Source organism: Piliocolobus tephrosceles, chromosome 21 (assembly GCF_002776525.5).
Source record: "Piliocolobus tephrosceles isolate RC106 chromosome 21, ASM277652v3, whole genome shotgun sequence".
Taxonomy (NCBI): Eukaryota; Metazoa; Chordata; class Mammalia; order Primates; family Cercopithecidae; genus Piliocolobus; species Piliocolobus tephrosceles.
Window position 1 is genome coordinate 3,942,263 of NC_045454.1, and position 69,921 is coordinate 4,012,183.

A 69,921-nucleotide genomic window follows, 5' to 3' on the forward strand; every position below is an offset into this window, starting at 1 on the left:
AATTTTTGTATTTTTAGTAGAGAAAGGGTTTCACCATGTTGGCCATGCTGGTCTCGAACTCCTGATCTCAGGTGATCTGCCTGCCTTGGCCTCCCAAAGTGCTGAGATTACAGGTGTCAGCTGCTGTACCTAGCCTGCAGAAATACTAACGTGTTTGTTTATGACCTATTGACCCAGGACCAGTGATGGTATTTAACACTATATTAGAGACACGGAGCTGTGGCTGGATGAAGATTCCATCAGTAATTCAATCAACAGAGAAGTGTTATCCAATCACGTCTTTAAATCACTGATTCTAGACCCTATAAAAGGGAGCAGGCTTAGGAGGCACATCAGATAAACCCAGTGTGGAAAGTCGGTCACACATCAGCTCAGTGTTCAGCCCGGGATTACCCAGCCAACCAAGAAGGAGGTAAGCTTCCATAATGGAAGGAAAATTCCCAGTTTTGTGTCTCTGAGTGTGTATGCATGTGTATGTAGGCATAGCTATTTCAGGAAAATTCCTAAGTACAGAGATATGGCGGTCTCCCAGGTGTAGGGAATGATCTTTTGTTACAACAGCTCTGACCCAAAAGGGCTTAATGTCGTGTACTTTGTATAAAGGACTGGTGTGACTGAAGATTTATCTTCGAAAAGTCTATCGTATGGCTTTATGTTCTAGTAATTCTTTTTTTTTTTTTTTTTTCGAGACAAGGTCTCTGTCACCCAGGCTAAAGTTTAATAGCCCCAATCACAGCTCACTGCAGCCCCAGCCTCCCCAGGCTCCAGTGAGCCTTCCACTTTAGCTTCCTGAGTAGCTGGGACTACAGGCGCACACCACCACACCAGGCCAATGTTTCTATTTTTTAAGGAGACAAGATTTTGCCATGTTGCCCAGGGTGGTCTCAAGCTCCTGGCCTTCAGTGATTTGCCCACTTTCAGCCTCCAAAAGTGCTGGGATTACAGACATGAGCCACTGCGCCCAGCTTAGTAATTCCTTTGTATTGCATTATATGAGATATTTAGCTGGGGGTCACTAGAGATCATAAACCCCAGGACACAGGCCCAGACCTGATGGGAAGCATGCCTGCATCACACAGTTGGTAAATGCCAGACTCCAGATTAGAACTCCGGTAGCCTTGTTTTGAATTCCCAGGTTCTGGGAAATAAACCATAATACTTTGCAGCCTTGTCTACGTGGGACGGAGTGCATGTCTCCAAGTGTGAACATGTGGTCTGTGTGTCATACGGGAGAAAGGGTGGGTAATCCAAAACGAGAACTTGGAGGGAAGTGAAATGAAGGGGAAGCCATGGGTTCCACAGGAAAAAAAAAAAAAGGGAGAGAGACCAAATGTCCCTGGATGTAGAGAACCAGCCACAACACCTAAGGTGGAGCTTGAGAAGTGTAGAGCTGGCCCAGGACAAGGACTCAGTGCTTTTCCCTGAGGGCAAAGGGGAGCCATCCAGAGAGTAGAGTGGGGTATGATGTGAGCAGATTAGCATTTTATAAACGTTGACTGGAAGCATTATGACAAATGGATTAGGGAAAGGCAAGAATGTGTTCCATTTTCTCCCAAGAGGTTTTACCAGGATCACCTCTGCCTCATTAACTGATGCCATCAGGGTGGCAGATCTGGTGTAATCAGACCAGATGAGATTAACACAAGCAGGAAATAAAATTAACTAACAGAAATCAGTTAGGTTTTTGTGTGCCCATGTATTACTCCCACCATTTTCTGATTTTATGGCATGAAGTTTGCTTTTTTCAAAATTGCACAAATCTTTGAAATGTTAACCATATATAAAATTGGAGGAAAAAACACAAAAATAGCTATGATACATTAACAGAAGAGGGATTAAATTCTTTATCCATTCAAGATTCCAAAGGGTGTGTCTATAGTTGTACAGGTAATCTGATTTGGGATTAGAAATCAATTTCAAGGCCAGGCGTGGTGGCTCGGCCTGTAATCCCAGCACTTTGGGAGGCCGAGACGGGCGGATCACAAGGTCAGGAGATCGAGACCATCTGAGGCAGGAGAATGGCGTGAACCCGGGAGGCGGAGCTTGCAGTGAGCCAAGATCGCGCTACTGCACCCCAGCCTGGGGGACAGAGGAAGACTCCGTCTCAAAAAAAAAAAGAAGAAGAAGAAGAATAAATCAATTTCAAGCAATGCAAACTCAGTTTTACTTCCGAATCCTAAGCATCAGGGGGAAAAGACAGGGAGTAAAAACAGATAAACATAAAATTGTAGCTTTGGTTAAAGCAGTGAAGTTCTAAGGAATGGTAACTGTTAATGGGGAAAAAATTCAAACAGTAAAGGTACTAAGAATGTTTTCTAAGGAATGTATCCTTTCACAACACAGTGGATGTAGCTGGTAGTGGCCTTGCAGATGTCTGTGCCTAATAAGTTTTCAGCCAGAGAAAAGTGTCATTTGTTTGGATTCTGGCTTGTGTTTTCTATTTCATTCACTTCTTTCTCTTTTTCTTGTTTTCCCTAGCTTTACTGAGGTATAATTGACAAAGACTGTATCTATTTAAGGTGTACAACGTGACTCTCTGTATATATGTATACATAGCAAAATGGTTAGCACAATCAAGCTAGTTAGCATATTCATCACCTCACATAGTTATCTTTTTTCTTTTTTTTGAGACAGAGTCTTGCTCTGTCACCTAAGCTGGAGTATAGTGGTATGATCTCGGCTCACTACAACCCCCACCTCTCGAGTTCAAGCAATTCTTGTGCCTCAGCCTCCCAAGTAGCTGGGATTATAGGTGCATAACACCACACCCAACTAATTTTTGCATTTTTAGTAGAGGTGGGGATCCACCATGTTACCAGGCTGGTCTTGAACTCCTGACCTCAAGCGATATGCCCACCTCGGCCTCCCAAAGCACTGGGATTACAGGCGTGAGCCAATTATCTTTTTTACATCACGAGAACACTGAAAATCTAGCAAATTGCAAGCATACAATATATATTAGCTATAGCCACCATGCTGTACATCAGATCTCCAGAGCATATTCATTTTTTTCCTAGCCTGAGAATGACATGGTGACATTTATTTAATTAATTAATTAATTAATTAATTTTGAGATGGAATTTCACTCTGTCACCCAGGCTGGAGTGCAGTGGCACGATCTCAGCTCACTGCAACCTCCGTCTCCCGGGTTCAAGCGATTCTCCTGCCTCAGTCTACTGAGTAGCTGGAATTACAGGTGTGCACCACCACGCCTGGCTAATTTTTTATTTTTAGTAGAGACGGGGTTTCACCATGTCTCATCTCAAGTGATCTGTCTGTCTCGGCCTCCCAAAGTGCTGGGATTACAGGCGCGAGTCACCGTGCCCGGCCACATATTCATTTTATAAATGAAAGTTGGCCATAGGCATAGTAGCTCATGCCTGTAATCCCAATACTTTGAAAGGCTAGAGTGAGGAGCAGTCACTTGAGTCCAGGAGTTCAAGACAGCCTGGATAAAATAGCGAGACCAAGTCTCGAAAAGAAAATTTTTAAAAAATTAGCCGAGTGTGGTGGTGCATGCCTGTAGTCCCAGCTACTCAAGAGGCTAAGGCAGGAGGATCGCTTGAACCCAGGAGGTTGAGGCTGCAGTGAGCTGTGATGGCACCACTGCACTCTAGCCTGGCTGACAGAGGGAGACCCTGTCTCAAAATAAAGGAATAAAGTTTGCACCATTTGCTCAACATCTTCCCATATGCCCCGCCACGCTCCCGGCAACCACCCTTCTACTCTCAGTTTCTAATACTTTATTTTCTGATGATGATGATTATGATGATGACGATGACTATTATTTTTATTATTGAGATGGAGTTTCTCTGTGTTACCCAGGCTGAAGTGCAGTGGCCTGATCTCAACTCACTGCAACCTCTGCTTCCCAAGTGCAAGCCATTCTCCTGGCTCAGCCTCCCGAGTAGCTGGAATTACAGGCATGCACCACCACGTCTGGCTAATTTTTATATTTTTAGTAGAGACAGGGTTTCACCATGTTGACCAGTCTGGTTTTGAACTCCTGGTTTCAAGTGATCCACCCACCTCAGCCACCCAAAGTGTTGGGATTACAGGCGTCACAGTGACAAGAGGTTTTTGGTTTTAATTTCAACTGCTTGTGATAACATAATATTACAATATTCAGTTCATTTTGGTATATTGGCATTGTAATAGACATCTTACTAAATTCACTAGGCTACTAGTTGTTGAATATTTTACTTTATTTTAGATTCAGGGAGTACATGCACATGTTTGTTACAAAGGTATTCTGCATATTAGTGGAAATCGGGCTTCTAGTGTACCCATTACTCAAATAGTTAACATTGTACCCAATGGGTAATTTTTCAACACCCATTTCCCTCCCACCTCCCCCAGTGGAGTCCCCAGCATCTGTTATTTCCATCCTTATGTCCATGTGTACCCACTGTTTAGCTACTTATAAGTGAGAACATGTGGTATTTGGTTTTCTGTTTCTGAGTTAGTTCACTTAGTATAATGGCCTCCAGCTCCATCTATGTTGCTGCAACGGACTAATTTCATTCTTTTTTATGGCTGCATAATATTCCATAGTATGTATTTCACATATTCTTTATCCAGTCAACCACTGGTAGACTCTTAGGTTGGTTCCATGACTTTGCTCTTGTGACTAGTGCTGCAATCAAAATATGAGTGCAGGTGTCTTTTCTATATAACCATTTCTTTTCTTTTGAGTAGATACCGAGCTGGATCAAATGATAGTTCTATTTTTAGTTCTGAGAAATCTCCATCTGTTTTTCCATAGAGGTTAACTGATTTACATCCCCACCAAATTTATTGAATACTTTTTGTAAACAAAATCAAGACTCTATAAATAGGTTTGAAATATTTTCTTTCCTTGTTTCACTGGTTAGGGAGCAATCCAATGTTTCATAAAGGTGATAGCTGAAGCAGAAAACTTTTAACAATAAATTTTGTATGGCCGTGCGCAGTGGCTCAAGCCTGTAATTCCAGCACTTTGGGAGGCCGAGACGGGCGGATCACGAGGTCAGGAGATCGAGGCCATCCTGGCTGACACAGTGAAACCCTGTCTCTACTAAAAAATACAAAAAAACTAGCCGGGCGAGGTGGCGGGCGCCTGTAGTCCCAGCTACTCGGGAGGCTGAGGCAGGAGAATGGCGTGAACCCGGGAGGCAGAGCTTGCAGTGAGCCGAGATTGCACCACTGCACTCCAGCCTGGATGACAGAGCGAGACTCCATCTCAAAAAAAAATAAAAGGCCAGGCGCGGTGGCTCAAGCCTGTAATCCCAGCACTTTGGGAGGCCGAGACGGGCGGATCACGAGGTCAGGAGATCGAGACCATCCTGGCTAACACTGTGAAACCCCGTCTCTACTAAAAAATACAAAAAAAAAAAACTAGCTGGGCGAGGTGGCGGGCGCCTGTAGTCCCAGCTACTTGGGAGGCTGAGGCAGGAGAATGGCGTAAACCTGGGAGGCGGAGTTTGCAGTGAGCTGAGATCTGGCCACTGCACTCCAGCCTGGGGAACAGAGCGAGACTCCGTCTCAAAAAAAAAAAATAAAATAAAATAAAAATAAAAATAAATAAAAAAAAATAAATTTTGTTGTAATTATTTTGTAAAATATTTTTCACATCAAGGTTTTTTTGTTGTTGTTGTTTTGTTTTTTTGAGAGTCTCACTCTGTTACCCAGGCAAGAACTCAGTGGCATGATCCTGGCTCATTGCCACCTCCACTTCCCAGGTTCAAGCAATTCTCGTGCCTCTGCCACTGAAGTAGCTACTATCTGGGTCTATAGGCACGTGCCACCACACCTAGCTAAGTTTTGTGTGTGTGTGTGTGTGTGTGTGTTTTAGACGAAGTCTTGCTCTGTTGCCCAGGCTGGAGTGCAGTGGCACGATCTCAGCTCACTGCAATCTCCACCTCCCGAGCTCCAGCAATTCTCCCATCTCAGCCTTCTGAGTAGCTGGGACTACAGGCACAAACCACCATGCTTGGCTGATTTTTGTATTTTTAGCAGAGATGGAGTTTCACCATATTGGTCAGGCTGGTCTTGAAATCCTGACCTCAAGGCCGGGTGCAGTGGCTCAAGCCTATAATCCCAGCACTTTGGGAGGCTGAGATGGGCGGATCACGAGGTCAGTGATTTGCTTTCTAAGAAACTGATTTGCTTTCCAGGAAACTGATTTGCTTTCCAGGCTCCCCAGGGCGAGTATTAAAGGACCAGCGAGTAGGCAAGGCTAGGAGCAAAACTGCAAATTTATTTTTTTGGTCACCTAGCTTCAGGGAAGAAGGTGTGGACGGTGAGGTCTGTCGGCCCCCAGCAAACGAGGCCGAGAGAGTCGCCCGGTGGAACTCTCGAGCGGAGTTCCTGCAGTCCCAACAGGAGTCGGGGCTGGGGAAGTGCTCGCAGCGCGCCCGCGGGGAGTGGCTTTTATGTCCTGGGCCTGGGAGTGGGCGGGGAGTGGGAGGGCAGTGGGCGGGACACAGGCGGGTTGGGGGCCGGGCGGTAGGCGTGGCTAGGCGGGTTCCGGTTTTTCTCCGTGGGAGGTCGGGTTGCGCCTGCGCAGTCGACCTGTGTCTTTCCCTGGCACGGGAATGTTGACGGTGAAGAACCCGGAACTGCGCCATCTTGCCTCCGTTCGTCCAAACAGTCAGGAGATGGAGACCATCCTGGCTAACACGGTGAAACCCCCGTCTCCAAAGTGTTGAGATTACAGGCGTGAGCCACCATGCCTAGCAAGTTTTGTATTTTTAGTAGAGATGGTGCCTCACCATGTTGGCCAGGCTAGTCTCGAACTGCTGACCTCAAGTGATCCACCCTCCTCGGCCTCCCACAGTTCTGGGATTACAGGAGTGAGTCACTGTGCCCAGCCAAGGATATTTCCTAATAGTTCTAGTTTATTAAGTGCCTTTTTCAGTAATAAACACTGGCATTTAAACATTTTAAATGCATTCATTGAGATGATTTTATTACATTCTTGTAGCCATATCCTGTTAACGAAGTAAATTGCATTGATTTTTGAATTAGAAATGAACACCACTTGCGATGTATATGTGAGTAGATTTGATTTTCAAATATTTTGTTTTGGATTATTTTAATGTATTTGTAAAATTTTGATATCAGGAAGTGCTGACCTCAGTAACTAAAGTGGGTAGTGCTTCCTCTTATATGCTCCGGGAGAGTTTATGTTAAGTTATAATTATTTCTTTTTTTTTTTTTTTTTTGAGGCAGAGTCTTACTCTGTCGCCCAGGCTGGAGTGCAGCGGCACAATCTCGGCTCACTGCAAGCTCCGCCACCTCCCGGGTTCACGCCATTCTCCTGCCTCAGCCTCCCTAGAAGCTGGGACTACAGGCGCCTGCCACCACGCCCGGCTAATTTTTTTGTAGTTTTTTACTAGAGACGGGGTTTCACCGTGTTCGCCAGGATGGTCTTGATCTCCTGACCTCGTGATCCGCCCGCCTCAGCCTCCCAAAGTGCTGGGATTACAGGCGTGAGCCACCGCACCCGGCCTATAATTATTTCTTTGAATTCATCCATAGAACCATCTAGGCCTAACTTTTTGGTTGATTTGTCTTTAATTATGCCAGTGCTGCAATTAATTACTTATCTCTTTTCTATTTCTAGCTTGCAGTTTTAAAGAATCCACCAACTGTTGAAAGAAATCCCTGGAGACTCAAGGGACTGAATCATCAAAGTTAAGTCTCTCTGAGATTTATTGCTAAGAATGGCTTTAGATCTAAGAACCATATTTCAGCGTGAACCATCCGAGAATAATCTTGGATCAGAAAATTCAGAGTTTCCACAAAGTCAAGGACCTGCTAGAGAAGAAGGGATTTCTGAATTCTCAAGAACGATGCTCAATTCATTTCAAGACAGCAATAATTCATATGCAAGGCAGGAATTGCAAAGACTTTATAGGATCTTTCACTCATGGCTGCAACCAGAAAAGCACAGCAAAGATGAAATTATTTCTCTACTAGTCCTGGAGCAGTTTATGATTGGTGGCCACTGCAATGACAAAGCCAGTGTGAAAGAGAAATGGAAATCAAGTGGCAAAAACCTGGAGAGATTCATGGAAGGCCTGACTGATGACATCATAAATCCACCTGCCTTAGTGAGTACAGTGTTCTGACTTCTGGGATGAGGGACAAAGGAAAGTAAGAAATAAATCACAGTCAGTTAGAGTTGTCTGGAAGTTAGAGAAGCTATTGGAGGTCCAGTTATTAGTCAGCTCACACTCTCCCACCATTCTCACAAAGAATAATCTTCAATGTCCTAAGTTCTCAAGAAAAAAAGCAAAAAGGTGTATATCTTTTTATTCTGTAGGACATATAGGAGCCAAACATATTGACGTTTGATTAAGTTAATTTTGGTCTGTATAATGGCAGAGAAATTAACTTTTTTTTTTTCTGTTGCCCAGGCTGGAGTGCAGTGGCATGATCTCGGCTCACTGCAACCCATGCCTCCCAGGCACAAGCCATTCTCATGCCTCAGCTTCCAGAGTAGCTGGGATTACAGGCGTGCTCCACCAAGCCTGGCTAATTTTTGTATTTTTTATAGAGACAGGGTTTCACCATGTTAGCTGGGCTGGTCTCAAACTCCTGGCCTCAAGTGATCCTCCTGCCTCAGCCTCCCAAAGTGCTAGGATTACAGGTGTGAGACTGGCCTGAAATTGACATTTAAATGAAGACCTCAAGGTTGAGGAAGAAATGTCTTGATAAGAGCTGGTTCTTCTGTCAGGGAACCCTAATCAAGAAAGACATTCTAAAGAACTACTACAGTAGATCCTTATTCTCAGGGCCCATATTTGCAAAATTGCTAAAATTTATTTGTAAGCTTAAAATAAATACCTGAGGCATCTTCTCCATCATTTTCAGATATGTACAGAGTGGTAAAATATTTGAGTCACCTTAGGTGCATGTTTCCAGGTGAGGTTGAACAAGGCCACAACCTCGCTTCCTATATTGGTTCCTACAGTGTAAATAAGTGTCCTTTTCACAGTCTATTTAGTGGCACATTTTCACACTTTTATGCTTTGTATTGATAACTTTGTTGTTTAAAGTGACACTGAAGTAAAATGCTGAAACACTGTCTAGTCTTCCTAAGTGCAAGGAAGTTGCTATGTATTATAGAGATAATACGTGTGTTGAATCCTCTGAGTTCAGAATTAATCAATAAATATATATTAAATGAGGTGTCTTTGAACATATACACACATAAAACAAACTCATGTATTGATCAATTGACAAAAATAATGTGGCCAGAAGCTCACAGGAACTAACTCTGAATTCCTCCTAGGGGAAATGATTCAGTACTTGTAAATTCAATGTCCATGTGACTTTATTAAACATAAGAGCTTGTAGTAACAAGAATAACACCATCAGAGACGGTGGACAAAATATGTGGTAGCCAATACTTGAGGGAGTTTGTGAGAGCCTGTTAAGGGCCACTTTTCCAAAAAGTCTTCTGCTACACAACAGATTCAGATACAACAGTGATCTGGCTTTCGTTACAGGTCCATGTCCACATGCAGGGACAGGAAGCTCTCTTTTCTGACAATATGCCCTTAAAAGATGTCATTGTTCATCTCACAAAACAAGTGTCTGCCAAAACCCCAAGAGAAGCAAACATGGGGACACCCTTCCAGACTTCCCAAGGTACTTCCTTAGAAACAGGACAAGGTAAGTCAGGTGAATCTGCACAACTGAGGGGTGTTCTATGTGGACCCCTTCTTGAGCACAACTTCAATGACTGTCTATTTTCACAGGACATGGAGATGAACAAGATGGCTGCAACAGTTCTTTGAAAACTACTCAAGTAAATGAAAGTAATATTAATGAAGACAATCAAATAGTTTCTCTAATCATCATCCAGGAAGAGAATGGCCCTAGGCGTGAAGAGGCAGATGTTTCTTCTGACGACCCATACAACTCAAGAAGAACAGAGCTAGTCACTGCTGGATCCCAGGAAGGGTCCATAAATGGAATTATTTTTCAAGGTGTCCCTATGGAGATGGGAGCAGGGTTTCTCTCTCAGCCAGAGCAGTCATCCCCTGAGTCTGCCCCTACCCACCAGAGCAATGAGGGGAACTCCACATGTGAGGTACATCAGAAAGGATCCCATGGAGTCCGAAAATCATACAAATGTGAAGAATGCCCCAAGGTCTTTAAGTATCTCTGTCACTTATTAGCTCACCAGAGAAGACACAGGAATGAGAGGCCATTTGTTTGTCCCGAGTGTCAAAAAGGCTTCTTCCAGATATCAGACCTACGTGTGCATCAGATAATTCACACAGGAGAGAAACCTTTTACATGCAGCATGTGTGAAAAGTCCTTCAGCCACAAAACCAACCTGCGGTCTCATGAGAGAATCCACACAGGAGAAAAGCCTTATACATGTCCCTATTGTAAGACAAGCTACCGCCAGTCATCCACATACCACCGCCATATGAGGACTCACGAGAAAATTACCCTGCCAACTGTTCCCTCCACACCAGAAGCTTCCTAAGCTGCTGCTCTGATAATGTATATAAATATGTATGCAAGTATGTATATTTCCATATTTATCTACTTGGTATATAATTTCCTGATTATGCTTTCAATTTATTGTCTTGCTTCATTAAAATGTAAGGCTAAGGAGAGCATGGAATTTGTTAGTTTTGTTCACGAAAGTATTCCAAGTGGTTGGGAAAGTGGAATGTTTCCAAGAACCAATAAATTTCTGTTGAATAAATGAATGAATCCATAATGTTGATATCCTTTTTTAAAAAAAATGAGATGGGGCCGGCCATGGTGGCTCATGCCTGTAATCCGAGCACTTTGGGAGGCCAAGGCCAGCAGATCACCTGAGGTCAGGAGTTCGAGACCAGCCTGGCCAACATGGTGAAACCCTGTCTCTACTAAAAATACAAAAATCAGCAGGGCGTGATGGTGCATGGGGCACTTGTAATCCCAACTACTTGGGAGGCTGAGGCAGGAGAATTGCTTGAACCTGGGAGACAGAGGTTGAAGTAAGCTGAGATCTCACCATTGCACGCCAGCCTAGGTGAGAAGAGTGAAACTGTCTCAAAAAATAAAAATACAAATAAAGAGTTGGGGTCTTGCTCTTTCTTTTCTTTCTTTCTTTTTTTTTGGACGGAGTTTCACTCTTGTTGCCCAAGCTGGAGTGCAATAACACGATCTTGGCTCACCACAACCTCAACCTCCCAGGTTCTAGCAATTCTCCTGCCTCAGCCTCCCAAGTAGCTGGGATTATAGGCATGTGCCACCACACCTGGCTAATTTTGTATTTTTGGTAGAGACAGGGTTTCTCCATGTTGGTCAGGCTGGTCTCGAACTCCCGACCTCAGGTGATCCACCTGCCTCAGCCTCCTAAAGTGCTGGGATTACAGGCGTGGGCCACTGTGTCCGGCCAAGGTCTTGTTCTTTCACCTAGGCCAGAGTGCAGTGGCACCATCTTAGGTCACTGCAGCCGCAAACTCCTAGGCTCACAAGATCCTCCCACCTTAGCCTCCCAATTAGCTGGGACCACAGGAGCACAACACCACACCTGGCTAATTTAAAAAAAAAAAAATTTTTTTTGTAAAGACAGGATCTCGCTATGTTGCCCAGATTGGTCTCAAACTATCCTCCCACCATGGCCTCCTAAAGTGCTGGAATTATAGGTGTGAGCCACAGGGCCTGGCATTATTCTTTAAAATCCAGCAATGTGCCCACATTAAAAGGCAATGAGTTCCACACTGAGGACACAAACACCAGCTCACCATACTCCACTGAGGCTTTTCCTGACTTCTCTCCTGTCCTTACACCACACCCTTTAACTCTGGTGCAGCCACGTGGACCTCAAAATGGGTGGAACAGAGGTGGAAATCTGGAAGCAGGTCTTAGATTATGAAAGCAAACTTGCATATGTAAATGATATTATAATATTTACAATTTATGAGAAATTAATAGCTAAACTTGACCTGAATACGACTGGTGATTGAAAGTTGCAGATTGCTATTTTATTGGCAGATAGTTACCAGAAAAGTCCTTTTTCCGCGTTAATTTCTTTCAAGATGATGGAGATGGGAGCAAGGGAAGCTTATTTCTGGAACCAGTTTAAAAGGTCAGTTTGGAGAAAAAGAATTCCGGGCAAAGCTGAAATAGCAATGCATATGCTAGTCGATTTTGGGGGATACATGTGTGAGTTGGTTTCCACTAGGTAACTGGGGTTCAATCCAACTGACAAACTAGAAGGTGCCCTGTAGAAACGGCCTAAAGGATGGAAGGGGGGAATTCTGCAGCATAAATTATGATGCTTCTCTGATTCCACCGCCTTAAGAACGGAGAACTGTCGGGCTGCTGCGGATAAGGCTGCACTGTGCAGAGAAGCCTGTGCATCCATCCTCTTTCCTGGACCGTCTCCGGGTATTTTGCTATTGTGAGCATTCTGGCACCTGCTTATCGGTCCACAGGAAGGAAAAGTTTTGTTTGCAAAGATCTGTATGAAGCAGGGGAAAACTGTCAAAGTGGTTTTTCAATCTATTACAGCACCATCAGCAAGGTAAAAACTTAATGTCCATGTCTTCTGCAACACTAGATATGGCTACTGCTTTGGTTTTCTTTTCAGACAGGGTCTGGCTCTGTTGCCGAAGCTGGAGTGCAGTGGTGCCATCAGAGCTCACTGCACCCCCGGCCTCCTGGCCTCAAGGGATCCTACTATCTCAGCTTCCCGAATAGCTGGAGTTACAGGTGAGCCACTACTAATTTTTGTATTTTTTGTAGAGACAGGCTCTTGCTATGTTGCCCAGGCTGGTCTCCAACTCCTAGGCTCAAACAATACTCCCGCCAAACTCCCAGCCTCGGCTTCCCGAGCAGCTGGGCCTAAAGGAGTGAGCCATTGAATGCTTTGATTTTAATATCCAAACCCTGAGTACAGTTTATTGGAGTCAGCCGGTAGGACAAGGGGGGTAAACAAAGTTCTTTCCCTCCTCACCCCCTGCATAGAAAATAGGTTTATATTCTGCAGGCTTAATGTGTATCTGACGGTTCTCTCTGACACACCAGCTGCCAGTCTGATTTTACTGGGTGTTTTACGGGTCCTGCAATCACAAATAAAACAATAACCCCTGGCCTCCACCCAACGCCTCACATCAGTTATTATATCTCTACCCTGTCAGTGATCACAGCCAGCTTTCACTGATACCCAAGGCCTCCCGCTGCTGACTCTGGGCTTAAAGTCCCCGGATGAAAATGTTGGCACAAAGGCTTCTGGGACTTGTACTGCATTACACGGCGCGCATTGCTCTCTGGGAGCTGAAGTAGGTGGTGAGTTCTGCGCAGGGGCATATGGGACCGCCCGATGAGCCGCACTGTGGAGACAGAAGGCGGTGAATGTGAGTCCCCCCCGACGGGCAGAGGAGGAAAGCTGGGCTGGAAACTGAGGCGACAGGTCCGAGTGGAACGCGGTGATCGAGGGCCGCGGTCTCCTGAAACGTCCGTCCGGAGCCAGGATTCTAGTGGCCTCTGGGAGTTGTAGTCGTCGGCATCCAGCCACGCGTTACCTTCTGGGATCTAGTGTCCGCCAGCACTGCACAGACTCCTGGACTCCCTCCGGAGCTTCCTTCGAGCTCAACTGCCTTGGGGCTTCGGAACTCATTCCCGGAGTTTTGTGTATTTGGAATTTCCTCTCTTACGCTGGGAAAGACAGGGCTTCCCTACCAGAGGAAGCAAAAATACCACTGGGCTTATCATTACAATTGCCATCCTTTATTCTAGCTGGAAGTGGCTTACCCTTTGCAGTAGAGAGTCCATGTTTCTCCTTAGGAGTTGTATTTATATTTCTTTTCTTTTCTTTTTTTTCTGAGACGGAGTCTTGCTCTGTCGCCCAGGCTGGAGTGCCGTGGTGCGATCTCGGCTCACTGCAAGCTCTGCCTTCCGGGTTCACGCCATTCTCCTGCCTCAGCCTCCCGAGTATCTGAGACTACAGGCGCCCGCCACCACGCCCAGCCAATTTTTTTGTATTTTTTTGTATTTTTTGTGTCTATACGACGGGATTTCTCTGTTAGCCAGGCTGGTCTCGATCTTCTGACCTCATGATCTGCCCTCCTCGGCCTCCCAAAGTGCTGGGATAACAGGCGTCAGGCACCGCGCCCGGCCGAAGATTTTCTTATTCATTTGTAATCCGTGTAATCCACTTCATCCCAGGCCGCCTCCACTGTCCTGACAGCCCTTCCCATGTAAATGATACAGGAGGCAAGGAAATGCTGGGTAGAAGAGGGTGGTTCCCTGGCAAAGACTCCACCCTCAAGCCTGGAAACCCTGGCCGTAAATGAGAACAGTTGTCCCTGTTTTCCTGCCCAAATGTTACTTTTTTGGCCTACCCACCCCCCTTTCCTGTGCCCATATAAACCCCAGACCTCAGCAGGCAGAGAGACAAGCAGGCTGAAGTCGAGAGGAGAAGCAACTGAGCTGGAGACTAGGGATGGGCGTGGCTTAACTTCAGACAGCAGGACTTCGGAGAGGAGTCTGGTGGAGATGGCCTGGCTTGAGGTAACAATCACCTTCGGCAGCATCCCCTTTCCCGCTCCCCTTCTGCTGAGAGCTACTTCCACTGCTTAATAAAATCTCCGCATTCACTATCCTTCAAGTTGGCCTGACGGGATTCTTCCTAGACACCAGGCAAGAACCGAGGTACCAAGAGGGCAGGGTGTAAAAGGCTGTCACCCTGACTCTCCACTGAACTGGCTATCACTTAGCCATCCATGGGAGGCAACTGATAGAAGAATATTGTGTTTTTGGCCGGGTGTGATGGCTCACATCTGTAATCCCAGCACTTTGGGAGGCAGTGGCAGGCAGACCACGAGGTCAGGAGTTTGAGACCAGCCTGGCCAACACAGTGAAAGCCCGTCTCTACTAAAAATACAAAAATTAGTCAGGTGTGGTGGCATGTGCTTGTAGTCCCAGCTACTCAGGAGGCCGAGGCAGGAGAATCACTTGAACCTGGGTGGCAAAGGTTGCAGTAAGCTGAGACCACACCATTGCACTCCAGCCTGGGTGACAGTGTGAGACTCTGTCTCAAAAAAACCCCAACAAAACATTGTTTTTAACACAGGCCCTCCAGGGCTCCAGAGGTTGCGGGCAACCCCTGGACGCTGCTCCAGGCCAGTACAGGGTTCATTCCTGCACCACTCACCAGGCTCCTGCACCCACTCACCTGCATGCTCCCACTCTGGCTAGCGTTTGAGCTTGGGGCGCCTGGGGCACTGAGTAAGCAAGCCACACCCCTGTTACGTCCTGCAAAGGGGTCAAGGGTCAAGGGAACTCTCCCATCTCATAGAGTCACCCCATCTCTATAATTTCATTCTACTTTACTGTCATCAGAACCTTTAGGGTCATCTGACATTCTCCTGCCCATTTAGCAAGGTCTGTCTTGTTGACGGCTCTGTCTCCAATGCTGAAATGAGCTCTTTTTCCTGTTAGGCCGCCTCCAGGAATTCTCATAAGATTTGATCACCTCGCGTCAGACATGGCCCTACACCAGCAGACCTGACTTACCACATCTGTGACCTTCCTTGCATTATTCCTTTACTCACTACTTTCAGTTAAGCTGTTCTGAAAATGTCAGCTTCTTTCCCATTTCCCACTCTCTACCCTTGGACTTCCCTCTGCCTGGAGCATTGTCCCCGGTAACTGCAGAGCCTCAAAAAATACTCTTATTTTGGGGACTCTGCATTGATATTCTCCACTCTCTGGAATGATGTAATCCAAAATGTCCACAAAGTCTGCATCGTTGTCTCTTTCATGTCCCGAAAGTTATTCTCTCAGAGAGACTTCCCTGAGCAAACTATCATAAACTGTAACCACCTGTTTCGTAATATAATCTCCAAAATCAAATTCCAGACCCTGCAAGATATAGAAGAGGTGAGTTCTGTCAAATACTCAATGAAATAATCAAATATATTCCAAATCTTGCAGATAATAGAAAATATCAATTTACTCTATAAGCCTAGTATAACTTTATTGTAAAAGCTTAAATATAAAAAACCCTGAGAGATGACATTTAATCACCAAACCTACTCATGAATATAGATGCAACAATCCTATTTGCTAGTAAAATTAACAATGAATAAAGATGTCATACATCCTGAGTTGATCCCCAGGATGCAAGGATTATTATTAGAAAATAGAGGCTGGGTACAGTGGCTCATGCCTGTAATCCCAGCACTTGGGGAGGCTGAGGTGGGCAGATCACAAGGTCAAGAGATCGAGACCATCCTGGCCAACATGGTGATCACACCATAGCACTCCAGCCTGAGTGACAGAAGTCAGGCACAGTGGCTCAAGTCTGTAATCCCAGCACTTTCGGAGGTTGAGGCGGGTGGATCTTCTGAGGTTGGGAGTTCAAGACCAGCCTGACCAACATGGAAGTTGTAGTGAGCTGGGATTGCGCCACTGCACTCCAGCCTGGCAACAGAGCGAGACTCCGTCTCAAAAAAGAAAAGAAAATAGATTAATGTAATTTACTATGGTGCTGGATTACAAAAGATAATGTATTATCTTATTAATAAAAGCAGACAAATGTCTAAGCATAATTTAAATCCACTGGTATTAACAAAAGTTACTTTTTTTTTTTTTTTTGACACAGAGTCTCTTTCTGTCACCCAGGCTGGAGTGCAGTGGAGAGATCTCGGCTCACTGAAACCTCCAGATTACAGGCATGTGCCACCATGCCTGGCTAATTTTGTATTTTTAGTAGAGATGGGGTTTCTCCATGTTGGTCAGGCTGGTCTCGAACTCCCAACCTCAGATGATCTACCCACCTCGGCCTCCCAAAGTGCTGCTGGGATTACAGGTGTGAGCCACCGTACCCAGCTTTTTTTTTTTTTTTTTGAGGCAGAGTGTTGCTCTGTCGCCCAGGCTGCAATGCCGTGGTGTGATCTTGGCTCACTGCAACCTCCACTTGGAGGTCCAAAATTAATCATAGACACCAAACCACAGATTCAGAAATCTCAGAGAAGAGGAAGCAGAGTAAATACCAAAAACCTACAACTATGTACATCATATTCAAACTACAGAAGGCCAAAGATAGAGAAATTATTGAAAGAAGATGGAGGTGGGATAGGGCACTTTACCTACAGAGGAACAAGGATGAGAATTAGAGTAGAATTCTTGTCAGAAACCAGATAATCCAGAAGGGAATGGAGTGAAATGTTCAAAATTTAGAACGAAAAATAAAACCCCACCCTAATATCTATATCCAGCAATGTTATCTTTCAAAGGTGGAGGAGAATAAAGCTTTTCTCACACAAATACTGAAAAATTCATCCCCAAAGGTCCTGTTACAGGGTCCCTGCATTACATGTGAAGCAATCCAGTAGTTATTTGAAGGTCAAATTAGATTAAAGATGTTTAGGCTGGTCATGGTGGCTCATGCCTGTAATCCCAGCACTTTGTCAGGCTGAGGCGGGCAGATCACTTGAGTCCAGGAGTTTGAGAACAGCCTGCGCAATAAGGCAAAACCTCCTCTGTACAAAAAATACAAAAAAAATTAGCTGGGTTTGGCGGCATGCTTCTGTAATCCCAGCTACTTGGGAGGTTGAGATGAGAGGATCACTTGAGCCCGGGAGGCAGAGGTTGCAGTGAGCTGAGATCAGACCACTGCGCTACAGCCTGGGTGACAGGCTCAAAAAATTTTTAAAAAGATGTTTGTTGTAACTTCTAAGGGAAGAATTAATAATTTTTTTTTTTTTTTTGCTGGCAACTTTGATTAATTAAAAAATACAAAAATTAGCTGGGCGTGGTGGTACATGCTTGTAATCCCAGCTACTCGGGAGGCTGAAGCAGGAGAATTGCTTGAACCTGGGAGGCAGAGGATGTAGTGAGCTGAGATCGTGCCACTGCACTCCAGCGTGGACAACAGAGCAAGACAGGCCAAGCGCAGTGGCTCACGCCTATAATCCCAGCACTTTGGGAGGCCAACGCAGGCAGATCACGAGGTCAGGAGTTCAAGACCATCCTGGCCAACATGGTGAAACCCCGTCTCTACTGAAAATACAGAAATTAGCCAGGCATGGTGGCTGGCCCCTGTAGTCCCAGCTATCTGGGAGGCTGAGGCAGAAGAATTGCTTGAATCCGGGAGGTGGAAGTTGTGGTGAGCCGAGATCAAGCCATTGTACTCCAGCCTGGCCAACAGAGCGAGACTCCATCTGGAAAAAAAAAAAAAAAAGAACTGATAGACAAATTCGTCTGTGTAGCTGAATTCACAGTCAACATGCAAAAGTCAACATGTAAAACTCATATGCCTTTCCATACACTAACAATGAAAAATATGAAAAGGAAATTAAGAAAACAATTTCATTTGCAATAGTAATGTATAGTAATGTATATGGTCAAATGATCTTCAACAAGGCTACCAAGACCACTCAATGGGGAAATGATGATCTTTTCAGCAAATTATGCTGGGAAAACTAAATATTCACATGCTAAGGAATGAAGGTGAACCCTTACCTAACACCAAAAACACGAATGAACTCAAAATGGAGTAAAAACCTAAACATAAGACCCAAAACTATAAAACACTTAAAAGAAAATATAGGGTGAAAGTTTTATGACATTGAATTTGGCCATAATTTCTTGGATTTGACACCAAATACACATGTGACAAAAGAAAAATAGACCAATTAGACTAAATGAAAATTAAAACTTTAGTATATCAAACATTAATAACAAAGTGAAAGAGAAACCTATTGAATGAGAAAAAAATACAGGTTGAAAATCCCTGAGCCAAAAATCTAAAATCCAAAATGCTCCAAAATCCAATTTTTTTTTTTTTTTTTGAGACGGAGTCTCGCTCTGTCGCCCAGGCTGGAGTGCCGTGGCCGGATCTCAGCTCACTGCAAGCTCCGCCTCCCGGGTTTACACCATTCTCCTGCCTCAGCCTCCCGAGTAGCTGGGACTACAGGCGCCCGCCACCGCGCCCGGCTAGTTTTTTGTATTTTTTAGTAGAGACGGGGTTTCACCATGTTAGCCAGGATGGTCTCGATCTCCCGACCTCGTGATCCGCCCGTCTCGGCCTCCCAAAGTGCTGGGATTACAGGCTTGAGCCACCGCGCCCGGCCCCCAATTTTTTTTTTTTTGGAGACAAAGTCTCCCCCTTTCACCCAGGCTAGGGTGCAGTGGCGCAATCTCGACTCACTGCAACCGCTGCCTCCCAGGTTCAAACGATTCTCCTGATTCTCCTGCCTCAGCCTCCCGAGTAGCTGGGATTACAGGCGCTGGCCACCACACCCTGCTAATTTTTATATTTTTAGTAGAGATGGGGTTTCACCATGTTGGCCAGGCTGGTCTCGAACTCCTGACCACGTGATCCGCCCACCTCGGCCTCCCAAAGTGCTGAGATTACAGGCGTGAGCCACCGCGCCCGGGCCGCCCGACTAATTTTTTTATTTTTAGTAGAGATGGGGTTTCGCCATGTTGGCAAGCCTGGTTTCGAACTCCTGACTTCAGGTGATCCGCCCTCCTCGGCCTTCTAAAGTGCTGGGATTACAGGCGTGGGTCACCGCGCCCAACCCCCTGAAATAATATTTTTTGCCTCTAGGGACACGCTGATCTTCGTGGAGTCTGAAATAATGTCTCTAAACACTTAAGTGATCAGTTACAGAAAACACTCCCCAGAAATCTGGGAAAAGCCCGTTTAAGAAGGGGGTAAATACCTCCCTCTCCCCTGGAGGCCCAAGTCGCCATTTCCCTGCACTGGGCACAGCACCTCAGAATCCACGTTCGCAGAGGTCAAAGCAGTGGACACACTCGGAAGAGCTCTGTGGCGTTTTGGCAACTACATTATCCAGAGTGCAGAGCGCTAAACGGAAGCGGAGTTGAGCCAATGACAGCCCAGGATAGGGGCACCTCCGTGCATGCGCAGAGCGACGGGCCGGAACTTCCGGCGTCCTCCTCGTGGCGGTCATTTTGGCGTTTCTCCTGTCTGTCCGGTGCGCCAGTCTCTGCAGTTTGGGTCGCGACTGAGGGACGGGACAGCGAAGGCGCGAAGGTGGGCCTGAGGTTCTGCCACGCCACCTCGGGTGAGCTGTGCCAGGCTCGGGATAGGAACTGCTGTGTTCGAACGCCCGCCCCGGTCGGCCGCCACTCACCGCCTAGTCGACGGAGTTCAATGGCGGCAGTCGCGCCGAGGGACCCGGCTCAGGTGAGTGCTGCGTCCTCCGGGTCTCGCCTGCCCTCCCCCAGCAGAAGCCCTAAGGCCTAGTGAGGGATGCCTGCTCACAGCTCTGCAGCCCAGGCCCCAGTGCCCTGGACAAGAAGGCGCTCGTGGGTGGGTCTCGTTTCTGACGCCCAGTGTGTACGGCAGTGTGACGGGCAGGGTACTGACGCGTGCAGAACTTGGAGCTGTAACTAAGCCGGGGGGGATTCCGTAGCCTGCGGTCCATCTCGGGTCTGCAGGAACATAGAGTGAGGCAGGGTTGCACCTGAGGAATTTGACCGTTCTGAGGACACTGGCAGCCTTCGAGATTTGTGAACAGATAGAGACGCCGGGCTAGGATTTCCTAAAGCTATCCAAAAGTTGCTCAGGGGAAGAACAGGCCGAAGCTAGGTAATAGTAGTTAGGCATGGGAAGACTGAGTTCTTGTCCAAGCTCACGCAGCTGGTAAAGTCAGCACTGAGGACTGAGGTGCGGAAATAGTGCCGCCAGCCCAGGCCACCTGGCTCCAAAAGTGGGTCAGGGTCATTGGGCGACCTGAGCCTGTGGAACCTGTATGTCTTTGCCTGACTCTCGTGGCTTTTACGTTTCCATAGAGTTCCTTAACTGTAGAATGGCTTATGGAGCCTAACTGGTGAGTGGTGTGTGTGTGTGTGTGTGTGTGTGTGTGACTGGTCCTCACTTCACCCATTATGGTCTCTGAACTAGTGGTGTTCTTGGACTGCTCTCCCGCCTCTCGTTTAGCCTTGGGCCCTGGGACTTTGAGCAAATACAGAGCCCAGAGTCCTAAGTCTAGATTAGTTTATATGAAGCTGTTGGCAGCTGGGGGAAAGGAAGTGTAGAAGGTTGTCCAAGGCATAGTTACCGGTATATGCAAAGGTTTGGAGAGGAGGCTGAGATGGTTCAGGAACCTACAATTATTTTCTTCTCATGAGAACAGGGAGCAGTGTGGTAGAAGTCAGACTGGGAAGGGTTCCCTGAGAAGATGAGTTGTCTGTTCGATACTTAATTGTAACAGTGGGAGGTTTGGAGTGGAGGAGGGAGGTGATCTGGCTCAGGTCTTATTAGGCTCCCTGTGGCTGCAGCATGGGAAGCTGACTGAAAGATAGGGGGGAAGACCTGGGAGGAGACTGCTGGGATAGTCCAGGTGAATGTGATAGTAGCTGGGCCAATATGGTGGCTGTGAAGATGTGAGAAGCACTTGGATTCTGGATTCATTTTATAAGTAGGGCTGCCTGAAATTTTAATTTTGAGGATGAGTGGAATCAGGGGTGACTCAAAGGTTTTATTTTGGCAGTTCGAAGGGTGGAAGCTCCATCAACTAAGATGGGGAAGTCCATAGTAGGAGTAGTTTTCATTTGAGATATCAGAAGTTTTATTTTTGACCTGTTGAGACTATGAGAGCTTTCAGAGAATGGTTCATGGGCTGCTGGAACCGTAGGTCGGGAACAGTGAGGAGAGATTCGGAATGGAGACTTTTCCAAAAGGTAGTGGACAATCTGTGGGCCAGAATGGAGTTGTGGATCACATTTAGTAGAGGGGAAGCCTGCTCACAGTGATAATAATAGTTGCCCAGGAAGGGGAGGGGAAGGTCAAGGACTGGTCTCCTGCCTGAGCCCCTGGTTGTGTGAGGTGTTGCAACACAGGTCTTGGACAGAAGTGTTCATGGGGAGGGTCAGAGAGAGATTATGATCTAGCATGTGGCCAAGGCTTCTCAGGGGTGAGTAGACATGAGACGGATGTAGAGGCATAGGAGTTACACAGACAGGATGATGCTAGGACTGGTGCATATTCACCTTTCTGCAGACTCACCAGGATTTTATATTAACTCTTGGTGGGATCTGGGAAATTTCAGTCAGGCTGTCACATTATCTTAGGAGCATAATTGGCCATCTGTGGGACTCACTGGGCCAGGGGTAGAGAGCTACTGGGCTTGGACCTTGAATTAGTGGTAGTTGTAGAGAGGAAGGCTGTGACTGGTTGGGGGACAGCAGTCACAGCCCAGAAGTGGAAGAGGCCTTGGTTATCTGAGATCCACAGGTTATCTGAGATCCTTGGTGAGATCCACATCCTTCTCTCCATCTTCTCATTTGAAAGAATACAACAGGGCCCAGTGGCACTGATGCCCCCTCTCTTGCCATGCAAGGATCCACAATCTCTCGTAAGGAAACTATCCTGGAAGACAAGAGATCGTGGTTCCTTGCATGGTAGGCTCGGAGCTTAGATAGTTGCCCACCTGCCTGTTGTTGCTGTGGGAGAACACAATGACCAATGGGACCATAAGAGAGGGGGCATCATTGTCCCTGGGCCCTGTTGTATTCTTTCAAATGAGAAGATGGAGAGAAGGATGAACAGGGGATCGATGAAGAGGGGATAAATTTGGGTTCCTAGGAGAGATACTGATCATTGAATGGAGAGATACTGATTATGGAATGGAGAGATACTGATCATGGAATGAACCGTCCCGATCATGGAAAAGCTGTGTGACCTTTGAGGTTGTGGATGTAGGAATGCAGCTGTGTGAGACAGGTGTGGTTCAAAGAGTGATGTGCATGAGAAGAGAGAGAATAAACTGAGGGCCATGAACTGGAGTCATAGGGGTAAAGGGTGAGCCCGTGTTGTGTCTTGGAAGATGAATCTTGGGGACTTCACGGGTTTTGCCTGACAAGATAAACGTCAGATCACACACCCTCTCTATGGCCACCTCTCTCTCTAACTGGTGTTTGTGAGAGGTATAGCCTACCTGCCAAGCCCAGAGTTTAGATAGCATCTATCTGTTCACACACCTGTTGTTGCTATTCAAGGACTCGGTATCAGTGAAACTGTGGGGAGAGAGTAGGCATCGGTGGCACTGTGGCTGGTTATCTCCGCTGAGGTGGGCAATAGGGTGACCCGGGGATGGATGCTGGGGGCAAGAGGATAATGAACGCCGGGTCTGATCGTGGATTGAACTATTCCTGCTGTGACAGGGTATGACCTTTGAGGATGTGGCCATTTATTTCTCCCAAGAAGAGTGGGAGCTCCTTGATGAGTCTCAGAGGTTCCTGTACTGCGATGTGATGCTGGAGAACTTTGCACATGTAACATCCCTGGGTAAGGTCCTAGCATCCCTCCCAGTGTCTGCTTTTCTTTTTGACCCCGAGAGTTACCTCTGTCTCAGGAGTCTTACTGTCAGCCTAGTGGATCTTGTTTTTCTTGTCTTCCCCCTGTCAGGATGACCGTGTACAGATTCATGGTACCTTGTGGCCCAGTTTCTGCCCTTTTCCTCTAGCTGCCATTTCTGTATGTCCACTTATATCAGAAATTGCAGGCATTGTCATAGTTACTACTTACATGAACTGCGGAGCTCTTTTTACAAGACTCTCCTTTGAGTGTTTTTTGTGAGTGCTGGTCACTCCCTTGTCCTCTCTTTCCTTAAGACTTACATCATTAATGTGTTAGGTGGTAGCACAATGAGGGCTGCAGGGAGAACCCTAGTTGCTTCACGGAGTGAAGAAGGCAAGGTGGTCTCAGAGGAGGCCTGGCCCCAGTGAGTGGCAGCTGGGGAAGGGCATGACATCATGATTGTGTTAGAATCATATCAGCAGCATTTTGTGTCCAGCAGCATTTTGGTGCAAGTGCCACTGGCCATACCTCGTTTCTACTTCTGCTTCCGTATACAACACTGTGCCGAATTGTCATTTCATCTGCCACTTCCAGCGTTTGGCTGCCTCTACCCTCTTGGTCTCAATGTGTCACTTGTCCTCTCCACTGCTCACTTCTTTTCAGTGTTCTTCAGTCTTGACTCACTGTGTTGTGAGGTATGCACACAGCCTCAAATAGTCCTCCTTGATCACCAGCTACCCAGTTTCAATTGGATTTTCCTAGGACTGGACAACAGTAGTCTTCTGCATAGCACATACATCACTAGCAGACAAAGTCTTGCTGAGGGCTTTGGCAGAGAGTGAGTTGGAGACCCTCCTCCTCCTGTGCTGTACCTTATCCTTGTGTCCTTTGCGTGATGAGATGACATCTCTATAATCTTCAAAAGCCCAGTACTTACAAAGCAGCCTATTCCTCCCCAGTTCCGTTGTTCCCAGAACAGTTCCATGCACTCAGTTCTTGTGTCTCACACATTTTTGTGATACATCTTTCACCTTCCATGGAAGTCAGCATGCATTTCATCAGCATTTCTCTGCTTTCAGGTTATTGCCATGGAACGGAGAATGAGGTGATAGCTTCTGAGCAGAGTGTATCTACACAGGTCAGGACTTCTAAGGGCGATACACCCCCCCAGAAATCTCTCAGTGAGATTAAGATGTGTGTCCCAGTCTTGAAAGACATTTTGCCTGAGGCTGGGCACCAAACCACATGCCCTGTGCAAAAGTCGTACTTGGGTGGCACAAGCGTGAGAGGCTTCTGCTTCAGTGCTGACCTTCACCAGCATCAAAAGCATTACAGTGAAGAAGAGCCCTGGAAAGGGAATGTGGATGAGGCCACATTTGTGACAGGCTGCAGATTCCATGTGTTGAATTATTTCACCTGTGGGAAGGACTTCCCAGCCTCCATGGACCTACTCCAACACCAAGCCACTCCCAGTGGTGAGGAGCCACACAGTAGCAGCAGCAAGCATCTACAGGCATTTTTCAATGCAAAAAGTTATTACAAGTGGGGTGAATACGGAAGAGCCTCAAGCCACAAACACACACTTGTTCAGCATCAGAGTGTCTGCTCTGAAGAAGGGCTTTATGAGTGTAGCAAATGTGAGAAAGCCTTCACCTGCAAGCACACACTTGTTCAGCACCAGCAAATTCACAGTGGACAAAAGACGTTTGAGTGTAGTGAAAGTGAGGAATCCTTTAGCAAAAAGTGCCACCTAATCTTACACAAGATAATTCACACTGGAGAAAGGCCTTATGAATGCAGTGATCGTGAGAAAGCCTTTATCAGTAAATCTGAATTCATTCACCACCAGAGACGTCACACTGGAGGAGTGCGTTATGAGTGTGGTGAATGTAGGAAAACCTTTAGCTACAAATCTAACCTCATTGAACATCAGAGAGTTCACACTGGAGAAAGGCCTTATGAATGTGGTGAGTGCGGGAAATCCTTTAGACAAAGCTCTAGCCTTTTTCGACACCAGAGAGTTCACTCTGGAGAAAGGCCTTATCAGTGCTGTGAATGTGGGAAATCTTTTAGACAAATCTTCAATCTCATTCGACATAGAAGAGTTCACACTGGAGAAATGCCTTATCAGTGCAGTGATTGTGGGAAATCTTTTAGCTGCAAATCGGAACTCATTCAACACGAGAGAATTCACAGTGGAGAAAGACCTTATGAATGCAGTGAATGTGGGAAATTCTTTAGACAGTTCTCTAACCTGATTCGACACCGCAGCATTCACACTGGTGATAGGCCTTATGAGTGCAGTGAATGTGAGAAATCTTTTAGCCGCAAATTTATCCTGATTCAACACCAAAGAGTTCACACTGGAGAAAGGCCTTATGAATGCAGTGAATGTGGAAAATCCTTTACCCGCAAATCTGACCTCATTCAACATCGGAGAATTCATACTGGCACAAGACCTTATGAGTGCAATGAATGTGGCAAATCTTTTAGACAGCGCTCTGGCCTTATTCAGCACCGGAGACTTCATACTGGAGAAAGGCCTTATGAATGTAGTGAATGTGGAAAGGCTTTTAGCCAAAGCGCTAGCCTCATTCAACACCAGAGAGTTCACACTGGAGAAAGGCCTTATGAATGTAGTGAATGTGGGAAATCCTTTAGCCAGAGCTCTAGCCTCATTCAACACCAGAGAGGTCACACTGGAGAAAGGCCTTATGAGTGCAGGGAATGTGGGAAACCCTTTACCCACAAATCTGACCTTATTCAGCACCAAAGAGTTCACACTGGAGAAAGGCCTTATGAATGCAGTGAATGTGGGAAATCCTTTAGCCGCAAATCTAACCTCATTCGACATCGGAGAGTTCACACTGAAGAAAGGCCTTAAATGTGAAGGGAATGCGCTATTTCTTTATTCAGTATAACAGCACTGGAGGAGACTGTGGTAGCCATCTTCCTAAATTTAAACTTTGAGCATCCACAGTAGGGTATTCTTCGTAAGTTTCAGGTATGTGGGAAGCTCTGAGGTGGTTCATTATAATTTCTGATCTGCCCAGGCCTATAGCCTGATATATGTCACTGCCAGTTTCGGAGGCTGAAGCCATTTCACCCCTACCACCTGGCAGGTGCACACCGTGTGCATGAGTCACCTCCCCACAGTGCTCAAAGAAGCAAACCTCTGTACTCTCCCATTTGCTTGGGGAAATTATTAATAGCCCAAGCATGTAGGGGGTCCTCATTGTCTTTTCTCTGACTTTAGAGTATAGACTTGACCCAGTTATGATCCAGAGAATCTGAATTGTGCTGTCAACTTTCTAAGAAGGATTACCTTTTTTAGGAACATCGTTGGTCTCACATGATGCTAGTAATGAATTTTTCCAGATTCTGATTCAGCAGCCTGGAAACTGCTTGGTGCACATTGGTCCGATTTATAATCTTTTTGTAAAGGTTTTAAAAATTATGCACCTTTAATCTTGGGGGTTCTATTCATTGCATAGAATGACTTGTAAGCAGAATAGTGATATCAGCATGAAGGGGTGAATAGATTTTGTGGAGATCTCAAATTTTCTGTGCTCAGAAGGGACAATGTGATGGCAGAAGACAGCTCTTTGTCCTGTATTGGTCTAATTGGCCTGCTGCCCAAGGCCTCAGAGTAAAAACTGTAAGGCTTTGTGTTCCTGTATTGTGGCCTGGTGCCATTTTTGTCAGGTCACAGGTCACCATGAAAAAGAGGCAGTTGTGACAATCCCCATTGCTTCTGTGAACATGAATTTTGTTCAGTTGTCCACAAGAGATCCACATAATTCCTAGCACTGTTGAGGGGAATCTATTTCCCAGGTCCTGCAAAGGAGCCATGTGCCGTGACGTATAAGTCAGTGTAGACTTGTGCCATTTGTTGTCAGACTATAGGCGTAGAGGTGAAATTACAGGAGCAACTGTAATTGGGACAGAAACTCCAGGTAAATGGGGAGTGGAGAATGCAGTAAATTAGATGAAATGCCTCTTCTAAAAGTCCATCTACAAATTTTCCAGTGAATATGGTTGTGTGGGATCAGTGCATACAGAAATTCTCAGGATCTTCTGTTTACTGTCACTGAGATCATTATCAGAAAATAGTCTGGCCAGGCACGGTGGCTTACGCCTGTAATCCTAGCACTTTGGGAGGCCAAGGTGGGCGGATTGCCTGAGCTCAGGAGTTCAGGACCAGCCTGGGCAACATGGTGAAACCCCATCTCTACTAAAATACAAAAAATTAGCCAGGCGTGGCAGCATGCGCCTGTAGTCCCAGCCACTCAGGAGGCTGAGGCAGGAGAATCGCTTGAACCCAGAAGGCGGAAGTTGCAGTGAGCTGAGATTGCGCCACTGCACTCCAGCCCAGGCGACAAAGTGAGACTCCGTCTCCAAAAAAAAAAAAAAAAAAAAGGTAAAGGTCTATAAAGGTTTCGTGGCTCCTTGTATCCTCTCTGGGCTGTTCACCTCAAGGCCATTGTTACGTAGGTAGGAGAACAAGAATAGAGAGAAGGATCATTCTGTAGTCCAGGGATGTGGCTTTTGTGACTCAGCCAACATTCCTATTAATTCAGGTGGCAACAGTCTTCATTGCTTGCCAATTTGCTGCCCCTGAGGCAAGGTTGCCTCTCTCAGGGCATGAGGAGAGAGAGATGGTGAAGTTCGTATCAGGTTGCCAACCTGATTTAAAAAAAAAAAAATGGAACAGCTAGGCTCTTAATTTTGAGCCACTTTTTAAAGCTTTATGAAGGTCTAATTTGTATAACTGACATGCAACAAGGTACACATATCCAAAGTGTACAGTTTGGTAAAGCCATGAAACCATCATCATAACCATAAAAATGAATTTATGTATCACCCATATATTTACCTTGTATCCTTTTATAATCTTTCTCCCTTCCCCAGCTCTTCAGAGTCAACTGATTTCCTTTACGGTAAATTAGTTTGCATTTTATGGAATTTTTACTGAGATACACACACACACACACACACATATACTTTTTTTTTTTTTTTTTTTTTGAGACGGAGTCTGGCGCTCTGTTGCCCAGGCTGGAGTGCAGTGACCGGATCTCAGCTCACTGCAAGCTCCGCCTCCCGGGTTTACGCCATTCTCCTGCCTCAGCCTCCCGAGTAGCTGGGACTACAGGCGCCTGCCACCTCGCCCGGCTAGTGTTTTTGTATTTTTTAGTAGAGACGGGGTTTCACCGTGTTAGCCAGGATGGTCTCGATCTCCTGACCTCGTGATCCACCCGTCTCAGCCTCCCAAAGTGCTGGGATTACAGGCTTGAGCCACCGCGCCCGGCTACTTTTTTTCTGACTGGTTTTCATGCTGTATAATTATTTTGAGATTCAAAAATGATGAATCTTTGTATTGCTGAGTATCATGCTCTTCTATGGATAAGTACTGTTTATCCATGTGTTTAGGGGCATTTATATTATTATTATTATTATTTTTTTTTTTTTTGAGGCAGAGTCTCGCTCTGTCGCCCAGACTGGAGTGCAGTGGCCGGATCTCAGCTCACTGCAAACTCCGCCTCCCGGGTTCACGCCATTCTCCTGCCTCAGCCTCCCGAGTAGCTGGGACTACAGGCGCCCGCCACCTCGTCCGGCTAGTTTTTTGTATTTTTTAGTAGAGACGGGGTTTCACTGTGTTAGCCAGGATGGTTTCGATCTCCTGACCTCGTGATCCGCCCGTCTCCGCCTCCCAAAGTGCTGGGATTACAGGCTTGAGCCACCGCACCCGGCCGCATTTATATTATTTATAGATTTTTGTATATTACGAATAAAGCTGCTGTAAATACTTGAATTCATTTCTTTATATGGATATGTGTTTTATTTTCCTTGTGTTAATAACTCAAACTGTAATGTCTTAGTTACAATGTAGGTGAATGTTTAATGTTTTAAGAAATGCCAAATTTGATCTAAATGGATGTTTCCTATTGTAGTCTCACCAAGAGTGTATGAGAGTCCCAGTTCCTTTACATCCCCGCCAGTGCTTCATGTGGCTAATCTTTTTTATTTTAGCTCTTTCAGTATATGAATAGTGGTGTCTCACTGTGGTTTTCATTGCATTTCCCTAAAACTTTATGATATTGAGCATTTTTTAATGTTTTTGTTTGCCACCTGTGTAACTTCTTTGGTAAAATATCTGTTCTTATGTTTTCCCCACTTTTTTTAGATGAGTTTGTTCGTTCGTTTATTTATTTTTTATTTATTTATGTATTTTGAGACAGAGTCTTGCTCTGTCACCCAGGCTGGAGTACAGTGGCATGATCTCAGCTCACTGCAACTTCCGCCTCCCAGGTTCAAGCGATTCTCCTGTCTCAGCCTCCTGAGTAGCTAGGATTACAGGCGCATGCCATTATGCCCAGCTATTTTCTGTATTTTTAGTAGAGACGGGGTTTCACTATTTTGGTCAGGCTAGTCTCGAACTCTGACCTTGTGATCCACTCGCATCAACCTCCCAAAGTGCTGGGATTACAGGTGTGAGCCATCATGCCCAGCCCAGTTTATTTATATTTTTTTTTAAAAATAAAAACACAGTGCAGAGTAACTATCTTTAGTAACAAAGACATGTTGGAATTTTCCTCACTCATTCTTCTATGGTATGGAGGATTTTTTTTTCTCTCTCTTTTTCTTTTCTTTCTTTCCTTTCTTTCTTTCTTTCTTTCTTTCTTTCTTTCTTTCTTTCTTTCTTTTCTTTTCTTTCTTTCTCTCTTTCTCTCTCTCTCTCCTTTCTTTTCTTTTGTTTCTTTCTTTCTTTCTCTCTCTCTCTCTCTCTCTCTTTCTTTCTTTCTTTCTTTCTTTCTTTCGACAGGGTGTCACTCTGCCGCCTAGGCAGAGTGCAGTGGTGCCATCACGGCTCACTGCAGCTTGACATCCCAGGCTCAAGGGATCCTGCTGCCTCAGCCTCTCAAGTAGCTGGGACTACAGGCACATGGCTAACTGCCTGGCTAATTTTTTATTTTTGTAGAGATGGAGTTTTGCCATATTGCCCAGGCTAGTGTTGAACTCCTGGACTCAAGAGATCCTCCTGCATTGGTCTCCTAAAGAGCTGGGACTACAGATGTGAGCCACCATGCCCGGCCCTCCATTTTTAAAAATTATTGTTTATTGATTTTTATTTGTTTATTTTGAGACAGAGTCTTGCTCTGTTGCCCAGGCTGGAGTACAGTGTCACAATCTCGGCTCACAGCACCCTCTGCCTCCCAGGTTCAAATAATTCTCATGCCTCAGGCTCCCAGGTAGCTGGGACTACAGGTGTGCACCACCACACACAACCCATTTTTGTATTTTTAGTACAGACAGGGTTTTTCCACGCTGGTCGGGCAAACACCTCGGCCTCCCAAAGTGCTGGGGTTACAGGTCTGAACCACCCGTGCCTGGCCCTAATTTTTAATTTTCTCTTAAAAATTCCTCACCACTTGTTCCAGAATTTACGTGTGTGTGTATGTGTGTGTGTGTGTGTGTGAATGGGTGTAAAATTCCTCACCACTTGTTCCAGAATTTGCGTGTGTGCGTGTGTGTGTGTGTGTGTGTGTGAGAGAGTGGGTGTAGACAAGGTCTCCCAGGCTAATCTTTTAACCCCTGGCCTTAAGCATTTTTCCCACCTCTGCCGCCTGAAGTGCTGAGATTACAGAGCATGAGCCACTGCACTTGGCCTTTTCCTCAATTTTTTGTGCACAATATAATGCCTGTATTTCCCATACATTTTTTATTTTTAATCTGCATTAACATGTTCTCTGTCACTTTCTTAAGTCTAAGCATTCAATAATGTATTAAATTAAAACTAGCTTTGTAGTCTTTGCCAATTTCCTTGATGTAAATGCTCGTGTTATAGTCAATATTCTTTTTGATTTTTAGTCTATCCTTATTTGGTGATTTTAGATAGGTCGTGGTTATAAGGTTAGAACTATATACACATAGATATATTTATAGCAATACTTTTGGTTTCATTAAGCAGACATTCACTGAGTGCCTACATAGTGTGAGCATTTTATTAAAACTACTTATTGGCCGGGCGCGGTGGCTCAAGCCTGTAATCCCAGCACTTTGGGAGGCCAAGACGGGCGGATCACGAGGTCAGGAGATCGAGACAATTCTGGCTAACATGGTGAAACCCCGTCTCTACTAAAAAATACAAAAAACTAGCCGGGCGAGGTGGCGGGCGCCTGTAGTCCCAGCTACTGGGGAGGCTGAGGCAGGAGAATGGCATAAACCCAGGAGGCGGAGCTTGCAGTGAGCTGAGATCTGGCCACTGCACTCCAGCCCAGGAGACAGAGTGAGACTCCGTCTCAAAAAAAAACAAAAAAACAAAAAACTACTTATTAAATCTCCCATCTTCCCTACTAGATTCTAAGGTTTGAGAAAGCCAAGGCCTTTTTTCCTATTCACTACTGTGGTCCCAGTTCCTAGGAAGATCATAGTGTAAGAGGCCCTGAGGAAACATTTATGCAAGCTACATAAAGGAGGGAAGTAAAGAATCCCAGTCCCAACACTGGTGTGTTCAAGCGTGTCCTACAGTCCTGGAAGGCCTGTCTGTACAAAGTGTGAAAAACAGGAGTTTTGGAGTGACATGTGGGTAGCGTGAACAAGAACTCACTTTGGTAAAAGTTTTGTTTGTTCATGCCTTCTTTCAACAATAGAACTCCTCAGCTAAGCATACAGTCGCGCTGTTGCATCAAGATGTCACTCCCTCCTTTCTGTGACCCTACTCTTAACTCACCCCCAACCCTCTTACCCCCTCTCAGGCCATGGATCCACAAGGCTAAGGTTACCCTACTCTTCCAAGCCCAGCCATGGTCAATTTCTTTTTCCTTTTTTTTTTGGAGACATAGTCTCACTCTGTCACCCAGGCTGGAGTGCAGTGGTACGATCCTGGCTCACTGCAACTTCCACCTTCCTAGTTCAAGCGATTCTCCTGCCTTAGCCTCCTGAGTAGCTGGGACTATAGGCACCCACCACCGCGCCTGGCTAATTTTTATGTTTGTAGTAGAGACAGAGTTTCACCGTATTGGCCAGGCTGGTCTCAAACTCCTGACCATGTGATCCTCCCGCCTTGGCCTTTCGAAGTGCTGGGATTACAGGCATGAGCCACGGCACCCGGCTGCCGTGGTCAATTTCAAACTGCCATATTGATGTCACTGAACCTGCAGTTGGGAAGACTTTCTGGTAACATACCTTTGTAGTCTGTTTCCAATACACTGATAGAGTATCCACAGATAGCCAGAAGAGTAAAGATGACAATAAAACAGTAAAATAATCAGGAAGTGGCAAGTTTTAAATATTTGGTTTTTAAACAGTTTTATTGAGATATAATGAACTTGGCCGGGCGCGGTGGCTCAAGCCTGTAATCCCAGCACTTTGGGAGGCTGAGATGGGCGGATCACGAGGTCAGGAGATCGAGACCATCCTGGCTAATACGGTGAAACCCCGTCTCTACTAAAAAATACAAAAAACTAGCTGGGCGACGAGGTGGGCGCCTGTAGTCCCAGCTACTCGGGAGGCTGAGGCAGAAGAATGGCGTAAACCCGGGAGGCGGAGCTTGCAGTGAGCTGAGAACCGGCCACTGCACTCCAGCCTGGGCGGCAGAGCAAGACTCCGTCTCAGGGAAAAAAAAAAAAAGAGAGATATAATGAACTTAAATTGTATGGGTTTTTATCCTTCACCTTAGAAGGGGTTCAGTTGTGTATTTTTAAAATATATATTTTGATGTTTTTATACATCTTACATTCCCAAAACCAAATGTTTCTTCCAGCCCTATTCAATTTATCCTTCGCAACATACATTACTGATAGAAAGACATATTCTGCCCTTCTGCCCTTTGTAGGGGCTATTTTCAAATATGTCTATAAATGGAAGACGTCATTATAAAACCTGATGAACCCTTTCCCAGTCTTCTATCATTTATCTTTTTTTTTTTTTTTTGAGACAGGGTCTGTCACCCAGGCTGGAGTGCAGTGGTGGATTTATCATTTTGTGGTCATTCTTTTTCTTTTTTTTTCAGCATTAACTATCAAGCAATTCATGGTTGTTCTTGTTTCATGTGTCCCTATGTGGATTTATAATTATAGATATTTCATTAAAGGCATAAAGTCTTCAGATTGCATTTCTAAATTTTAAGGACCCTTTCCTAACTATAAGATTAATATACAAAATAAAAATGTATATGTGTACAAGATTATAAATGTTTTATATACAGTACTGAATCGTATCAACTGCTGCTTATTTAAGACACATTGCTATCAGCATACAGAATATATTTGATGTTTAGTAGGTGTGTCGAGTTTGTTAACCTATATGTACTGCTTACTTCTTTAATATTTATGTAACGTTGCTGAACTGCTTGTACATTAGAACTTCACTGATTGTTGATTTGGCTTATTAAATCTCAGATTCTGTTCAGTGTGTTCACCACTTACTCTGCTCCCCAGTCCCAAGTATTTCCTGTATACTAGATATTGGTGAAATGAGTGATTAAGATCTGTTCCAAATGGACAGGTTTATGGTGGTGACAAACCTGGAAACACTGTGTCCTTTGCTACCACAACATGAGCAGCCTGGAAATAAACAGCACAGGTATTGTATGTGCTGGTTGTGAGACAGGTGTACAGTGGTGACAGCACAGCCTAGCAACATACACACACATCTGTGGCATACACTGACAGATGTAGGAAACTGACACCCCCCAGCACAGCCTGGAGCCATATGTGTATGCCATGTCCACAACAGAAAAGATGTATGACAAACCTGAAACACAGGCATGTACAAAACACGCAAGGGACCTGTGAGACGGGATGGAGATACACACCATAGCAGTCTCCACAGAGACTTGTGGGACAGACACGTGCTAGGGACAACCAAAAATCTGATGTGTGGGGCTAGGTGCGGGGCTCACGCCTGTAATCCCAGCACTTTGGGAGGCCGAGGCAGGCGGATCACAAGGTCAGGAGATCGAGACCAGCCTGGCCCACGTGGTGCAATCCCATCTCTACTAAAAATACAAAATTAGCCGGGTGTGATGGTGTGCACCTGTAATCCCAGCTACTCAGGAGGCTGAGGCAGGAGAATCGCTTGAACCTGGGAGGCAGAGGTTACAGTGAGCCGAGATCGCGCCACTGCATTCCAACCTGGGCAACAGAGCAAGACTGTGTCTCAAAACAAAAAAATCTGATGTGTGGGTCACAAACACAATTGCAGCATTTCTGTGGGCCAATTGTGAAGAGGCAGGCACAACCTGATGTGATACTACTACTCCCTACACCCCTCACTGCGTACTAGAGGATGTACTGATGAGGGAACTGGTTCATACCCCGGCACAACCTGGAAATGCACATGTCTGAGCAGATTTGACCTAGGAAGGAGAATATGATGTTTATGGGCTTTATAGGAGGGCTCAGCCCAGATTCAGCCAGTTTCAGAAGTAGTTGGTCAAGTACAGGTGGGAGAAGGAATGCTCTTGGGGATTAGTACTCATTGTCAGTCATTGATTTTACACAGGGCTGGGGAGGAGCAGTTGGGACTAAGGACATCTGCTAGAGGGGTTGGGAGGCGAAAGCCAGAGATACATGATGGTCATGCTGGACATTCTAAATTCTTCATCTTCTCTCCCAGTGTCTGCAGTAGTGACTGATAACTGAGTGACAGTTCAGTATGGTGTGGAGGAAGCATCCTATGGTGGTGTTTAGATGGAAGACCGAAAGGACCCTAGGAATGAATCATTGCGTGTGGTTGTGAGAGAGTGATGTGTTTGGAGTGACACCAGGGACGCTGTTGGAGGTGTTCAGGCAGTGGCAATACTGACCATGGGAAGCAAGTTTGCGGGGAAGGACTTGAGGCCCCAAGTGGCAGTGTCCCAGTGTGGTTACTCACGTTCTGGGCTTAGCAGACTTGGCACAGACTTGGCAGAGAAGAATCTGCCCAGAGTCTCCTGCATTTCCAGTCAGAGGAATAAAGGGACCAAGGCAAGCCAACCCAGTTCAGCGTAGACCTCAGCTGCTTGTGTGAGAAACACACTCACCCCAAACCCAAAGAATGGACTAAAAGGCACGAAGAACAGCGAAAGTGAGACTTTCATTAACAGTTTTGCAAGATCAGGGGGTCTGGTGTAGGCAGGCACATCTAGGGTAGTCACAACAGGTAATTTATCTCCTTGCTCTCAAGTCCCTCCTCCCACTCATTGGTCAAGTACTATGGGGTTACAATCTTCCCAGATGTCGTCTAAGTTTCATTATCCCCCTTGTAAGGTTAAACCCTGGTCCCCTTCCCTGCTTAAGTTTTGATTTCCAATAATGAAACTTTCTTCCCTTTTATGGCCTGAACCCTCTTCTACATTCTGTGCACCTATTGTGACCTTCTAGGTGCATGAGCCATGCGGTTTGTTACATTTGCAGGCTGGCTGTCAGTCCTTAGATTGATCATGCCTTGAAAATGGGCTATTTAAAATATTTTCTCACACTTGGCAGCCGTGGTCGTGTATGGATGTTGCTTGCCCTCTCTGAACTGCAGATACATTAAGAGACAGGAATGATCATTCCTCTCTACTCTTTTTGGGGGGAAGGAGGAAGAAGTAAATGAGGTAATCCTTAGGAAGCTGGTCAATATTAGCTCCACATGAAAACAGTAGTCTTGGCCAGGTGTGGTAGCTCACGCCTGTAATCCCTGCACTTTGGGAGGCCGAGGCGGGTGGATCACGAGGTCAGGAGTTCAAGACCAGCCTGACCAACATGGTGAAACCCCATCTCTACTAAAAATACAAAAATTAGCTGGGTATGGTGGCGGGCACCTGTAATCTCAGCTACTCAGGAGGCTGAGGCAGGAGAATCGCTTGAACCCGGGAGGCAGAAGTGGCATTGAGCCAAAACTGCACCATTGTACTCCAGCCTGGGTGACAGGGAGACTCTGTCTCAAAAAAACAAACAAACAAAATAGTCGTCTTGATTGTCAACATCCAGGGAAGTGTGCACAGTGCCGTGGGGAGCCTGAGAAGGGCTCTCAGAAGAGTCAAAGGGAAATGGGGTCTGGCACCAAGCACAGACAGAATAGAAAGGTAGCGGAGCTGCATTCCCCAAGACCCTAGGTCCTGCAGTCTGAGTTTGAATCCAGGATTCCCTGTTTCTCTCCATGGGTTTATTTTTATATTTTTATTTTTTTTGAGACGGAGTCTCGCTCTGTTGCCTGGGCTGGAGTGCAGTGGCCGGATCTCAGCTCACTGCAAGCTCCAACTCCCGGGTTTACGCCATTCTCCTGCCTCAGCCTCCCGAGTAGCTGGGACTACAGGCACCCGCCACCTCGCCCGGCTAGTTTTTTGTATTTTTTTTAGTAGAGACGGGGTTTCACCATGTTAGCCAGGATGGTCTTGATCTCCTGACCTCGTGATCTGCCCGTCTCGGCCTCCCAAAGTGCTGGGATTACAGGCTTGAGCCACCGCGCCTGGCCTTTTTTTTGTATTTTTTAGTAGAGACGGGGTTTCACCGGGTTAGCCAGGATGGTCTCGATCTCCTGACCTCGTGATCCGCCCGCCTCGGCCTCCCAAAGTGCTGGGATTACAGGCGTGAGTCCCCGCGCCCGGCCTCTCTGCATGGGTTTCTAAGGAAGCGACACACTCTTGGGGGCTTTCTACTCCTGTGTGAGATGGAGATAATGAGTGGACCCATCCAGGGGCCATGAAGATGATGTACTGAGCTGAGGTTTACAGAGCATGGGTCAGAGAGGGCTTCATGCAGAGCCACTGTTGTGGTGGTTGGCAGCTGTTGTTAGGGTTGTGATTGCCCTGAATTCATGAGGGGAGGGGAGATTCCTTTGGGAATGGGGACCAATGGGGAGGGGGGATGGAGATATTTACAGCTCAGACCCCATTTTCAAGGGCTGCAGGTCTCCCTCACCCACCCCATGTACTTTGCTCATCATACCACTGGGCTCCTGGCCCAGCCGGGAGACCCTCCAGGGCCACAAGGCCCAAAGATGTGAAAATATCCGTACTGAAACAGAAAAAAAAACAAAAAACAGAAAACTACCAGAAAGTGTGTTCTGGAAAGAGAGGCAAAACTGAGACAGAAGCAATATCTGTTTAGATAATCCCAGAACATTTTCAAAAATTGGTAAAAGGTATAAAACTCTGCATATCTCAGAGATAATAAATATGAAGAAAACCACATACATACGTATTTTAATTAGCAAGACTTCTAAGAAACAAAGCCAAGGACAAAATATTAAAGCTGGCCAGGGCTGAGGATAAACACACTGCTTTCAAAAGAGCAATAATTTGAGCTTATTCCTCGAAAGAAATGATGGGAGCCAGATGGCAATGGAAGGATAACTTTTATGTGCTGTGAAAGAACACCAGTCTCAACCTGGAATATTATGCCCACCTTAAATGTTCTTCAAAAATGAATGACAGGTAAATATATCTTCAGAGAAAAAAAAAAAGAATCTATAGCTAGCAAATCTACTCTAACAGAATAATAAAGGGAAGTCTTTGGGCAGAAAGAAATGGTGTGAGAAGGAAATACAGAATTGTGTGAAGGAATGAAGAACAACATAAGCGGATAACAAAGATAAACATCAGTAAATATTAATTTAATACTGGTTTATACTGTCAATTTAATGGCAGTCAAATTGGGAACCCATACCCAGAAAGATGATGGTTCCTATTTTTCCAAATCTTCAAATAACTGTTTCCTCCATACAGGAGAAATGCTAGACTTTCGTTCATACATTCTCCTACTGAATAATGAACAAAGGATGTCTCCTTTGTGGAGACATCATGAGTTAAAAGCACTCTATAGTAACCCTGGTATAATCACGTGACACAAAAGGAAGGGGTGTCCTTTTACATTTTTTTGAAGCACTTTTTTTTTTAAGTGCAAATATGGGAAAGACTAGCATCTCTAAGTAGTGACATTTGTCAGAAAATGTGTAGGGGAGCATTACATCTGTAATGTAACTTTTCTAGACAGCAAAGCATGGTAAATTTGACTGCTGAGTTGCCCACAAAATGATCAGAGATTATTATTGTTAGAATAGGGGAAAGGAAAGTGATGTTTACTTAAGGAGAAGTAGCAGAGGAGACTAACGTAGATCAAAATGTATATATTAGATAAAGGTCCCTGAGGATAGAAGAAATAGAATCCATAGGAAAAAAAAAAAAAACGCCATGTCAAAAATACTGAATGAAAAACATTATGAATTGGAATCTCAGCTTCAACTGCCAATATCTACGTTGCAGAACTTCACCCAATTCAGTCAAGAAAACTATACAAACAATGTTGAGTTTACATTCTAGTGAGGGGGAAGAAAACAAATATATCCATTAGTTATAAATGTACTAGAAAGTGAAACAGTAAGAACAGAGTGTGACTGGTGGAGGGAAACCTCAAAGGACATGGCATTTGAGTTTACCAGAATGATGGGGAACCAGCAATGAAATATGATCATGCTGCTGAAACTAACAGATTTAAAATGTATGCTGGGCAACAAGAGCCAAACTCCGTCTCAAAAAAAAAAAAAAAGGCCAGGCACAGTGGCTCACACCTGTAATCCCAGCACTTAGGGAGGCCGAGCCAGGTGGATCACGAGGTCAAGAGTTCGAGAACAGCCTGGTCAACATGGTGAGACCCCCTGTCTCTACTAAAAATAAGAAAATTAGCCAGGCGTGGTAGCGGGTGCCTGTAGTCCCAGCTACTCGGTAGGCTGAGGAGGAGAATTGCTTGAACCCGGGGGGTGGAGGATGTAGTGAGCCGAGATTGCGCCACTGCACTCCAGCCTGGGCAACAGAGTGAGACTCCATTTCAAAAAAACAAAACACTCATTTGTATGGTTGGTTATTTTCACCTGTACTTCTAAAACAATTACAATTCCTACTATAATCTTACCACCTGTGGTGCTACCCTATGGAATTCAGGATATCAAGGCATATAGGACCTGGGGAACGGATTTCCCCCACTAGCACTGAACACAATGCAATACTCCTTGTGAACAAGAGAACAATTTCATGTTGCTTTCAGAAGCACCAAAGGATGTCATAGTAACTGCTGCCTACTCAGGCTGACCTCTATGGCATCCAGGATATAAATTAGGACAATACTCTCTAGTTTTTTCTTGGAGGCCTTGAATAGCAATGAAAACTAGGCTCAAACTAGAGAGAAAGCTATATTCTGCCCTCCTACTGCCCCTGTCTCTGTTGAGCTACACAATAGGAATCTCCAAAAAAAGTTATTCACCCCTTCATGTTAGCAGAACCCAACTGTTTTGTTAGCAGAACCCATACAGTGACTAGAACCCCCAAGATTTATGAGGCCTTTATTATTGTACAAACCAAGGCAGTAAGAGGCAGGTGGTTCCCACAGTTGGTGATCTGGAGGCTGGAAAACTCTATCAAGAGTCATGTGACACCAACAATATCCTGAAATATGTAGTCCCTCTTTTCAGGTCACCAGCAGAGTCCTCTGGGCCAAACCGGGTCAGGTCCATGGCCTAACTCATCAGAAAGGGAAACAAAAAAGAAAGGAATAAATGCTTAGGCTATTTACAAATTCCTCCCACGAATGGGAGAACACCAAGGTTCACTTACCTGAATACACTGGGGTGGGTGAGTGGTGCACACTGGTGGTCACCTGCCAGGCGGTAGAGGTAAAATGGCTTCCACTCCAGTATCAGCAGAGACATACATCTGACATGGGCCCTGGGCAGGGCAAAAGGTGCAATGCAGTTCCCACATACCTGGAATTTATGCAGATGTTCAGATATAGGTTGTTCAATTCAGCCTGACGCCACCCTCATAAGGGATCTCCTTCAGAACTGTTATATCAACTGGGCATCCCTACATATCAAAGGTGTCTTTCCCTTGTGCATTCTGTGGCACTCAATGAGATACGGCCTTCAGCTGAAGCTTTCTCACATTCACTGTGTACTCAAGGACTTTCTCCAGGGTGCTAACAGATTTTCCACATTTGCCACTCAAGGCTTTTATCGACTATGAATTCTCTGATGTTTAATAAGGCTAGAGTTATGGCTAAAGGATTTCCCACATTCAGTGCACTCATAAGGCTTCTCCCCAGTGTGGACCCTTCTGTGCTTAATGAGGCCGGAATTTTGAGTAAAGGATTTCCCACATTGAGTGCATTCATAGGGTCTTGATCCAGTGTGAACTCTCTGGTGTTTTCGGAGACTGGAGCTGTAGGGAAAGAACTTCCCACATTCACTGCACTCATAAGGCCTCTCCCCGGTGTGAACTCCCCGATGTTGAAGGAGTGCAGACCTTTGGCTAAAGGATTTCCCACATTCACTGCACTTATAAGGCCTTTCTCCAGTGTGAACTCTATGGTGTTCAATAAGGCTAGAGTTTTGGCTAAATGACTTCCCACATTCGCTGCACTCATAAGGCCTGGATCCACTGTGAACTTTCTGGTGCTTTATGAGACTGGAATGATATGTAAAGAACTTCCCACATTGACTGCACTCATAAGGCCTCTCCCCAGTGTGAACTCCCCGATGTTGAAGGAGTGCAGACCTTTGGCTAAAGGATTTCCCACATTCACTGCACTCATATGGCCTTTCCCCAGTGTGAACTCTCCGATGTTTAATGAGGTTAGACTTGTTGCTAAATAATTTTCCACATTCATCACATTCATGAGGTCGTACTGCAGTGTGAACTCTCCGGTGCTGAATGAGACTAGAGCTTTGCCTAAAGGACTTCCCACACTCTCCACATTCATAAGGTTTTTCTCCAGTGTGAACTCTCCAATGGTCATTGAGGCTGTAGCTTTTGCTAAAGGATTTCCCACATTCACTGCATATGTAACATCTTTCTGTAGTGAGCATTCTCTGCTGCTGAACAAGTGTATGTTTACGGCTGAATGCTTTTGTGTACTCTCCACAGTTGTAATGAGTTTTTCTTCTGTGACTGACAGCCCCGCCGTCGCTTCTGCTATTTGATTGGTCCCCATTGTGAGTGGCCTGTTGATGGAGATATCCCAACTTGGCCAGGAAGTCCTTCCCAGCTTCTCTGCAGGTGGAAGGCTCCCCTGACACATGGAATGTGCAGGTCTTCACAAACAAGGCTCTGCCCACATTGCTTCTGAAATGTTTCTCTCCAAGGTGCTGCTTCCGGTGATGAACATCTGCAATGAAATACAATTACTTCTCACATGCCCCACCCCTATATAATTTCTGCCTATGATGTGTCCCCTCGGACCCAGCCAAGAGCAAAATGTCTCTCAAGACCAAGCTACACGTCTCACGGGGGGCGGGGGGGCCTTCTGGGGAGAAAGACCCGCCTTGGAAGTCCTGAGCTGGGTCACTCCTTCTAAAGAAATGCTCTGCTCAGAAGGTGCCGCCTCATCCACCACTTTCTTTTATGCCAAAAACCTAAAAGCAAGAAATGCTAGTAAAGTGCACATTAACTATGGTGGGAGGGGGCAACCCCTATACAAGTGTGTGTATGACAAACTCAGGAACAAGTCCACGGGATTGTTTGCATGACAGTAGAGTTGGGTTCGGGCTGCAGATGAGACTGCATAGCAATTCTAGGCTATAAAGATTACAAGAATGGGCTGGGTGCAGTGGCTCATGCCTGTAATCCTAGCACTTTGGGAGGCCAAGGTGGGCAGATAAACCAAGTCAGGATTTTGAGACTAGCCTGGCCAATATGATGAAACCCCGTCTCTACTAAAAATACAAAAATTAGCCTGGCGTGGTGGTGGGTGTCTGTAGTCCCATCTACTTAGGAGGCTGAGGCAGGAGAATTGCTTGAACCCGGGAGGCGGAGGTTACAGCAAGCCAAGATTGCACCACTGCACTCCAGCCTGGGCGACAGAAGGAGACTCCGTCTCAAAAAACAAACAAAACAAAAAACAAAACAGAATATTACAAGAATGTGGGAGAACTCAAGAGGTAAAGGCCACAACCATGAGGTATCACAAAGAGAGAGGCAGGGTCTAATACTAAATCCTCTGCAAACAACTTTTGCAGAAGCTTATCTGCTGGTGACACTTGAGTGCTATGTAGAATAGTATATGCAAGCCCAAGGAAATACGACTGCAATGCAGCAGCTGGCCTTCAAGGACTGTTTAAGACTATGTTCAAGGACAGGCGCAGTGGCTCACACCTGTAGTCCCAGCACTGGGAGGTCAAGGCAGGTGGATCACGAGGTCAGGAGTTCAAGATCAACTTGGCCAAGATGGTGAAACCCCATCTCTAAAAAAATACAAAAATTAGCTGGGTGCAGTGGCAGGTGCCTGTAATCCCAGCTACTCAGGAGGCTGAGGCAGGAGAATCACTTGAACCTGGGAGGCAGAGGTTGCAGTAAGCCGAGATCACACCACTGCAATCCAGCCTGGGTGACAGAGTGAGACTCCGTCTCAGAAAACAAACAAAAAAATAGTATGTGCATACCTCATGACACACTATGTAGAGACTAACGTTGGAAAGAACTGCAGATGTAGCAGTGAGAAAAACAGGTAAAGTGCTCGCTTCGGCAGCACATATACTAAAATTGGAACGAAAAACAGGTAAAATATGGAGTCCAGAGATGTGAGGATTAGCCCCAGGCTGGATGTTAACAGCAGAAGTGACAAGCAGTAGAGCTGACATGTCAGCAAAATGTCAAGAATGGTGAAGGGAAACCAGAAGTGAGCTGTGACCACTGACATTGGCACCAAAATGCTCGCCAAACAGAATAGGTTGCTGCTATGATACGGCATCTGGATAATGTAAGTAAGTACTAAGGGAAGAAAGAACAGAAGAGCAGCCTGCACTGTCCCACAAAAAACTCAGCACGTGACAGCCCACGGGAAAAACACACACACACACAAATACTACAAAGAAAATTTCAGAGGAATACTTTCTAAGAAGAGTCCATGGTCTACATAAGTAGTGACCGTGTCAGTGACAATAACCTCTGCCATAGGTAGGCATAACGCAATGCCAGCTGCGGGATGGAAGTAGTAGCTGGGGCACACAGGATCCTCAGATCTGGAAAAAGTCACCCAGACATGGAGGGGACAATCAAGGTGGGATGCACTTGGGTGACTGCAAGACTGCAGACTCTGCATCCTTCCCCGTGAGGCTGTGGGGAGACAGGTATGGGGGCTCCTCAAGGAGAGGAGAAGACAGTATGCACACCTTAGTCTTACCAATGACAGAACTATGCAGGGAACTGAGAAAGAAGCAGAGCCCGTAGTCTTGTCATGAGAAGGACAGACCTGCCGACAGGGAAAAGAGGAAGGGCACAGACCAGCTAAGGGCACAGGAATGGGTAAAAGAACCTTACCTAGGGAGGTTAAAAGAGCCAAGTTCTCCAGCATCACATCACGGTACAGGCATCTTTGAGCCTCATCAAGGAGACCCCATTCCTCCCAGGAGAAGTGTACGGCCACATCTTCAAAGGTCACAGTGCCCTGCCACAATGGGAACAGATGAAACCACCAAGAGCCCCTATCCCAAGGACCCACAATGCATACCCCCACATCTTTACCCCATGCCCATTCTCTTCCCAAGCTCCCCAACTGAGAGGAGAAACCAGCACAGGGATAAATAGGCATCTAAGCTGGAGGCCTGGCATGGAAGGATCCATACTATCACATCATGAAATCCCCTGGAATGTCCAAGGTCATCTAAGTCTCAATACCAGGGCCCTGCAGCTGTCACTTACTCCCTTTCCAGATGCACGTCATTCTTCAGAATATACATCCCTCCTATCTCCAGACACCACAGCCCCAAGCCCAGGGCTGCCACCTCACTGCCCACACCATAGGCATCTCCCTGTTCTTACCCCCATGTCACTGTTTTAATCTCATCCTCTTTACCCCATTAGTGAAGGCAGGATTGCCACACTAGGGTTATGGATATGGCCAAATACACACTACCTGACACTAGAAAGATGATACAGCAGCAGGGCACAGTGGCTCATGCCTGTAATCCCAGCACTTTGGGAGGCCGAGGTGGGTGGATCACGAGGTCAGGAGTTCAAGACCAGCCTGACCAATATGGTGAAACCCCATCTCTACTAAAAATAGAAAAATTAGCTGGGCGTGGTGGTGGGTGCCTGTAATCCCAGCTACTTGGGAGGCTGAGGCAGGAGAACTGCTTGAACCTGGGAGGCAGAGGTTGCAGTGAGCTGAGATTGTGAAACTGCACTCTAGTCTGGGCGACAGAGCGAGACTCCATCTCAAAAAAAAAAAAAAAAAAAAAAAGATTATACAACAGTTTATTAATCATATGTCCATAGAACCTGGAAGATGAGGACAACATGTACCACACAGGGTCACATGTGGGTCTAGTCCAGAAAAAAAGTGAATAACCAAAAGCTGTGGAATGCAAACACTTTGAAAACAAAAAGATCAAGTGTCCCTGGTTCCCACAGTGGGCTTCTTTGGAAAACTCCATGGCCTGGTAGGGAGCTGAAATCTGCTACAAAGTGATAGGCAGAAACTGTGCCTGGTCCCCTTGATAAAAAGGGTTGTCTGTCTGGGAGAAGAGGAGGGAGGGAAACTTGTACTCAGGCCATTTGATGTCACCCTGATTTTACCAGAGGTCATACTGGGCCTTAATTTTAGACTTTCCACCATAACTTAGCACACAGCGTCGAGGATATGCTTGACATTCAAACAGGATCTAATACTACCCTAGATCTCCCAGGGCAGCCACTAGTGGTAGCAGCCCCAAATCCTATGAAGGCTCCCTGGCTGGCTCCATTTTTTGCCTCAGACTTAGGCCACACAGAACCACATGTGCATCTCAGATACCCATGGCCGTATTAGACTTCTGTGATGTGCTTGCTATCCCCTCGGCAGTGACAGCCTTCTTCTGTCCACTTAACACTCAAAGACTAGCTCCACTGATCACCTGCCCGAGGCCAAGTGACTGTCACAGATGACCACATTGGCACCTGGCCTTATCCTCCAGGTTGAATAAAACACTCCCGGCCCCATCAAAGTCATCAAAAAATCCTGGTGATTCCGCAGAATGCTGAATAAGCACAAAGGAAAAAAAGGACAGCCATTTGCCTCAAATACACCTATGCCTCTGCATTCATCTTACATCCACTCTTTCCTTGAAAACGTATGCCACCTGCCCAACTATCCTCTCCAAACACCCTACCTCCATAGCCACTAACCTCCCTTACCTCTGTTTAGAAAGCCCAAGAACTTCAGCCACTTATCCAACCAAAAGGCCTGGTCTTTAGCCCCCACTCTGCCCTTCCTGACCAAATAACCTGTACCGCCATGCCTAAAGATTAACCCTTCTAGGCCGGATGCGGTGGCTCACGCCTGTAATTCCAGAACTCTGGGTGGCTGAGGCGGGTGGATCGCCTGAGGTCAGGAGTTTGAGACTAGCCTGACCAACATGGAGAAACCCCCTCTCTACTAAAGAAATACGAAATTAGCCGGGCGTGGTGGCGCATGCCTGTAATCCCAGCTACTCCGGAGGCTGAGGCAGGAGAATTGCTTGAACCCGGGAGGCAGAGGTTGTAGTGAGCTAAGATCACGCCATTGCACTCCAGCCTGGGCAACAAAAGCAACACTCCATCTCAAAAAAAATAGAAAAAAAAAGATTAACCCTTCTAAATGTAATCGACAGCTCACTCACCTTAGTCCACACAATAACCACCATATTTTGGATGTCTCCATTCTGAAGCACTGCCCAGATTTCCAGACCTTGCTGTTCAGCCACCTACTTAATGCCTACTTAATGTCTCTGAAACATCTCAAACTCTTACATGACCAAATAAAGCTCCTGTTGTCTCCAGTGAATATTACTGTTAATACCAACTTCTCCATCTCGGTTGAAGAACTGTGGGGTCATTGCTGAATCCTGTTTCACTCCCTCGCTGTCTACATCAGAAAATTTAGTTGCCCCCTTTAAAAATTTGCATCCAGAATGCAACACATCTCCTAATCAATGACTCTGGTCCATTACCCTGGACTGGCTGTGGCTTCCACTCTGATCTTCTTTCCTCCTCCCTCAACCCCACAGTCTGCTCTCCAGGCTAACAGGATGGACCCTGTTAGGACTTTAGCAAGATCACCTCCCTCTTTTAACCCATACCTCCCATTACCTCCAGAATAGGTACCCAGCGTTTCAGGCAGCCACTGCAGTCCTGACTCCTTTCCCCTGCTCTTTGTTCCCAGCTAAAAGGAAAGAGATCTGTGGTTTCCTCAAAAATTTCAGCTTAGTTTTACTAAGCACTTGTGCCTCCTGATACCAGTGCCACAGATAACCTTTCACAAGTTTCCACTGGCTGCCAAAAACGGGAACACCTCAGTATAACCCCTGCATGGACTTAGAACCCTGGGCTTGGAATTTCTCCAGGGCAGCAGACCCAGGATTGGGGTAACAGCACTTAAGAATACTGGAAAACCACAAGCCCAAGAACATGTGGGTGCGGGTGGGGGCTCCTGAGGGACTGGAACACTCTCCACTTCCCATGTGAGTTCCCTACGCCCTTCTACAACTAGGAGAACCAGCGAAAAGAGGAATGCATCCCTGGTGAGGCTCGACGGGCTCAAGCCTCCCTGTACCCCTGCCTGGCCCCTGAACTCAGGCTGGCTGTTTTACGTTCGCGCCTCAGTGCTGTCACCTCTTGCCAACTGCAGGGCAATGAAAAAAAGTTGCAGCCTCCCACTATCTCAATGTCCTCATCGCCCCATCACTGCTCTTCCTGTGAACAGTCTGGAAAAGTTTTTAAACCCTAACAGGGCGGGCGCGGTGGCTCAGGCCTGTAATCCCAGCACTTTCGGAGGCCGAGGCAGGCGGGTCACTTGAGACCACGAGTTCAAGACCAGCCTGGCCAAAATGGTGAAATCCCGTCTCCACTAAAAATACAAAAAAGTAGCCGGACGTTGTGACGCAGGCTTGTAATCCCAGCTGCTGGGGAGGCTGCGGCAGGAGAATCGCTTGAACCCAGGAGTCGGAGGTTGCAGTGACCGGAGATCGCGCCACTGCACTGCAGCCTGGGTGGTAAGAGCGAAACTCCGTCTCAAAGAAAGAAAAAAGAAACTAACATAAATGGCGTCCCACCTTTGTTCAAAACTCTCCGTGGCTTCTAGCGTCCTCACAATGAAGGTACAACCCTAGGAGTAACTCCGCCTCATATTCTTCGTTCCCTGCAGAAAACAGCTTTCCGAATCCTCCTGGCTCAGTGGCGCCTCCGACCTTCGCACGCGCCGGTTCCTCCGCCTGTCACGCCCTCCCACGCCTCGTCACACGCAGTGTCAGAAACGGGGCCCCACCCACGAGCGCCTCAGTGTCCCCGACCCTGGGCTGTGGGGACGCGGGCAGGCGCCCCCCACTGACGGCGTTAGTGGGTGGGGGAAGGCGTGTGAGGCGGTGAGACGCGGCACTCACCTGAGCTGGCGCCCTCAGAGCGGCCGCTGCCATCAGACTCTGGGGAGAGCTGGGCCGGGAGCGGCGGGCGACCAGGGTAGGGACCCGGGGACAGGCCTGACGTGGGTCACCCAGGGCGGCGTCGCGCGGCTGAGACGCTTTCGTGCAGCCGGGACGACGACTCCCCTCACGCCTTCGCGGCCCCCACCCGGCGCTCTGCTGTCTCTGATCCGGTGAACACACCCCAGAGAAGCCAAAATGGCCGCCACGACGAGGACCCCCCCCCCCCCCCCGGCCAGAAGTCCCTCCCTTTCTTTTTGTGACTCTTGTGGAAAGTCGGTCTTCTGAGCTCTTACTGGCTTAGTGGCAGTGGCGTTCAACGCAGAGCATTCTGTGTAATATAGTTTCCGCAGATTCCCGAGGTCGGGGCTGGGGACCCTCTGCACCAGCCTCCTGGAGTAAAAGCGAAGCTCCAGGGCGCTGGGCGATGAGAAATGGCTTATCCAGGTCCTAGGGCAGTGGAGGGGCTTCGCCCTTTCTTAAATGGGTTGTCATCAGACAGCGTATCAGAAGTGCCATCTGCGACTGATCACCCAAGGGTTTGGGGAACATTATTTCAAACTTCGTCAAGTTCAGCAGGGTCCCAGAGGCTAAAATTATCAGACGCTCCCTAAGGCTGCCAATCCAAATATGCAAATCATTCCGTAGAGCCATTCAGACAGGAAATATATCCACTAATAGGGAAGCTAATAAACATTACCATATTAAGTTTATTACTTTTTTTTTTCTTTTTTTTAAGACAAAGTTTCCCTCTGTCCCCAAGGCTGGAGTGCCAGCAGCGCCATCTGGGAACACTGCAACCTCCGCCTCCCGGATTCAAGCGATTCTGGTGCCTCAGCCTTCCAAGTAGCTGGGACTATAGGCGCACACCACCACGCTCAGGTAATTTTTTGTATTTTTAGTAGAGACGGGGTTTCATATGGTGGTCCCAAACTCCTGACCCCAGGTGATCTACCCGCCTCGGTCTCTCCAAGTGCTGGGATTACAGGCATAAGCCGCCACGCTCGCCTCTATCATATTACCTTTCAAACGTATGCACTCGGAAGCACTGAAGTCAGTCTGTGCACTCGTGGTCAGGGACAGGTGAAAAACTACTTCAGATAGTGGCATGATAGGACCTCCAGAAGATAGAAATGTTGGGTCACCCTGAAGCGGTAGTACAAAGGTAGAATTCTGTCTGCGATTCCAACAAAAAGCATCTTTTGTCTGCATAGTCAATTATTGTGTCCAATTACTGCGTCCAGTCAATAACTGTATCCAATTCACTGAGCAACACTTTTATCCATTTCATAATTCTTACTTGATATCTGAGATATATTCAATTCCTTTTAGAAGTCTAACATCAATCTCAAAAAACAATGAAAGAAATGCTGCTTTGATAAGAGACAAAGGGGAGAGGTGGGACTTCTTAATCAGAAAGCCGGTGAAATGCACTTGAAGGAAGTGAGAGATGAGCCATGTGCGTATTTTTAGAATAAATTCCAGGCAGAAGCAGCAGGTTACTAGAATGCCTGGATGGATGGAGACTTCACAGGGCTCTTCAGCATTGGAGGGCCTGGGGCTTCAACCCAGAAGGCCTTCATCTGCTTTGCTGGCTGCAGAGACACTCAGGGTGTATAGGTGAGAAATATCTATGGGATGGAGCTTGATTTCAGAAGAATTAATAACAGAAATTCCCACTAGGGACTTCTATGGCCCTCTGGCTGCATGACCCAAGCCAGCCTAGCCATTTATGCCAGGTAAAAGCCAGCTGTAAAGACACAGAAAAATTTCAGAGTTTAAGCAGCACATTCTAACTCCCACTGCCTTTCTTTGCCAAGAGTCAAACTAGATATCCAGATGTCCCCAGAGATAAGCATAAAATTGTCCTATTCCAGCTATAAAGTATCTCTATTCTCCACAGTCATCCCTTTGTTGGCTGGGTATTTTTAATTATAAATCATTCCTTCTTAATATTACCCTACATAATTTTCTCTATTTATAGAACAGAACAAACAAAAAGGGCAGCTGTCAAAATACTTTGTGTGCATTATTTGAGATGTGGGTATTGCTTCAAAGTATTTCAGAAAACGAAATAGCTCAGCACAAAGGTGTTCATAATCATGCACAAGATTGGCAACTATTTTACCTCCTTCCATCATCAACTTTAAGAACAGTATCAAAAGATTCATTCAATTCAAAGTTAATTCTAGTTCCTCTTCTAGCCAGTATTTTCCATGGATAGAACATCTTGTGGTTGTTTTAATTCAGTTTCTCACTTTATTTTATGATCTATATCAATATTATCATAAGCTTTGTTTGAAATGTGTTAGTCAATTTGTGATGCCATAAAGGAATACCTGAGATTGCGTAATTTATTAAAAATTAGAATAAAATATATAAGAATATAAAATAAAAATATATGAGGGAGATGTATTTGGCTTATAGTTCTGCGGACAGTACATGAAGGAAAGTGCAAGTATCTGCTTTTGGTGACGGCCTCAGGAAGCTTACAATTATGGCAAAAAGTGAAGGAGAGCCAGCATGTCCCATGGTGAGGGAGGCAGCAAGAGAGGTAGGGAGGAGGTGCCAGGCTTTTCTAAACAACCAGATCTTGCATGAACTCAGTGAGAACTCACTTACTACCATGAGGACAGCACCAACCCATTCATGAGGGATCTATCCCCATGACCCAAAGATCTCTGACTAGGCCCACCTCCAACGTTGAAAGTCACATTTTAACTTGAGATTTGCAGGGAACATACATCCAAACCATATCAGAACCCATCAAATTAATTTTACCAAATACACCAGTATTACACCAAATAGCAGATAACATTATGAGTCTGATCATGATCGTTACAAAATAAGTCAAAATTACAGTATATTCTCTACCTTTCCTCCAAATTGGGGTTCTTGCCCATATACCAAATATATATGTTTTTTAGACATAGGTTCTCACTCTGTCACCCAGGCTGGAGTGTAGTGGCACAATCATGGTTCATTGCAGCCTTGAGCTCCTGGGTTCAAGTGATCCTCCCACCTCAGCCTCCCAAGTAGCAGCTCATATACCATATATTATCCTATAAAAGGCTTTAAATCCAGGGCCAAGTATCATCCAGAGAAGTTATTTATTTTTATTTATTTCTTTATTTGACTCTCGCTCTGTCACCCAGGCTGGAGTACACTGGCACGATCTCGGCTCACTGCAACCTCTGCCTTCCGGGTTCAAGCAATTCTCTTGCCTCCACCTTGAGTAGCTGGGATTACAGGCACCCACCACCATGCCCAGCTAATTTTTGTATATTTTTTTAGTAGAGACGGGGTTTCAGCATGATGGCCAAGCTAGTCTCGAACTCCTGACTTCAAGTGATCCACCAGCCTCGGCCTCCGAAAGTGCTGGGATTACAGGTGTGAGCCACCATGTTCAGCCCAGCCAGAGAATGTAAATATTCTTCTGAGGGCAGAGTAAATGCATACTGGGGACTATCCGGAATGAATAAAAATTGGCTTTGGTTTCCTAACAGAAAAGAAGGCATGAGCCAAATCTAGTACAGAATACTGATCTCTCTGAGCTTGTAGCACAGCTTTAGTTGTTGATGCCATATTAGACATAGCTGATCAAATGGGGGGACACCAATTTATCAAGTCTTCCATAATCTATAGTTAACTTACCAGATCCATCAACTTTTCTTCCAGGCCATCCTAGACTGAGGCTGCAGTGCAGTGGTGCAAATACGGCTCACTGCATCCTCAAACTCCTGGCCTTGAGTGATCCTCCCCTCAGCCTCCTGAGTAGCTAAGACTATAAGCATGTTCTACCACACTCAGCTAATATGTTTTCAATTTTTTTTGTAGAGAGGAGGTCTCACTATGTTGCCCAAGCTGGTCTCGAACTGCTGGCCTCAAGTGATCCTCCTGCCCTGGCCTCCCAAAGTGTCGGGATTACAGGCATGAGCCACTGCACCCAGCCCATCCTAGACTACTAAATATAGAGTTGAGCATCTAAAAGATGCTCAATTCAAGCCAACATTTATTTCCCCCCAGGAATTCTATGGTGTTATAAATTAATCACTTGAGTGAGATTAGCTAATTCTAAAGGTTCCCATCTAGCATGCTCAATTAAAACAGGACTAAAAGCAGATTTACATGGCATTCTGTCAATTCCAATAATACCTTATGGTAACAGTGAAGCAAAAATCGTACCTAATTTCTGTCCATAAATTCCTCTATCGACCATATTTCTCCAGCTGCAAGCCTTCTCTAGCTGTATCCCTATATTCGTGTAATTATATTTCCTTTTAAGTTTACATTAGCTAATTAAGTTATAGCAACATTGGTCATCAATTATAGTAAAGTTTTCTCACTGCCTGCAGACCATTTACTTCATTCCAATGAAAGTGAACTTGAAGTCCCAGCTGGAGGTCATGAGACCTTACAGGCCATTGTCAAAGGAAATTAAATTTTGGGACCCCAAACCTTTTTAGCCAAGGGGAAAAGTCAAGCTGGGAACTGGGTCACACAAACTTGCCTCCACCTTTTGGTTCCTAAATAAAATGGCTACAAGATGAAAAGCTACCCACCTTCACCATATTTTGCCCACAAGGAAGTTACTGGTGAGCTGTTAAAACTTCACCATGGTGGCTGGGTGCGGTGGCTCATGCCTGTAATCCCAACACTTTGGGAGGCCAAGGTGGGTAAATCACGAGGTCAGGAGTTCAAGACCAGTCTGGTCAAGATGGTCTACTAAAAAAAAAAAAAAAATACAACAGTTAGCCAGGTGTGGTGGCAGGTGCCTGTAATCCCAGCTACTCAGGAGGCTGAGACAGGAGAATCACTTGAACCCAGGGAACGGAGGTTACGGTGAGCCGAGATCATGCCACTGCACTCCAGCCTGGGGGACAAAAGTGAAACTCTGTCTAAAAAAAAAAAAAACTTCACCATGGCAATGCAAATTGATAGTTTATCTTTACAGGTGCAGTCACTCCGGCCTGTCAGACACAAAATGCCTATCTGATTGTTCCCCTACCCCATTTCCTCTGTGTTATCTTACGTAAAATGCAAATTCCCCACATCTTTCTTTTGCTTATGTGAAAACTGTATGCTTCTCAATATCCCATCCTTTCTCCTTTAAATTTGGAGCCCTAAAAATCATCTTCGGAGGGGGGTGGGGGGAGGGATTGCATTGGGGAGTTATACCTGATATAAATGATGAATTGATGGGTGCTGACAAGTTGATGGGTGCAGCACACCAACATGGCACATGTATACATATGTAACAAACCTGCACGTTATGCACATGTACCCTAGAACTTAAAGTATAATAAAAAAAAAAAAATTAAAAAAAAAATCATCTTCGGAGAAAAGCATAGACTTGTCTCCCAGGTGCATCCTTAACTTTGGCAACTAAATCTCCAAAATGATTGAGACTTGTCACTTTCTTCTGTTGACATCATCATTCAGTCATAATACTCCCAATTTCCCTCCGTGGTTATAATCAGAGCAGGCTCTGAAGAGATTATACTTGTCATTTGTTTATAATTTTGACATTTTGAAAAATTATCAAGACTAGGGTGAATTAACTAGTTCCAGATCTTTGAATAGACCAATTATTTTTAGTGATTCAATACTTTTTGTAACTACTCCATCTTCCTTTCCTGTTTAAGGTCATTTGTAATCAACCATCTCAACAATTTTATCCAATTCTGTTTTCCTGAGGTTTCTTCCATCTCATTTATGTATGTATGTATGTATGTATGTATGTATGTATGTATGTATGTATTTGAGATGGAGTTTCACTCTTATTGTCCAGGCTGGAATGCAATGGTGCAATCTTGGCTCACTGCAACCTCCGCCTCCCGGGTTTAAGCGATTCTCCTGCCTCAGCGTCCTGAGTAGCTGGGATTACAGGCACGCGCCACAACGCCCAGCTAATTTTTTTTTGTATTTTTAGTAGAGATGGGGTTTCACCATGTTGGTCAGGCTGGTCTCGAACTCCTGACCTCAGGTGATCCTCCCGCCTCGGCCTCCCAAAGTGCTGGGATTACAGGTGTGAGCCACCGCACCTGGCCACCTCTTTTATCTTTAGTTACCTTTCTTCTGAATGATTCTTACTTTTCCCTCCCCCTCCAGTATTAAGTCTCATTCAAGAGAGCTCAATAAGAAGGTCCAGGCTGGGCGTGGTGGCTCAAGCCTGTAATCCCAGCACTTTGGGAGGCCGAGACGGGCGGATCACAAGGTCAGGAGATCGAGACCATCCTGGCTAATACAGTGAAACCCCGTCTCTACTAAAAATACAAAAAACTAGCCGGGCGAGGTGGCGGGTGCCTGTAGTCCCAGCTACTCCAGAGGCTGAGGCAGGAGGATGGCGTAAAACCCGGGAGGCGGAGCTTTCAGTGAGCTGAGATCCGGCCACTGCACTCTAGCCCAGGCGAAAGAGCAAGCCCCCTGCCCCAAAAAAAAAAAAAAAAAAAAAAAGAAGGTCCATAACATCATGCCTCATACCATGTTGTCACCCCTTTTACCATGACATCAATTAGCTGGGTCCACAGGATGGAGTTAGGAAAAGGTATGGTAGTGTAATTACAGGCTAGAATCTACAGCTGATATAGTTTAGATGAGTGTCCCTTCCAAATCTCATGTTGAAATGTGACCTCCAGTGTTGGAGGTGGGCCTAATGGGAGGTGTTTGGGTCTTTTGCAGGACATTTAGTTATCCCCTCCAACCCACAGACTCCAGGTCCCACTTACGTTCTTCCTCCTGTTTGGGAGTCAATCACATAACTTGTGCAATCTCAACTCAAGGACTAGAAGCCAACCTATTCACAAAAAATCTTCCTCACCAGCCTCTACCATATTTCATTCTGCCCAATAACTCCTTAGCCATTATTTGAAATGGACTCAGAGATCACAGCAAATATCCCATCTTCACCAACTGAAAAAATTTCAAAAACATAATTGAAAATACTCACAAAACTCGACAGAGCATACTCACGTGAGGTTTTGTTCAGGCAAAGGGTATGGTCAGCAAGAGAAAGAGAATGCATGCCCATATGCTCTGTCAGACACAAATCCAGGCAGTTTTCCGGATTTCCATCCCAGTCCAGATGGTACATTGATGTGATTCACTTCCAGATCAAGCTACCAGTATCTGAGAGATAAATCCTGGTTTCAGGAGAGCTCAAGTCAGAGGATCCCAGCAGGCCAGCAGGGATTTTATGCCCTTCTGGGGTAACACAGCTGAGCCAGAGTGCCTACCTAATCACATATGCCAACCAGAAACCATCAGCAACCAAACTCACCCTCCATATTATCATGGGATTTTCCAGATGTTAAACAAGACATAATAAAGCTCACTGCACTTAAATGTCAAAACAAAATGAGATACCTGATGTCCCTAGAGACAAAACTAGAGCTTTTCCAGCCCCAATTTTTTTTTTTTTTTTTTGAGATACAGTCTTGCTCTGTTGCCCAGGTCAGAGTGCAGTGGCATGATCTCAGCTCACTGCAAGCTCCGCCTCCCGGGTTCACGCCATTCTCCTGTCTCAGCCTCCCAAGTAGCTGGGACTACATGTGCCTGCCACCATGCCACCATGCCCGGCTAATTTTTTGTATTTTTAGTAGAGATGGGGTTTCACCATGTTAGCCAGGATGATCTCGATGTCCTGATCTCGTGATCCACCCACCTCGGCCTCCCAAAGTGCTGGGATTACAGGCATGACCCACCGTGCCCGGCCAACTCATTCCATCTTACACAAAACGAATGCACACTGTATCAAAATTTGGGGGATGCTGCTAAAGTAGTACTTATAGGGAAATTTATAGACTATATTATTATATAAGAAAAGAGTTCACAAATAAATGACAGTTCATTTTAAGAAATTAGGAAAACCAGCCAGGTATGCTGGCTCATGTCTCTAAACCCAGTGCTTTGGTATCGCTTGAAGCCAGGAGTTCAAGACCAGCTTGGGCAATACAGTGAGACTCTATCTCCAAAAACAAAAACAAACAAAAAAGTTAGCCAGGTGCGATGGCACATACCTGTAATCTCAGCTACTTAGGAGGCTGAAGACTGCTTAAGCGCAGGAGTTCAAGGTTATAGTGAGCTATGATAGTGCCACTGCATTCTATCCTGGGGGACAGAGAGAGACCTAGTCTCAAAACAAAAAAGAAAACTGGGAAAACAGACAAGTCCTATAGGTAACGCTATATTGACTCTATTGTCTTTTGTCTCTTGTTTCAGGAGCAGCCCTGCCTCAGTGACAGCAAAAAGTGGCAACCAAGAAAGCTATTTCCATGATTCACCAGGAACACTGGCTAAATTGCAAAGCCACATCCCTTAAATGCTACATCTTCCTTCTTTCAATCTTGGTTTTCCTACCCACTTGTGCACCCAGCGATGGTCTTCAGTTGAGCCATCCAGAGTCTATGGGAATCCACAAAATGTTTAGATTTGCCCTGGGAGTGATGCTGACTACCAAAGAGACACAGCTGTGGAGGTTCTGAAACTTTCTGTACACTCTCATCCTATATAGCCATAGAATGGGAACATCTGAGCGTGTACCTTTAGAAGTGGCACATCCTAGGCCGGGTGTGGTGGCTCATGACTGTAATCCCAGGACTTGTGGGAGGCCGAGGCAGGCAGATCACCTGAGGTCAGGAGTTTGAGACCAGCCTGAACAATATGGAGAAACCCCGTCTCTACTAAAAATACAAAATTAGCCAGGCATAAGTGACGCATGCCTGTAATCCCAGCTACTCAGGAGGCTGAGGCAGGACAATCACTTGAACCCAGGAGGTGGAGGTTGCAGTGAGCCAAGATCGTGCCACTGCACTCCAGCCTGGGCAACAAGAGCGAAACTCCATCTCAAAAAAAAAAAACAAAAGAAAAGGAAAGGAAAAAGAAAAAGTGGCACATCCTTTGTAGTGTGCTGCAATCTCCTCAACTCCCTATTAGTCTTACCCAGTGTTTCTATACCAATTGTAATTACCACCTGGCTCCTAGAGGTCCTCCACACAAGGACACCTGCCTACTAAATTCTGAACAGACTCCTTGACAAGAAGGAGCGGCCAGCTTCCCACTAAGTGCTTGGAAATATGGAACACTGGATGGGAACCAGTGACCAAACTCATGCTCCCGGGTGCTCTAGAAGTTGTTACAGCTGATCTCTCTTCATGGTTACCTCCAAACCCATAGTAAAACTGGCATCCAGGTCACATGATTTGTCTCACAAAGCCCTGCAGTCTGTCTTAGAAGGCCTTGAACAGCAATGCAAATTAGGTCAAAGCTGTAATCAGAGCTGTTCTCTGCCATACTGTTCTTTGCTCTAAGGGACAGAAAACAAGGACTCCCACAAAAGCTGTTAACTTGTTCATGCTGAGAAGACAACTGTCTCCTCAATAGACTCCACACAATAAACAGAACCCACAACATTAATTATGGCTTAAAGAACAGGTCTTTATTATAATGAGCAATGTGAAGCGGGCAGTTCCAGAGCTGGGTGACTTGGAGATTGGATATATCCACAATGTGCATCATATGAAACGAAACCATTAACGCAGGTAAGCCTCTGCAGGCTATCTGCAGAATCCTTTTGTGTCCTCTTGAACAAAGCTGATTATTTCCATGCCATTTACATCAAAAGAGAGAAAATTAAGACCCCTAGTGGGCTGTGAGACCACTTACAATCCTTTTAGGGACTGGGGAGAGAAGAGAGGTCTGCTTGTCATAAGCATGCTGGGGTAAATGGTAAATGCAGTATGATTCTGCCAAATGGTAGGGGCAGATGACTCCTGCCCCAGCAAAGGCCAATAGCCATTTAAAAAGTGCAACACAGCTGTTGAAAGCATCTCACATACTTGGTGCTCACAGGGAATCTCCCCAGTGGGAATGTCCGTATCTATGAAGTTTCACTTCTGACTGATGGTTCCCTCACAATGGCTGCTCCCAGAGTTCCACTCTAGGGTGAGCTGTTAGGCTGAACAGAGACAGCACATTGCTTGGACTGCTAAGGCCTGTGTCTGGTGTGAAATTTCCAGTGGCGGGTAAGGTTCAGCCTCCACGGAAAGGCTTTCCTGTATCTGCTGCACTCACTAACTACTGCTAGTTCCCCACCATAGAGTAAGTTGGGGGCATTGGCCTAAGAGTTTCCCCACATTTGCTACACTCTTAAAGCTTTTCTCCAGCGTGAACCCTCTGGTGCAGAACAAGTGTCTGTTTCCGGATGAACTCTCTCCCGCACTCACTACACACATAAGGCCTTTCCCCAGTGTGGACTTTCCAGTGCCTGATGAGGTTGGGTCTTTGAGTGAAGGCTTTCCCACACTTGCTGCACTCATAAGGCTTTTCTCCAGAGTGAACTTTCTGGTGTTGAATGAGTTTAGAGATGCAGCTGAAAGCTTTACCACATCTGCTACACTCGTAATCACTGCTGTGAATTCTCCAGTGTACATTAAGGTGGGAGCTTTGGCTAAAGGCCTTCCCACATTCACTGCACTCATAAGGCCTCTCTCCAGTGTGAGTTCGTTGGTGCAGAACAAGTGTGTGTTTCCGACTGAATTCTTTCCCACATTCACTGCATACATAAGGCCTGGCTCCTGTGTGAACTTCCTGGTGTCGAATGAGATTAGACTTACTGCTAAAGAATTTCCCACATCTGCCACACTGATAGAGTCTTTCACCTGTGTGAACTCGCCTGTGCTCAATCAGGCCAGAGATTTGTCTAAAGGATTTCCCACATTCGCTGCACTCATATGGCCTTTCTCCAGTGTGAACTGTCTGGTGTTTAAAGAGGTCGTAGCTTTGGCTGAAGAATTTCCCACATTCGCTACACTCATAAGGCCTTTCTCCAGTGTGGGTTCTCTGATGCCGAGCAAGTGTGTCTTTGCGGGTGAAGGCTTTCCCACATTCACCACACTTGTGATACCTCTGTCCCATGCGAAAGCCACTCCCAAGCTTAGTGCTCTTGTGGGGCTTCGTCCTGCTGTGAGAGGCCTGATGCTGAAGAAGGCCAGCTGTGGCTGAGAAGGCTCTCCCACTTTTCCCACACGTGAGGGTCTTCTCTGGCGCATGGACTCTGCAGCTTTTCACAGAGTCTCTGCTCTCCTTCCTTGGGAAGAGTTTCCCTTCATCGGGCTGGTTCTGGTCAAAGTCTGTACTGAACCAGAATTGCTTTCCACACGCCCCGCACAAGTATGGTTTCTGCCTGGCTTTTCCCCCATGGTACTTAGACGGGTATAAGGTATCTATCAATATTGGGCCACATATGTCACATGGGTGAGTCTGCAGCTCTGCCATGAGAGTCCTGACCTGTGACACTCCTGCTACAGAACTGCTCTGCTCAGAAGATACCTCCTCATCCTCCACTCCATACCAACAACCTGAAGACACAGAAATGCTGATTAAATGCATGTTTACGGGTGGGAAGGGGCGACCCCATCATATATGTGCGTTTGACACACGCAGGAGTAAGTTCACGAAACTGTTTTCAGGATGAGAAGCATGGTCGGAGTGAGGAAGGAATGGCTTTGAGGTAGTGAGCCTCTGGAGGTCATACCATGGGGGAGGGCCAATGAAGGGCCAGGATGTAAGAATGGAACCAAATAGGCTGGCCATGGTGGCTCACGCCTGTAATCCCAGCACTTTGAGAGGCCGAGGTGGGTGGATCACGAGGTCAGGAGATTGACCTCCTGGCTAACACGGTGAAGCTGCGTCTCTACTAAAAATACACACACACACACAAAAATTAGCTGGGCATGGTGGCGGGCACCTGTAGTCCCAGCTACTTGGGAGGCTGAGGCCAGGAGAATGGCGTGAACCCGGGAGGAGGAGCTTGCAGTGAGTGGAGATCACCCCACTGCACTCCAGCCTTTGCCACAGAGCTAGACTCCGTCTCAAAAAAAAAAAAAAAAGAAAGAATGGAAGCAAACAAATGGCTTCCAGTAGGGCCTTGACTGTTAGTGACTCGTGAGTGCTATGAAAAATGTATCCAGTTCCAGGAAAATCCAACTACAAGTGAGCAGTTGGTGTTCAAAGACTAAGAATATATGCACATCTTGTGAACATTAATAGCAGGTCAATATTGCCAAAAAATGCAGACAGAATAGTGGGAAAACATGGGTGTAAGGTGAAGGCCAGTGGTGAGGATGGCAAGGGGCTAACAAACTAGAAATGATATGTCTTCGTGTCAGCAACAGGGAAGGACATATAGAAACACTGTGTGGCCACTGGCCCTGGAAACAAACACTGACGTGAACAGTTAACGTTGACAGTTCTGAAACCAGTTTTGACATCATGCCCTTCCCCAATATCCACTCACCACGTCTAAGTCCCCTCTGGGCCTCTCTTTCTGTGGCTGAAGTCATATCCACCTGGTCATACACCCAGGGCTCTTCTGCTTGCTCTAGTTTAATGACTGCACATGATCTAGAAAATGCAATTCCTAAGAGAAAGTCAGAACAGGTGAGCAGCCAGCACAGGTCCATGGCAACCCACCCTATGATGGACTACAGGTAAGAAAAATAACCTGGGAGGAGTTGTGCAGGAATAGACCACAGGTAAGTGACTATGTAAGTGCCTATAACTCCTGACAAGGTCAGGCCCTAGAAAATGTCCCCTGGGCTGGGCGCAGTGGCTCACGCCTGTAATCCAACACTTTCAGAGGTCAAGTCAGGGGATTACTTGAGCTCAGGAGTTCAAGACCAGCCTGGGCAACATGGCAAATCCCCATCTCTACAAAAAAATTAGCTGGGCGTGGTGGTGCGTGCCTGTAGTCCCAACTATTCAGGAGGCTGAGGTGAGAGGATGGCTTGAGCCTGGGAGGTAGAGGTTGCAATGAGCTGAGATCGTGCCACTGCACTCCAGCTTGGGCAACAGAGCCAAACCCTGACTCAAAAAAAAAAAGAAAAAGAAAAAGAAAATGTCGGCCGTGCGCGGTGGCTCATACCTGTAATCCCAGCACTTTGGGAGGCCGAGGCGGGCGGATCACAAGGTCAGGAGATTGAGACCACCGTGAAACCCCGTCTCTACTAAAAAATACAAAAAATTATCCGGGCGTGGTGGCGGGCGCCTGTAATCCCAGGAGAATGGCGTGAACTCAGGAGGCGGAGCTTGCAGTGAGCCGAGATCGCGCCACTGCACTCCAGCCTGGTGGACAGAGTGAGGCTCCGACTCAAGAAAAAAAAAAAAAAAGAAAGAAAAAGAAAATGTCACCTGGAGAAAGGGGGCAGAACCCTGGGCACAGAAGCATCATAATTTTGGACAGAGTCACCAGTACAGAAAGCGAACAGGCCTAGTGAGATCCACTGGGCAAACCACAAGTCTCATGACCCCAAACCGTTGGCTGCATGGCTTCAGGACTGCTCAGCAAGTAGGAAGGACACTCCATACAGCTTGGCCCTGGCACCCTGAGGACCTGCTCCAGGAAACTGGTGAAGGAATCAGCGCTCATGATCCAACCATGGGAAGAACAGAAGGAGAAAAGCATGAGGACCTTACCCAGTGAGGCTAAAAGTGCAAAGTTCTCCAGCATCACATCATGGTACAAAAGTCTCTGAGCATCATCAAGAAGCTCCCATTCTTCCCGAGAGAAGTATACAAACACATCCTCAAAGACCACACAGCCCTGCAACAAAAGGGACAGGAAGGGTCATAAAAAGTCTCTCGACCCATGATCCCCAGTCTACCTACCCACAACATCCTGTTAACTGACCTCCCAGGTTCCCAAGTCGGAGATACCAGGTACTGGCACCACTGCTTCTCACTCTCTCCTGATTACCCCAGAAATCACTGTGCCAGCCCCACCGCAACAACAGGCAGGCTGACAGATAAATGCCATTTACACTCTGAGCCAGCCAACTCCCCTGGGGTACCCAAGAGCACAAATCCCAGGTATGAACCTAGGCTCATTTTTCTCAGTTAAGCCCCAAGTCACAGGACCATCAGCTCACACTTCCTCCACTCATACACATCACTCTCTGGACGACATCTCCCTCACATCTCCAGCTTTCCCACCACCCTACTGGCCCACCCTATCTCCCTGGACTCCCCAGTGTCACTCTACACATAGCATTAAGAGTGCTTGCCAAGGGTGGATCACAAGATCAAAGCCCGTCTCTACTTAAAAAAAAAAAAAAATTAGCTGGGCATGGTGGTGTGTGCCTGTAGTCCCAGCTACTTGAGAGACTGAGGCAGGAGAACTGATTGAACCTGGGAGGCAGAGGCTGCAGTGAGCCGAGATCATGCTACTATACTTCAGTCTGGTGACAGAGCGAGACTCCATCTCAAAAAAAAAAAAAAAAAGTGCTTGCCAACAATCAGTATCCCATCTTGCCCCAAACCACCAAAGGCCCCATTGCCAAGGAAAGCCCTATTGTTGCTGTGAAAGCCTCCCAATCTAGCCTTGCTCCTTTTTCAATCACAGGCACCTCAAACTACATGAAGATCTCGGGTATCCTCAATCCTCTTCCATTTCTTTGTTGCACATTGTACCACTGCTTGATATGGATTGGATGTGTATCCCCTACAAATCTCATGTTGAAATGCAACCCCTAGTGCTGGAGGCCCAGGGAAGCCAAAAGACTGGACACCCCTGATTTAAAGTGAGAGATGTGTAACTACTCCTTTAACTTGAACTCTTAGAGCCCACTGTAGGGTTATTAACTGATCTGATTTCAATATTGCTGTGCGTCAGGGAAAAGGAACAAGAGAGGGAAGAGGAACACCAGGCTGAAGTGAGAGGATGGCTTGAGCCTGGGAGGTAGAGGTTGCAATGAGCTGAGATCGTGCCACTGCACTCCAGCTTGGGCAACAGAGCCAAACCTGTTGCCAAGCCAGTCCTGAAGAGAGGGAGAAGGATGGGGATCAGCTGGTCAGTGAGGCAGTCAGAAGACACACGATATTTAACAATTAAGCCTGCCCGTCTCGTATAAGTGTGGCTCGTGGTGCCACATGATGGCCCAAAACAATTACAATAGTAACACCAAAGATCACTGATCACAGATCACAACAAGAGGTATAATAAGGATGAAAATGTTTGAAATATTGCAAGAATTGCCAATGTATGACTTCAAGGATGCCACAAACCTTCAACTTGTAAAAACACAGTATCTGCAAAGTGTGATAGAGTGAAGCACAGTAAGACACGGTATGCCAGTATAGGGAATGTGAGCAGAAACATTTTCTGTGTTAGAATAACTTACCTTAGAGTAAACCTTTGGTAAGAACTTGCTGGCAGGGCATGGTGGCTAACACTTGTAATTCCAGCACTCTGGGAGACCAGCCCAGCCAACATAGCGAAACCCTGTCTCTACTCAAAATACAAAAATTATTGTACACCCGCCAGGGCGTGGTAGCAGGTGCCTGTCATCCCAGCTACTCGGGAGGCTGAGGTAAGAAAATCATTTGAACCTAGGAGGCGAAGGTTGGAGTGAGTTGAGATCACACCATTTCACTCCAGTCTGGGCAACAAAAGCAAAACTCCATCTCAAAAAAAAAACAAAAAACCAGAACTTGCTGTGAGGCAGCTGCCCCCAATGAGCCTGTCTTTCTTGGGAAATGTATTTAGTCAAAAGGGCTAATGGACGGTCAGGCATGGTGGCTCACACCAGTAATCCCAGCACTTTGGGAGGCCGAGGTGGGCGGATCACTTAAGGTCAGGAGTTCAAGACCAGCCTGGCCAATATGGTGAAACCTCATCTCTACTAAACATATAAAAATTAGCTGGGCATGGTGGCACGCACCTGTAATTCCAGCGACTCCAGAGGCTGAGAATAGCTTGAACAGGAGGCAGAGGTTGCAGTAAGCTGAAATCGCACTGCTACACTTCAGCCTGGGTGACAGAATGAGACTCTGCCTGAAAAACAAAAAAACGGTTCTAAAGTAGGTTGAGACAATCTATCGCATGGCATTTAAGGTATTTTGAGGCTTTGGCAACACTGAGTGAAGCAGGCTCATTCCCTGCACTGAAGGAACTTATCAGTGTGTGTTTCTCTTACTTCAGGTGGCTCAAAAGTGAGGGTGAGAGAGGGGATGTCAGCAACATGGCAGAATGCGAAGCTCCTGACTCTTTCCACCCACGGACAGATGAAATACACGCCTATTTACAGACTATTCCCTTTGAAAGTGAGAAACTAGTTGAGAGACACCTGATCACCAGGCAACTGAGAAAACATCTGTCTTAAACAGGTAAGAAAAGCTGAGGAACACTCAACCGTGGACCCCACTGTGGGCACTGTTCACACAACGGAGAAAGGAATCCCCAACACACACCTCCTGTGAAGAGGATGGTGTGGACCTCACATATAGTTCCTAACTCTAAGGTTATCCATGATTCGGCTCTTAATTCACCAACTCTAGAGAGCTAAGGGGAGGAGACATCAGTACCTCTGTACTACTCACAGGGAATAAAGACCCTGGAAGTGCTAACGTGCCTAGATTGAACTACTGCTGTTTTCCTGTGGTCTCTACAGACCACAGTCCACACAAGTGTCCCAACTTGTAATTCTTCTCTCCGAAGAGCTGCACTCTAAACCTCCTGGCTCTGTGAAGAGAGGAGACTGGAATACACATCTTTCTAGATCACAGAAAAAAGTTTGGCCATTTGCCGGGCGCGGTGGCTCACACCTGTAATCCCAGCACTTTGGGAGGCCGAGGCAGGCAGATCACCTGTGGTCGGGAGATCAAGACCATCCTGGTTAACGTGGTGAAACCCCATCTCTATTAAAAATACAAAAAATTAACTGGGCATGATGGCATGTGCCTGTAATCCCAGCTACTTGGGAGGCTGAGGCAGGAGAATCGCTTGACCTAGGAGACAGAGGTTGCAGTGAGCCAAGACGGTGCCATTGCACTCCAGCCTAGGCAACAAGAACGAAACTCCACCTCAAAAAACAAACAAAAAAGTGGCAGTTTGATATGGGCACTCAAGCACTTCCAGGGTCTTCATGCCCTATAAGTAGTGCAGAGAAGGGGCTTTAAAAAAACAGCCCTTGTTTCTCCCCAGAAGAGGTTTATGCCATGCATAGAGTGCTCCATCTTTTACAGCTACCTCCTGAAGGGCTCCATCCTAAACCTCTTACCTCTGAGAGCAGAAGGAACTAGGCAAGTCTTCCTGGATCACAGAACAAATAGGCAGAATTAAATGGGCATGAAAATATTTCTAGGAGCTACACCTCCTTGGAGCACTGCAAGAAAGGGGCAGGAATGCGCACCTCCAGTTTACTCTCCAGATGGGGCTTACAGCACACACTTCTAGTGGCTACTTAACAGTCTGGCTTCTACCAAACTTATATCAGGGAGCTGACAGAGCAAATAAAACAGCCAGAGCCGGCCGGTCGCGGCGGCTCACGCCTGTAATCCCAGCACTTTGGGAGGCTGAGGAGGGCGGATCACGAGGTCAGGAGATCGAGACCATCCTGGCGAACACGGTGAAACCCCGTCTCTACTAAAAATACAAAAAAAATTAGCCGGGCGAGGTGGTGGGCGCCTGTAGTCCTAGCTACTTGGGAGGCTGAGGCAGGAGAATGGCATGAGCCCAGGAGGCTGAGGTTGCAGTGAGCCGAGATCACGCCACTACACTCCAGCCTGGGCGACAGAGCGAGACTCTGTCTCAAACAAAAACAGACAAACAAAAAAAAACAGCCAGAGCCAAAGCATGGCACTTCATGAGGCTTCCATATGGCTCAATGATAAAATCCAGGCCTACTCATTCTTCCTTTGGCCATGCACTGAGTATCACAAGTTCTATAACTCCCACCCAAGAGACTATCTCCTTAAAAACTACTCTGGAAGTCAATGGGGCTTTGCATTCCTGAGTGGCCCTAAACTACAGAAAATAAAAAGGTGGATATACAATGAGTCTACACCCAGAGGCTATCTCCCGAGAATCAGAGGATGCTGTCCAAACACGACTTTAGGCATTTAGTCCTCTAACTAACTTAATGCAGGCAGCAGGAGATAAATACCCATGCTCAGCTGCATCATGAAAACAGAAGAAACCGGAACACATTCAACACCCTCAACACATCCCAGCAACATCAAGAGAGTCTGTTTCCTACCTTTCTGGCCTCAGGATAATGACAGAATGTAGTACATCCTAAGTTCCAGAGAGTTACCAAAAACAGAGACAGCATTCTGGACAAATACAAAGATTAGAGAAGCACCTTAAATCTTTGGCCAGATGGATTGGTGAGATCCTTCTACTACACTTGGCAAGCCTGGGAGAGGTAGTGAACTTTTTTTTTTTTTGAAATGGGGTCTCAGCCGAGTGTGGTGGCTCACGCCTGTGATCCCAGCACTTTGGGAGGCTGAGGCGGGTGGATCTCCTGAGGTCAGGAGTTCAAGACCACCCTGGCCAACATCGTGAAACCCCGTCTCTACTAAAAACAAAAACAAATTAGCCAGGCGTGGTTGCAGATGCTTGTAATTCCAGCTACTCACGAGGCAGAGACAGGAGAACTGCCTGAACCCAGGCGGCAGAGGTTGCAGTGAGCCAAGATCGTGCCACTGCACTCTAGCCTGGGCAACATGGTGAAACCCTGTCTCTACTAAAAATGCAAAAAATAGCTGGGTGTGGTGGCAGGCACCTGTAATCCCAGCTACTCAGGAGGCTAAAGTAGGAGAATTGCTTGAACCAGGAGACGGAGGTTGCAGTGAGCCAAGATCGCGCCACTGCACTCCAGCCTGGGTGACAAGGGTGAGACTCCATGTCAAAAAAAAAAAAAAAAACCCTGGCCAAGGCATGGTGGCTCACTCCTGTAATCCCAGCACTTTGGGAGGCCAAGGGGAGTGGATCACCTGAGGTCAGGAGTTTGAGACCAGCCTGGCCAACATGGTGAAACTCCATCTCTACTAAAATACAAAAATTAGCTGGGCATGGTGATGCATGCCTGTAATCCCAGCTACTGGGAAAACTGAGGCAGGAGAATCACTTGAATCCAGGAGGCGGAGGCTGCAGTGAGCCGAGATCGCACCACTGCACCCCAGCCTGGGTGACAGAGGAAGACTCCATCTCAAAAAAATGAATAAATAAATAAATAAATAAAACTTAAAGCCAAGTGCAGTGGCTCACACCTGTAATCCCAACCCTTTGGAAGGCTGGGGTCGGTGGATCAGTTGAGGTCAGGAGTTCAAGACCACGTGGGCCAACATAGCAAATGTCCCCCTCCCCATGTCTCTACTATAAATACTAAAATTAGCCAGGGGTGGTTGCGGGCTCCTGTAATCTCAGCTACTCAGGAGGCTGAGGCAGGAGAATCTCTTGAACCTGGGAGGTAGAGGTTGCAACCACTGCATCCCACCCTGGGTGACAGAGTGAGACTTGGTCTCAAAAAAAATAAAAATAATAAACTAAAACTAAAAGAAAACACACAAAATGAGGGTGAGATAATCAGATGGTAGCAAATTTATAGCACACCGCACATCGTTGCCATCCCAGGCCAAACTCCTGATACCCTACAGCTCTCTCCTCCTACAAACACTGAAAAGAACCCTTTCAAATGCCAGGACCCTTCTCTTCTGGGGGGAGACTCAAGAATGCCCACTCCCTTTTCCCTGTCCTCCAGTCCCAACCTTCTCATCTCTTACCCCAGAGATCATCTGAAATAACATATTTAAGACTGCCCCACTTAAATCTGACCTCCTGGCCTTGACCTAGTCCAGACCACTCCCTTTACCCCAAAGACATTTTAAGCCCAGTCCCTTCCCCACAATTTCACACCTTCCTCTCTAGTTGCCTAAGTGAGGACGCCTCCACTCTGAGACATATCAGAGTCACCATTCCAAAATTCAAACGTTCATGGAAAAACACAACAAAAACACCTTGCTCTTTCATGCCTTACTTTCCGTCATAGCTGCATATGCTGGAGCAGAAAATCCTGCTGGTTTCATATTTAAAACCTACCCAGAATATGATCACTTCTACCTACTCACCTGCCATTACTCTCGGTACATCCACCACCAAAGCATTCCTGGAATCCACTGCAGCCGTCTCCTTACCGGTCTCCTCGTATCCATCCTCACAGTCCCCACCCCAAACTAATGTTCTCCCCTGAGCAAGTTTGGAGACACTTAAAATCCCAGCGTCCTTCTATTGAAAACCCTCAGGTAATCTCAACGCCCTCAGAATGAAGGGACAACTTCTCAGCCTGCCATTCCAGGCACAGTTCCTCCAGCTCTGCTCCGTGTTGATGAGAACACTGTCTCCCAAATGTCTGGGGATCAGCAGCACCCCCGAGCCTTTACCTGCGACGTCCCCTCTGCCCGTAACTCTCCCACACCCACCCACACCGAGATAGGACCCCGCCCAAGAGTGCGTCGCTGTCCTGGGACACAGGGGCTGCAGGAACTTTACGATTCGGAGTCGGAGAAAGAGTGGCTGAGGGCCAGGAGGATGCAGCACCCACCCGCGCGGAGTCCGTTAGCTCCGCCACAGGACCGTGGGCGCGGACAGCTGCCGGGAGCGGCAGGCGTCTCGATCGGGGACGCAGGTATTTCCATCCCTGTAGAGCTTCGGACGCGTCTCGGGACGCTGGGGACAACATCTCCGCGCTTTCCCGACACCTCCACCTGCGGTCCACCCTAGCGTTACAGAGACCCAGCCAGATGCAGCCTGACAGAAACCAACAATATGTCCGCTAGGAGGAGGAGCCGGAAGTCCCGCCCACGCACCGTCCGCGCGCACTGAAACATCCCTCTCTTGGGCCCTCATTGGATATGCAACGTATAGGTCTGTGGGTAGTGTAGTTCCCACTGAGCCATCCTTCAGGGCGGAGGATTCTCGGCCTGGGACGAGGGCCAAGGTGTTTGGCGAAAGTAACCCGAGTTTCAAAGGACTGGCAGGACTTCCGTCCCTTTTTTTTTTTTGAGGCGCAGTCTCGCTCTGTCTCCCAGGCTGCAGTGCAGTGGCGCGATCTCGGCTCACTGCAACCTCCGCCTCCTGGGTTCAAGCGATTTTCCTGCCTCACCCTCCTGAGTAGCTGGGACTACAGGGGCCCGCCACCACGCCCGGCTAATTTTAGTACTTTTAGTAGAGACGGAATTTCACCACATTGGCCAGGCTGTACACCTGACCTTGTGATCTGCCTGCTTTGGCTTCCTAAAGTGCTGGGATTACCGGAGTGAGCCACGGCGTCGGGCCCGACTTCCGTCCTCTTAAAAGGCCTGGACCTAGACTCCCCGGAGGGTAGTCTGCACTGATCGCAGAAATGTGGAGACATTTCAGATGTTCCCCAAAGCTGCAAAACTAAATAGACAAACCACACCACAATGTCTCTTTGCCTACACCCATAGCTAGGAGCTAATAACTATTATCTTGTTCCTTGCAAGTACGTGTGCACTCAAGCTTTACAGGAACTTTTGTGAGCTTCAGTTTGGTCAGAGAGGGAAGAGAAAATACTCCAAACAAGGCCTTGCAGTGGAAGAAGGAAGAGGGATGATATGGAGTCTCCCTGAAACCAGTGGACAGATTTCCTCAGAAAACTCTTCCTGCCTAGGTAATCAGTGAGTGTATCCACCTCTCCAAAACACAGTGCAATTACCATTTAACCTGTCATTGTAGGTACGGTGTCTGTATTAGGAGGTGAGATTATCCCTGGGGGGGAAAAATCCTGAAAGCTATTAATAATGATTCTGTAGTTATTTGAAGATAATGAAAGACATTACTCTGAGGAATTATCTGTGATAGATGGACAAAGTTAAGATCTCAGTAAAGTTTGAGCCTGAATACTGAAGTATGAAAAGTAAAAGAATGAAGTTAAGCACATGGTTGTGTTGGGATCTTGACCACACTTGGTCCACAGAATGTGACTCTTTTTTTTTTTTTCTTTTTTGAGACGAAGTCTTGCTCTGTCGCCCAGGCTGGAGTGCAGTGGCCGGATCTCAGCTCACTGCAAGCTCCGCCTCCTGGGTTTACGCCATTCTCCTGCCTCAGCCTCTGGAGTAGCTGGGACTACAGGCGGCCGCCATCTCGCCCGGCTAGTTTTTTGTATTTTTAGTAGAGACGGGTTTCACCATATTAGCCAGGATGGTCTCGATCTCCTGACCTCGTGATCCGCCCGTCTCAGCCTCCCAAAGTGCTGGGATTACAGGCTTGAGCCACCGCGCCCGGCCAAATGTGACTCTTTTTTCCTGAAAATGCTGAGCAGTTGTGAAGTTGTGCTGTCTTGATAATTAACTGTTAAAATATACATCCAAGAAACACCTACGAGCTCTGAGTAGGCGCTTTTCAGATGTATTAGTAGTGTGAGAGACATCACTAATAAAGTTTCCAAGATTCT

The 69,921-nt window shown here is 46.5% G+C and overlaps 4 protein-coding genes across 7 annotated transcripts; 2 read left to right on the top strand and 2 right to left on the bottom strand.

Annotated features, from left to right (window-relative positions):
• Positions 1–7,623: 7,623 nt before the first annotated feature.
• On the top strand, positions 7,624–10,515 carry ZSCAN4 (zinc finger and SCAN domain containing 4). Its single transcript, XM_023184321.1, has 3 exons — positions 7,624–8,096; positions 9,498–9,663; positions 9,750–10,515. Exons 1-3 carry the CDS (start codon positions 7,707–7,709, stop codon positions 10,487–10,489), a joined length of 1,296 nt encoding a protein of 431 aa, XP_023040089.1. The 5' UTR covers positions 7,624–7,706; the 3' UTR covers positions 10,490–10,515.
• A 9,389-nt stretch (positions 10,516–19,904) lies between these two features.
• Positions 19,905–27,973, top strand: ZNF551 (zinc finger protein 551). 2 transcript variants are annotated; one of them, XM_023184452.2, is made up of 3 exons: positions 19,905–20,164; positions 23,146–23,269; positions 24,361–27,973. In XM_023184452.2, the coding sequence occupies exons 1-3, from the start codon at positions 20,132–20,134 to the stop codon at positions 26,163–26,165; spliced, it is 1,962 nt and encodes a 653-aa protein (XP_023040220.1). In that variant the 5' UTR covers positions 19,905–20,131; the 3' UTR covers positions 26,166–27,973. The 2 variants fall into 2 exon arrangements, with proteins under 2 accessions (XP_023040220.1, XP_023040221.1); XM_023184453.2 differs by lacking the exon at positions 23,146–23,269 and having other exon boundaries at positions 19,909–20,164.
• Positions 27,974–39,570: 11,597 nt separating this feature from the next.
• On the bottom strand, positions 39,571–47,887 carry ZNF154 (zinc finger protein 154). 2 transcript variants are annotated; one of them, XM_023184454.3, is made up of 4 exons: positions 47,633–47,887; positions 43,557–43,683; positions 39,858–41,406; positions 39,571–39,760 (listed from the first exon to the last, which is right to left on the bottom strand). In XM_023184454.3, exons 1-3 carry the CDS (start codon positions 47,663–47,665, stop codon positions 40,253–40,255), a joined length of 1,314 nt encoding a protein of 437 aa, XP_023040222.1. In that variant the 5' UTR covers positions 47,666–47,887; the 3' UTR covers positions 39,571–39,760; positions 39,858–40,252. The 2 variants fall into 2 exon arrangements, with proteins under 2 accessions (XP_023040222.1, XP_023040223.1); XM_023184455.1 differs by lacking the exons at positions 39,571–39,760; positions 47,633–47,887 and adding an exon at positions 47,306–47,620 and having other exon boundaries at positions 39,864–41,406.
• Positions 47,888–57,081: 9,194 nt separating this feature from the next.
• ZNF671 (zinc finger protein 671) lies at positions 57,082–68,290 on the bottom strand. Of its 2 annotated transcripts, none has more exons than XM_023184448.1 (4): positions 68,050–68,290; positions 61,145–61,271; positions 59,967–60,089; positions 57,082–59,028 (listed from the first exon to the last, which is right to left on the bottom strand). In XM_023184448.1, the coding sequence occupies exons 1-4, from the start codon at positions 68,185–68,187 to the stop codon at positions 57,818–57,820; spliced, it is 1,599 nt and encodes a 532-aa protein (XP_023040216.1). In that variant the 5' UTR covers positions 68,188–68,290; the 3' UTR covers positions 57,082–57,817. The 2 variants fall into 2 exon arrangements, with proteins under 2 accessions (XP_023040216.1, XP_023040217.1); XM_023184449.1 differs by having other exon boundaries at positions 67,577–68,277.
• Between the last annotated feature and the right edge of the window lie 1,631 nt (positions 68,291–69,921).

Excerpts from the sequence above, each read along its gene's own strand:
- ZNF671 (XM_023184448.1), bottom strand. The coding sequence starts at position 68,187 with ATGTTGTCCCCAGCGTCCCGAGACGCGTCCGAAGCTCTACAGGGATGG. Across the intron at positions 60,090-61,144 it reads TGCACTTTTAGCCTCACTGG|GAATTGCATTTTCTAGATCA; the intron begins GTAAGGTCCTCA and ends ACTTTCTCTTAG. Across the intron at positions 59,029-59,966 it reads CCAGAGGGGACTTAGACGTG|GTTGTTGGTATGGAGTGGAG; the intron begins GTGAGTGGATAT and ends CTGTGTCTTCAG.
- ZSCAN4 (XM_023184321.1), top strand. The coding sequence starts at position 7,707 with ATGGCTTTAGATCTAAGAACCATATTTCAGCGTGAACCATCCGAGAAT. Across the intron at positions 8,097-9,497 it reads TCATAAATCCACCTGCCTTA|GTCCATGTCCACATGCAGGG; the intron begins GTGAGTACAGTG and ends CTTTCGTTACAG. Across the intron at positions 9,664-9,749 it reads TTCCTTAGAAACAGGACAAG|GACATGGAGATGAACAAGAT; the intron begins GTAAGTCAGGTG and ends CTATTTTCACAG.
- ZNF154 (XM_023184454.3), bottom strand. The coding sequence starts at position 47,665 with ATGGCAGCGGCCGCTCTGAGGGCGCCAGCTCAG. Across the intron at positions 43,684-47,632 it reads CTCTGAGGGCGCCAGCTCAG|GGCACTGTGACCTTTGAAGA; the intron begins GTGAGTGCCGCG and ends CCATTGTGGCAG. Across the intron at positions 41,407-43,556 it reads GGCTCTTTTAACCTCCCTAG|ATGTTCATCACCGGAAGCAG; the intron begins GTAAGGTTCTTT and ends ATTTCATTGCAG.
- ZNF551 (XM_023184452.2), top strand. The coding sequence starts at position 20,132 with ATGGCGGCAGTCGCGCCGAGGGACCCGGCTCAG. Across the intron at positions 20,165-23,145 it reads CGCCGAGGGACCCGGCTCAG|GGTATGACCTTTGAGGATGT; the intron begins GTGAGTGCTGCG and ends CTGCTGTGACAG. Across the intron at positions 23,270-24,360 it reads TGCACATGTAACATCCCTGG|GTTATTGCCATGGAACGGAG; the intron begins GTAAGGTCCTAG and ends CTCTGCTTTCAG.